The following is a 71,311-nucleotide window of genomic DNA, read 5'->3' on the forward strand; positions in this document are numbered from 1 at the left end:
CTGTCTCCCCCTGTCGCTCAGGATCTCCACCACCTGTCTTGTATCTCACAGCGAAAATCGAACTAGTTTTGCTAGTTTAGCTCAACTCAGCTGACTACAGGAAGGTTCGGGATTGGTGACTACGACCCAGCTCAACACTCACGAACCTTTCTTGACTCTTCACCCCTCACCTTTAGCGTCATGTACTCTCGTAAGTCTATCGAGGAGAGGCCAGAGGTTGTCCAGGAAGTGAGGGTGAGTTCGTAAAGAAGATTGGTCAGGAAGACCTTCTATGATGGAAGCTGCTCAGCGAGAGTCTTTAAACCACCACAGGAAAGGTCGCTCAGCGAGGCTGTCGAATCTGCCCACTGAAATATTCCAAGAGATTATTTACGGTGCTGTACATTCTTGCGTAGACGACAGCCTCTTTCAGTGTATGTCTTAATTACTCAAAGAGGATGATCATCTTGGTTTTCAGTGAAGTCTTGGGCAGCTGCGTGGGACAGCGTGGGGCTGAAGAAGTTAATGGTTAGAAATGTGTCGCCAGGGAAGGGGGTTGGCTCCCCACCAACATGTAGGCCCGGCTGCTTATCACATCTGGGCCGTCGGGGAGCTGGATGGACGAACACCACGTGAAGCCAACTGGATCGTGGGTTTAAGCGAAGCTTGGAGGAGGGGGGAGGGAAATGTATTTGCAGGTGCATACTGTAGTTATCTATTTTTAATGTATGGGGAGGAAGTTGTACGCTCATGTGTGTGTGTGTGTGTGTGTGTGTGTGGGAGGAAAGGTATGGCGGTGTAAGGAAGGGTGTGCAAGAGGTAGGGTACAATAGAGTGCGAGCGTAAGGCTCAGTATGGGCGAACAAAAGGAATGAAAGATAGGCAGATATGTGTTTGGGAAAGTAGGGTGCGAACGCACTTCGGTAGAAACGAAATACATAAATGGATAGTCTTGGAAAATGCAAACTCTTTGATACGAGTCTACACCGATGCTTTAGGACCTTGATAACCAACACAGCTTATGGAATACCTTCTTCTGGACACAGTATCGACTCATTTTGCCATTATCCCGCAATAGAATCCTGAATCCATCGATAACAAACCAAATTATATAATCCGTGAATAACCGCTATGGTCATAAGTTATATAAACTTCTGAAGACCTCTTAGAGGTGGTGGTACGGTTGTCTCCCGCAGGAGGGCGGGGCACGGAGGGCGTGGCAGAGACCACGGGAAGTATATATGAGAGAGACGCCCGCCAACCTGACATCACTCCTCGCTTGAAACCCGAGAAGAACACATCGAAATGAACCACCTCATCCTCGTGAGTACACACAGTTCTAGCCTATGCCATTGAGGTATGTGTGGGAAGAATGTCCTCAACATTCTTTATGTAAATGATGAGTTACTGGTACTCAAATGCTTCGGATTCAGAAACTCATTCCAACTCATTGGTTCCAGTTCGCTTGCCTGGTGGCGGTGGTGGCTGCCGACAGCTACAAGACGCCCATCCCCATTCTGAAGGACGACCGCACCCAGAACGCTTATGGCGAGTACACCTTCGAGTTCGAGACTGGCAACGGCATCTCCAGGAACGAGGCTGGCAAGCAGGCTGACGGTCAGGAGTCATCAGGTGGCTGGAGGTGAGGCTGCAGGTGGTGGTGAGGTGCAGGTGGTGGCTGATGAGGTGAGGCGCAGGTGGTGGCTGGTGAGGTGAGGCGCAGGTGGTGGTGAGGCACAGGTGGTGGTCAGGTGCAGGTGGTGGCTGATGAGGTGAGGCGTAGGTTGTGGTGAGGCGCAGGTGGTGACTGACGGGGTGAAATGCAGGCAATGGCTGTTAGATGGATGGTAGTGGAACGCAGGTGTGGATGACTGGGAGTCTGGACGTCTGACGCAGCGGGAAGGATATAGGAACCAAACATAAGCAACGAGAGGTCGGTCATGCAAGAAACAACTTGTGACGAGCAAACTGCGCAATTTGCTTGAATTTGAGGGATAAGTTGAAGCCTCAATCACTGACGGTCCGTAATTTGGTTTAATCCACTTTACTCAAACTGCTAAACCTCGAAGTTAAACCATGATAACCCAACAGCCTTACGATTTACCTTCAAGGTTTAATAGCTTTTCATGTCAAACTCTTTTACATGAAAAGAACTTACAGATTTATTCACAGTTTACAATTATGTTTATTAATGTTCATTATACTCAAAACAGACTTTAGCTAACCAGGTTCAACAGTAAGTGTTCATTTGTCCTGAGGAACATTCTTTCAAGCTTCAAAACTGTTCATGCCAAAACTTTGTAATGTTACCTCACTATTTTGGTTAGCATATATCCTACCTACTCTCATTCACATCTCATCTAATTTCTCTGATAATTGACAGGATTATATCCAACAAGAAATTTTGAATTAGTGATCACCAATTCTTTCTAAGCAACATATACATATATATTTATATATATATATATATATATATATATATATATATATATATATATATATATATATATATATATATATATCGAGAACACTTGTGTGTTTGAATAATATTTTTCTACGGAAATATTATATTATATATCCTACCTACTCTCATTCACATCTCATCTAATTTCTCTGATAATTGACAGGATTATATCCAACAAGAAATTTTGAATTAGTGATCACCAATTCTTTCTAAGCAACATATACATATATATATATATATCGAGAACACTTGTGTGTTTGAATAATATTTTTCTACGGAAATATTATATTATATATCCTACCTACTCTCATTCACATCTCATCTAATTTCTCTGATAATTGACAGGATTATATCCAACAAGAAATTTTGAATTAGTGATCACCAATTCTTTCTAAGCAACATATACATATATATATATATATATATATATATATATATATAATATATATATATATATATCGAGAACACTTGTGTGTTTGAATAATATTTTTCTACGGAAATATTATATTATATATCCTACCTACTCTCATTCACATCTCATCTAATTTCTCTGATAATTGACAGGATTATATCCAACAAGAAATTTTGAATTAGTGATCACCAATTCTTTCTAAGCAACATATACATATATATTTATATATATATATATCGAGAACACTTGTGTGTTTGAATAATATTTTTCTACGGAAATATTATATTATATATCCTACCTACTCTCATTCACATCTCATCTAATTTCTCTGATAATTGACAGGATTATATCCAACAAGAAATTTTGAATTAGTGATCACCAATTCTTTCTAAGCAACATATACATATATATATATATATCGAGAACACTTGTGTGTTTGAATAATATTTTTCTACGGAAATATTATATTATATATCCTACCTACTCTCATTCACATCTCATCTAATTTCTCTGATAATTGACAGGATTATATCCAACAAGAAATTTTGAATTAGTGATCACCAATTCTTTCTAAGCAACATATACATATATATATATATATCGAGAACACTTGTGTGTTTGAATAATATTTTTCTACGGAAATATTATATTATATATCCTACCTACTCTCATTCACATCTCATCTAATTTCTCTGATAATTGACAGGATTATATCCAACAAGAAATTTTGAATTAGTGATCACCAATTCTTTCTAAGCAACATATACATATATATATATATATCGAGAACACTTGTGTGTTTGAATAATATTTTTCTACGGAAATATTATATTATATATCCTACCTACTCTCATTCACATCTCATCTAATTTCTCTGATAATTGACAGGATTATATCCAACAAGAAATTTTGAATTAGTGATCACCAATTCTTTCTAAGCAACATATACATATATATTTATATATATATATATCGAGAACACTTGTGTGTTTGAATAATATTTTTCTACGGAAATATTATATTATATATCCTACCTACTCTCATTCACATCTCATCTAATTTCTCTGATAATTGACAGGATTATATCCAACAAGAAATTTTGAATTAGTGATCACCAATTCTTTCTAAGCAACATATACATATATATATATATATCGAGAACACTTGTGTGTTTGAATAATATTTTTCTACGGAAATATTATATTATATATCCTACCTACTCTCATTCACATCTCATCTAATTTCTCTGATAATTGACAGGATTATATCCAACAAGAAATTTTGAATTAGTGATCACCAATTCTTTCTAAGCAACATATACATATATATATATATATCGAGAACACTTGTGTGTTTGAATAATATTTTTCTACGGAAATATTATATTATATATCCTACCTACTCTCATTCACATCTCATCTAATTTCTCTGATAATTGACAGGATTATATCCAACAAGAAATTTTGAATTAGTGATCACCAATTCTTTCTAAGCAACATATACATATATATTATATATATATATATTTATATATATATATATATCGAGAACACTTGTGTGTTTGAATAATATTTTTCTACGGAAATATTATATTATATATCCTACCTACTCTCATTCACATCTCATCTAATTTCTCTGATAATTGACAGGATTATATCCAACAAGAAATTTTGAATTAGTGATCACCAATTCTTTCTAAGCAACATATACATATATATATATATATATATCGAGAACACTTGTGTGTTTGAATAATATTTTTCTACGGAAATATTATATTATATATCCTACCTACTCTCATTCACATCTCATCTAATTTCTCTGATAATTGACAGGATTATATCCAACAAGAAATTTTGAATTAGTGATCACCAATTCTTTCTAAGCAACATATACATATATATATATATATATCGAGAACACTTGTGTGTTTGAATAATATTTTTCTACGGAAATATTATATTATATATCCTACCTACTCTCATTCACATCTCATCTAATTTCTCTGATAATTGACAGGATTATATCCAACAAGAAATTTTGAATTAGTGATCACCAATTCTTTCTAAGCAACATATACATATATATATATATATCGAGAACACTTGTGTGTTTGAATAATATTTTTCTACGGAAATATTATATTATATATCCTACCTACTCTCATTCACATCTCATCTAATTTCTCTGATAATTGACAGGATTATATCCAACAAGAAATTTTGAATTAGTGATCACCAATTCTTTCTAAGCAACATATACATATATATTTATATATATATATATTTATATATATATATATATATATCGAGAACACTTGTGTGTTTGAATAATATTTTTCTACGGAAATATTATATTATATATCCTACCTACTCTCATTCACATCTCATCTAATTTCTCTGATAATTGACAGGATTATATCCAACAAGAAATTTTGAATTAGTGATCACCAATTCTTTCTAAGCAACATATACATATATATATATATAATATATATATATATATATCGAGAACACTTGTGTGTTTGAATAATATTTTTCTACGGAAATATTATTGAAATCGTTTTTTATTCCAAGCAATTTTCTCGCGTCATTTTACATACATTTAAATAACACCACACACACACACACACACACACACACACACACACACACACACACGTGCGCGGTCTGCCACATCTGTGGTGTAGTGGTTAGCGTTACCGACCATGAATCAGCTCCCAACTGCCAGGATTTGAGCCGTGGTCGTGGCAGTCAGCCCAAAGCCAACCAATCGCCTGCATGTGGTTACAAAGCAAGTGGAAAGTCACCTTCGGCGAGCTACATTATCCTCAGTGGAAGTCCTTCGTTTCCCTGCTCCTTCTTGGAGCGCAGCCTCGAAGTTGTAAGAGCCCCACATAAAATGGGGTTGAATAATCATATAAAGAGTGAGTGATGACCTCATTACTGTGGGAACTGGTTGTGAGGTTGTTCAACACGGTTGGCTGGAGATGACTACCTGCTGGTGAGGCAGAGCCGGCCCTAACAAGAGGAGGGGGTAGCGCGTGTGTGCAGTGGCGCCATACACCTGAAGGCTGTGGTGTGTGATGAAATCATATTTTCATTCCTTGTGCAAATCTGAAGTCCAGAAGGCCTTTGGTTGATGAAAGGATGTTCTCTGAGAAGAGAAATACTCCTTTTCACATCTATCATATCTCCATGAAATAGGAAGAACCAGAGTGTACATTATATTCTTGTGGAAACAGACAGATAAAGACAGGTTACCATAGTTTTGGCAGCGGGGAAGATCTTGAGCATGGACGGGACAAGCCAGCACCAAAACATAACAGATCAACAAGTAACACTTAACACATTGCAGACTACGATTTCGTGCATCGTGGGAAATCAGTATGTGGTCAAACCTGTCAATACTCTTGTTATTATTATCTGCAGAACACAAAACGGTGACAAACTCATCCAGAAAGAAATACTGTTTTTCAGCCACATGAGACATCTCAGACGATGCATGTCTCTGCACTGTTACTTTTGAAGCGTTCGGTGCAACATCTGAAGATGTTCTGTCCAGAAGTCACACCCCCTTCCTCACCACGCCCAGCTAAGCCCCGCCTCACCCCAGCTTGGCGCCGCCCATCGCCCCTCATCAAGCTATATAAAGAGGAGGTGAGAGTGGACAAGGAACAGATACTCCCTGAACTTCAACATGCACCGTCTTCTGATCGTGAGTGTCCGTAGGACGATGATACAAAGTGTTTCGTACTGATTGTGATTCATGCAAATTGCCTTGCAGAAAAAAAGATTATGCTTTTGCAACTCAAGTGCACTTGCACTGAGCACGTTCTTATGCAAACTACGAAGAGCAAATTCATAAGTTTCATTCGGTGCAGGTGGCTTGCCTGGTGGCGGTGGTGGCTGCCGACAGCTACAAGACGCCCATCCCAATCCTGAAGGACGACCGCACCCAGAACGCTTATGGCGAGTACACCTTCGAGTTCGAGACTGGCAACGGCATCTCCAGGAACGAGGCTGGCAAACAGGCTGACGGTCAGGAGTCATCAGGTGGCTGGAGGTGAGGCTGCAGATGGTGGTGAGGCGCAGATGGTGGCTAATATGGTTAGACGCAGATGGTGGATGATGAGGTGAGGTGCAGAGGGTGGGTGATGAGGTGAGGCGCAGATGGTGTTTGATGAAATGAGACGCAGGTGGTGGATAATGAAATGGCTGCAGATGAGGCACAGGTGGTAGTGGTTTCGGTGATGAGGTGGCTGGTGAGGAAAAGTTGATCATGAATGGAACAGAGAAGTGACCGGACGCGAGCAACACATTGGTGGCAAGAAGGACCAGTCTGCTGGGGGTGTGAGACAAACATGGTGCTGGACAAGAGGCGGAGGCGCCTATCGGTGACCAACACTTGAATGTATGTCGTCAAACATTCCTATGCCACTGTGAGCATCCAACCCCGACACTGGATCTTGTGAACACCCTTCACCAGTGTTGAGGCTGAGGGGTTGCTATCCTGTGACTGATGGCCGGCTGGCTCTGGCGTAAGGGTTCGAATCCCATCACCGCCGTACACCTAATCCTAGACTTGTCCTGATAATACCAAACCATTCAAATGGATATCATTTCTATTTTTGCGAAAGTTTTGTTTAAGTGCACGAATTCCCAGATCTATCAAAAGTTTATCAAGTCTTCCTAATGTCTTTGAAAAAAAAACTGTTCATATTTTCAACATTGTTTTTATAGCAAAATGACTTTCACTAATGAAATGAGAATCTGTTTACTTTGCCCTCAAGTTTATAAATGTTACGATGTGCCTCTCCTTGCAATCATATGCCTATATCACGATTAATGACAATGTTTCTTAACGGAAACTTTGTTATTGCTTCTTGAATACATAAACTTTATCTAATCATTTCCTGTTCTTATTATTCAGATGTCAATAAGCAAGTCTAACATTCGTGATATTTTCTGGTCGACAGCTACACTGACCCTGAGGGAGTGCCAATCGCCCTCACCTTCACCGCTGGTGTGAACGGCTACGTTCCCGTGGGCGATCACCTGCCAGTCCCACCTACATCCGTGCCCCTCCCATACGAACGCTCAGACCATTAAACCCACAACCAACCATCCAAACTCTTCCTTCCGACAATCTTCTTTCACATACCTTTTACCTGTCTCTGAACACTCGTTCATCACAACATAACTTTAGGGTATCTGAACAATCTACAACTTCACTATGGTACTTGTATATATGTTATATGGTGATCCGAATTTCAATATCTATCTTACATATGTAGCAATATTTATTCCACGAGTGACATCATAATATTGTTTCTCAATCTGTGTAAATAAAATGTTAGTATCAAGTATCATTCCCTCATTCCTCCAGAAGCAATGGAACAGAAAGAAGTTCCTCCCACTATAAGAAGTATTGAATATTGGTATGAACTGCTGTAGATGATTATAAGGTTTATAAAGTGCAGTTGAAACTATGGTAACTTTTAACCTTTCCATTGATCCGTGTCGTGTACAAGGAAAACACCGAATTTCAAGGGAATGTACAGACTGGTCACTTTGTAGATTAGATCTCAGTTTCCTATTCCATGTTTAAGGAAAATTGAGTAAAAGAAAAGAAGATATTACAATAAATGTGTGTGTAAAAAGAAAAAAAAAGCTAGGCTCACTCGTTTTGTCGTCAGCTAGAAGATTATTATATACGCATTCTGAAACCTTAGAAGATAACTCAGTAGCATTCATTGCTGCTCAAATACGCTTAAGGTAGTCAAAGACTAAGGCATTAAACAAAGGCTTCGTGAACACTGCTTAACGAAACTCAAAAATCCGACGTATCTTGAAACGGGTCGAAATGTTATGGAACAACATACATGATGGAAAGAAAAAAATTCATATATGTATATTTTTTCGCTCGCTTATACTGGTACCAAACCAATGGAACCTGGTTACACTGACTCAGACACACAAATGATCTATCTACCTCTATGTGTGTATTCAGGGATATAAACAACTTGATACACTACGCGATCCTAATACTGGAATCACGATCACAGTCGCGTTCCAGCAGTAGAGGACATATCCTCCTCATACCAGGCATGGAAACTTTGAGGTTCCAGAGACCTCAGTCCCTCCCCTCTGGTACACTGTAGTCACCATCACCCAACCATGTCAGGCCAATGTTTGAGCCACTGATTTGAATTTGGCTTTAAAAGAAAAACCTTCACTGTTACCCTAATCCAAGTGGGATATCCTTATCTTGATTCAACACACACACACACACACACACACACGCGCGCGCACACACACACGCACACGGGGTTAATCAGAAAGCAAAATGAATGAATGAATTCAAATGAGGAACTATTCAAACGAGATCTCATACGAATTTAGGTAATTCGTAAAACAAGGTTCATATACTCCAGTGTAGTGTATGAGAAGAACAGATGGATCGTGAGTGGCTCAACAGCCAGGAACCATCTGACACTATACCACATAAAGGACTGGTAAAGAAGATGGACACTGGGGCAGCGGGATGCTACACTGGGGGATGGAAGAATACCTGAATGGATGGAAAGGAACAACGCATATCAAACGATCCTTCTGATATGGGATGAGGTTAGTGGTGGCGTGCCTCAGGGGGGTTGGTCCTATCCTCGGTCCACTGTTTTCTTGTTTTTTTTTTTTCTATCCAAGTGAATGGTTTTCAGGGGGACTGGACTCGCACCTGAGCATGTTTGCTGATCATGCTCAGCCAATAAGGAGGTAATGAGGGAGGAGTACTGCAACAACTTACGAGGCGACTTAGACTAACACCAAACCTGACTTAACACATGGCTGATGATACTCAACTCTAGTAAATGTAAAGTAGTGAGGATGGGACACAGGGAAGGAAGGTGGGATTCTTATATAGTAGGAAATAAACTTCAGGAATCTGTGTGAGAGAGGGAATTAGGAGCCGACATCTTCCCTAAACCAGAGTCCTTAAGAGGATAGTAAAGGATGCGAAGTGTCTGCTTGTGAATATTAGAATAGAAATAAGCAAATGAATATGGAAAGTTTCAGCAAGCTGGTCATATCCTTCGTAAGGCCAAAGCTAGAAAATGCATCTCAGGTTTGTTCACCGCACATAAAGAAGCACAAACTCATAGAGAAGGTCCAAAGGAGGGCTTCAAAGATGGCACCAGGATGAAGAGAGATGGGTTGAGTTACAGGGAAAGGCCAGAGGCCTTAGATCTGCCTATCGTGTTAGAGAGAAATGTGAGGGGATGACCAGCTCGATGAACGGAGAGAGTGAACAGTGCTTCAAATGAGGAATGCAGCTGAACAGGCGGTTGCCATAACTCGAAATCAAAGACGCTTGCAATCAAGAATATAAAGAAGTACCTTTCTAGTATAAGAGCAGCGTATGAATGGAACAAAGGAGTTATGAGAGAATGAATGTGGACAGCATACACGAATCTTAGATAGCTGTATAAGAGTAAAGAAAATCCAAGAGTGTAAAACTCCCTCCCCGTACAATACAAATAGGTAACTGCACACACACACACACACACACACACACACACACACACACACACACACACACACGTAATTTCGTTAAAAAACGATACCCCTTTGATAAATTGGTCCCACGAAAACCACAACAGCCATAACAGACCCACTAGAAGTGTATATAGACCTACCAGTACACACGATGATGTCACGACCTTATATGTCTCATATCAACAGTATCATCCGTACGTCAGAATATGATAAGAACCTGTTTGATAACTCTACTGTATTATCCATGCGTCAGCTTGTGATAAAAACCTGTTTGATTACTGTAATATCCATAGGTCAGAATATGATTAGAATCTGTTTGATTACTCTGCTGTGTTAGTGAGACTAATAACAAATTGTCTAAACTAGTCCTTCCCTCGAGTTTGCCACTAAAAGGGTCAATTGTATGGACCAATAATTCTACTGACACCTTCCTAGCCACACTCACAAACCATGTTCTATTGACACCTTCCTAGCCACACTCACAAACCATGTTCTATTGACACCTTCCTAGCCACACTCACAAACCATGTTCTATTGACACCTTCCTAGCCACACTTACAAACCATGTTCTATTGACACCTTCCTAGCCACACTTACAAACCATGTTCTATTGACACCTTCCTAGCCACACTTACAAACCATGTTCTACTGACACCTTCCTAGCCACACTTACAAACCATGTTCTACTGACACCTTCCCAGCCACACTTACAAACCATGTTCTACTGACACCATCTTGGCCACACTCACAAACCATGTTCTACTTACGTCTTCCTGGCCACACCCACAAAGGCCACTGTCTCGTCCACTCACCGTGTGGTTGCTGCTCCGCCCACCATACAACACCAATATATATATACAGCGGCTGACACTGGACAACACATCACGTCCTTCTCCACTGCTTGCAAGATGAACCGTCTCCTGATCGTGAGTGTGGTGAACGCCAATACTGGAAGAGGATTGGAAACTGTTCCTTAAAAGTGTTACTTCAATGAAACTATGCTAGAGTAAAACTGTTGGTAGTAATTCTTATAAAGTACTTCAGTAAAAGTATAGAGTAACTCATCTGAAAATGATTTAAGTAGAAAAGTGATAAGTTTCTGGTCTGTAAAGCAAGGTATTCATTGACATACCAATATGACAACCACGTTCGAAGTAAATGTAAGAAATTCATCCAAAGATGTACTTGAGTGAAAGTCAATGTAGTCCAAATTCTCACTGCTTGATTAAAAGATAAAATCAAAATATTCTATTCAATCGTACTAAACGAAATACTACTATTCAGTTACTCTCTAACCCTGGTTAATTACACATCGTTGAAAACTTTACTAATGAAGATTAATGATGTCTTTTTCCCACGCGAATATAAATCGTGCGGTCGCGATCTCAAGTTTCGAGATGTCGGAATGTATTGCAGAACCTTCCTTCATTCCAGTACTTAACGACGACTTCATTAAGTACCGCAGTTCTTCATGAGTCCTTCAGGAAATCTCATTCGTTGCAGGTGGCTTGCCTGGTGGCGGTGGTGGCTGCCGACAGCTACAAGACGCCCATCCCCATCCTGAAGGACGACCGCACCCAGAACGCTTATGGCGAGTACACCTTCGAGTTCGAGACTGGCAACGGCATCTCCAGGAACGAGGCTGGCAAGCAGGCTGACGGTCAGGAGTCATCAGGTGGCTGGAGGTGAGGCTGCAGATGGTGGTGAGGCGCAGGTGGTGGCTGATGAGGTGAGGCTGCAGGTGGTGGTGAGGCGCAGGTGGTGGCTGATGAGGTGAGGTGCAAATGGTGGTGAGGTGCAGGTTACGACTGATGAGATAAGGTGCAGGTGGTATCGGGGTGCAGGTTACGACCGATGCGTGAGGTGCAGGTGGTGGTGAGGTGCAGGTTACGTCTGACTAGGTGGGGCATAGATGGTGGCTGTTTAAGTAATGAGGCAGCAGGAGGTTCATGGGGTGCTGTGAGAATAACCACTAGTGAATGGGAGAAGCGACCGAAGACAAGCATCAACAATAGTAATAGTATAAAGACGCTGCCCATAGGGGATGTGAGAGACACCCTGTAGTAATAAGGACACATACAGGTAGCCAACATGGCTCGGGATAATAGTACTAGACAAAGTACTAAATAACAGTCAAACTCGAGTATAGTAAATACACAATGATTCAATGCATATTTCTGTACATGAATTCGCCAGGTTGAAAGGACGAAGACCCAACTAACTCTCACTAGGAAACTCTGCTGGTCAGCAGGCTTCGACACTGTGCCATTGTGAGGACTTACACCGTGAGCCACTTGATTGTTACTCCATCACGTGTTCCCTAGATCTGTTTTGCCGAGGAAACATCTCTTAGTGGCATTATATCTAAGACATACTAATTATCATTCCCAGGCACACATCATATAAGTCTTCAAAATTCTGTCTAAGATCATATAACTTTTACCCTTTCCCAACTCCTTGTTTTAACTGACTAATGTCCTCCTTTTTCTCGTAAATTGCAATTATATAAACGACTGGAATAAGATTACACGACATATAAGTTTCTAAGCCTCCTAACACGTTATTCAGATGTTTGCGTGAAACATATCAACCTCCTTTGTGTATTATTCAGTAAGATATCAATACGCATGTTTAATATTCCTGGTATTTTCTGGTCGACAGCTACACTGACCCTGAGGGAGTGCCAATCGCCCTCACCTTCACCGCTGGTGTGAACGGCTACGTTCCCGTGGGCGATCACCTGCCAGTCCCACCCACATCCGTGCCCCTCCCATACGAACGCTCAGACCATTAAACCCACGGCGCAGACTCGCCCGCACACACACACACACGCATCCTCCAGTGTGTCTGTCTCAATGTCTCCCTTTTCTTGTCCCTTAAGTTTTTGTCTTTACGCATCTATCTTTTCCCCTTTCAATATATAGATTCATCCATTCTATTGAACTATTTATGCATGAACAATCACGTAATATCAAGTGTCTTTCTGTTTGTGTGTCAATAAAGTGTTGGTAGAGTCAAATTTTTTTTTTTTTCGTTGATCCTGTGGAATGATGAATATGAACCACCTTCCACTCCTCCATCGTGTGTGTGTAAAAGGTATGGTAATGTCTTTATTTCTCATGATATGGTTCAGTGTTTAGGATGACGTAATCACTGATCATCTTCCAAATAGAATCCTTTTTCTGTTTCCAGTTCGGATCATTCTATACATCTGATAATCTAGCTCTTCTCCCTTGACTCTTTTTCCAGCTTCGATGTCGTTGACTCTCAAGGACCGAAATGAGAAGTCTTTCTCTTTGTCAAATTAAAGTTCGTATCCCAAACAAATACATTAAGAGTGACAAAAACAATCATAAACTCGAATATGTTGATAAAAAAAACGAAACTCTGACTTTAGATTTCGAACTGTCGGTAAAATATGTGGAATTTCATCCCGATATTGGCAACAGTAACACATCAATGTGTACTTTGTACGCTTCCTCAGTACAAGTACTTGAACAGTAATTTCCTTTTTTTTTTTAAGTACATGTATATGTAGGTCATTATGTACGAGTACTTCTGTTGCAGACCTTAATGTTTTCATCACATATGAGAGAGAGAGAGAGAGAGAGAGAGAGAGAGAGAGAGAGAGAGAGAGAGAGAGAGAGAGAGAGAGAGAGAGAGAGAGAGAGAGAGAGTCTTTCGTACTGATCGAAAAAAAAGAACGAAACGAAATGACAACTAGAAATCTATAACGGGAACTACGAAAACTAAATATATAGCATCATCTTTCATAGTTTTGCATGCTGAAACAGATGTACGTTGGGTAGGGCAATGGGTGGGATACGTGAGTCTATGTACTAGGATACTGAATGGATATGCCAACTCCGTTCTGGTCTACGTGTGATCCCACACCTCCAAACCTTCAGATGTACGTCCGATAGAAAGTTCTTTGTCGCCTTCATCGTACACCACAAATTCATAAATTACAGACATGTACCTACACACACACACACTTACCTCCAACGCCACAGGTGACGTAATAAATCAAATAAGTGAAGTAATCTACCCTTAAACAGAAACATTATGATTTACGACGCACGCGAGATAGAATGTAAATGTGAATTGATGCCTAACGATGTCTAATTTATCGAATGAGCCAATTCAAATGAGGAGGTGGACGCAAGTGGCAGATCGGCTGTCAGTGGTACGACAGACACCGTCGGGTAAAGACAGAGGTATATATATATATATATATATATATATATATATATATATATATATATATATATATTGTGCTTCCCATCGCACGCTTGTTTACGCTCAGACACCTGTGGTTACTTTCTGAAAGAAGAAATTTGTGTTACTTAGGAGCTGTGTTACTTCTCTTCACGAGACAATCTACTAGTTGTGTTACTGATGGTTGGTCTCTGCGGTGCCTGTTGTTGATACTGAGTGTAACGACCTTGTTGGCAGCATTGGAGAAAAAGGTCAAATATTCCTCACATTGGAGAAAAAGGTCAGATATTCCTCACATTGGAGAAAAAGGTCAGATATTCCTCACATTGGAGAAAAAGGTCAGATATTCCTCACATTGGAGAAAAAGGTCAGATATTCCTCACATTGGAGAAAAAGGTCAGATATTCCTCACATTGGAGAAAAAGGTCAGATATTCCTCACATTGGAGAAAAAGGTCAGATATTCCTCACATTGGAGAAAAAGGTCAGATATTCCTCACCTACATGACTGGTAGGTTGATGGTAATATTCCTCATCTATATAACTGGTAGGTTGATGGTGATATTCTTCGGCTATATGAGTGGTATGTAGATGGTAATATTCCTTACTTGCATAACTGGTAAGATGATGGTAGTATTCCTCAATTGGTGCGTTGATGGCGATATTCACTAAAGAACAGTAAATGATTTTGTTTATCTTTATGTTTGTGTGTTTGATGAAGAGATTTGAAAAAAGAAAATGGTTTTATTTTGTGTAATGTTCTGGAGGAGGGACGCTTGTGTATGTCGCCCCCCTCAGACAGTAGCCTCACGTTCCTTCCTGCAGGAGGCGGAGGTAGAGAGCAACGGGGGCTGATCCAGGACACGAGTGAGAGCAACGGGGGCTGATCCAGGTCACGAGTGAGAGCAACGGGGGCTGATCCAGGACACGAGTGAGAGCAACGGGGGCTGATCCAGGACACGAGTGAGAGCAACGGGAGCTGATCCAGGACACGAGTGAGAGCAACGGGGGCTAATCCAGGACATGAGTGAGAGCAACGGGGGCTGATCCAGGACACGAGTGAAGCTATGGATATAATGATCACGTGTTTCCCCAAGAATACCTCAGAGAATGTGGGGGTCATCAACTGCAAGGGTTGTGAGGGAAGGAGGGACAGTGGGGTGCTATCAGTCGGACGCAGCTGTTGCTGGGTGTGTGGGGGTGAGGGAAGGAGCCAACAGCTGTGTTAGATGTTGGTGCTAGAGCTGTCCTCACTCCCACTTTTCGAAGGTGGTCTGAATCATACTAAACGCAGATGTGACTCCATTGCCAATGAGAGAGAGAGAGAGAGAGAGAGAGAGAGAGAGAGAGAGAGAGAGAGAGAGAGAGAGAGAGAGAGAGAGAGAGAGAGAGTACTCAGTGGAGCAATGGCCCTCCTCCTACGACCCCTGCAAATTTAAGGAATATTTCTCTGTCTCTGCTTTCATATGTGACTCTGCTGCTTGCCAGCGAGAAGGAGAGCTCAGGTGGCAGCGTGTTGGCCCAATCCCAATAATCCCTGCTTACTCAATAAACATCCCAGCCTTGATGTGGACTTCTGTCCGTGACTCGAGCTTCCAACGTAAAAAAGGAACTCATGACTTTGACTGGCATACGTTGCTGTGTCTTAGCCTGATTCATCATGACAATAACAACCCACAAAAGTCAAGTCTAGGAATCTATTGAAATCATCATTACACCACGTAGGTCCAACAACAGCATCTCTATGGTAACACTCTAGATCTACGCTACATTTATCTTCTAAATCTCTCTAACTGCTAACAACATGTAGAGCCGTTCACTCTACCCCTGTTCCAATATCTAGATTTTCTTCAGCAATGGAGTCTTAAATATTCTTTTAAAAAGTCACTGTAAGTAAATGACTCTGTAGTCTTAGCCACAACTTTGTCCTGTTATCAGTCGACAGTTTAGAAAAAGAGAAAACAGAAATAGACGAGGACATACATTATTCACAAAGGTTTGTACCAATCAGAGGCATACAAGGCCAATAAACATGATCTATTTCGTGACAATCTTCAAACATCACCTGCAGAGTAACATCCTCATGTAACCACCAGTAATCAAACATTCCAAGAATGACTTTGATCTTGAGGAACACAAATAACCTTTTCTCTTGGCTGTCGATGATAACATCCCATCCTCATTGGACGGACCGACTGAAGCCTCACATGACTCAGTGTCAGTACTCACGTCCCTCCCTCTCAGCAACTATACAAGCCATACCTCCTACCCTGGCTATAAGTTACGTGCACCACCAGTTAAGTGATGACAGTCAACCGATATTTCTCTATAATTCTATGATTACGCGTCTAGCGGTTTGGTAACCTTCTACAATCACGTAATTTATCACCTGCAGGTTGTCTGGGAAAAGGGCTCAGAATGCTCTCCAATCTACGACGGCTGCACCATACTCTTCGTTGCCAAAAGTGTAAGTAATGGCCACCTACTTTACATATGTGTGACGCAAACGAACACTTGCTCAACACATCTGTTCCATTTATCATATATTACTGTCACCGAGGCACTTTAAGATGTACTTTATATATGAAGGGCAGCTGGGGGCTAGTATTACCTCGCCATGGATGATACAAACTCGTATCTCATGTGGTGACTGTGTTGAATGTCTCAAATTGACTCAGGCTATCAATCTACCTCCATAAAAGTACTAATTATCAAAACTGAGTATCTCAATGACAGGCATCCCAACAGTCCTTTGCGATAGCTTGAGGGAACTTAGGCCACCCTTGGTGCCCTATCGTTTTACAGATTCCTAATTTGATATCTGGAGATATCTGTGGATATCTCCCTGACTGCAAGTCTGAGACGCCCGTGCCGGGACCTGACGTGCTCTGAGGGGGTCGTGCCCTTGGGTCGTATCGACGTTGTTCTAACGGTTGTACTGTCGTGTTTCAGGGTCGTGCTGCCTGTGTCGTCCAGCAGCCTGGAGGGTTGGTTCGCTTGGGCTGGTGGTGGTGGCGGCTGGCGCAGTGATCTTGCTGGTAGTGCTGCTGATGGGAGGTCAGCTGCGTGGGGAATATGGCCCCACCGACACCACCCTCCTGAAGTGGGGTCCCCAGGCAAGTGTGAACACACTGCATGACCAGGATCTTTGACCCGAGACAATGCATGACCAGGAGCCTTGACCTGACAATACTTGACAAGGAATCTTGACCTAACACGATGGTAGACCAAGGGACCTTGACCTGAGACATTTCTTGACCTGAGACGGTGCATCTGTTGCTTACTCTTGTCTTAACCTGTTGCAGGCGAGCTTCACCAGACACAACGGTGGATCGGCAACGGATGGTGACACGGTCAACAGTGGCCAGCTAAAGAGAAGAGCTTTCCAGTAAGGCTCCGTTAAACGGTTTATGTGTTAATGTTAAATTAAACGGTTGATGTGTTAATGTTAGATTATATCTAATCCCTTGAGAACGACGGGATAACGGTACAACCCGTTTATCGTTACGGTACGACACATTAACACGACGGTACGACCTTTTATCATGAAGGTATAACCTCTTAGCATGAAGGTACGAACCTTGAGCACGACAACGGTACGACTCTTGAACATGATGGTACAACCCATGAGCACAAAGGTACGACCCTTGAGTACAACGGGACGACCTGTGACTTAAGGATCTTACCAAAAGCCAGGTCATGATACCAAGCGGTCGTACCGTCGTGATCACGGATCGTACCGCCGTGCTCACGAGGTCGTACCGTCGTGCTCACGGGGTCATATCATCGTGCTCACAGGGTTGCACCGTCGTGCTCAAAAGGTCAAGTGCACTCTAATGAGTGCTCTGCCGTTCCCCAGTGCACAGGCGTACATGCCGAGGAGGGTATCAAAGCGAGTGTGTCGAATTATATGCTTCGTTAAATAGATGCGAATTTCATAATCATCTTAATATTGAATAGACACCTGGTACATTATGTTACATCGTGTACCAGTTGTCCAAATTATGCTACAGTTCTGTTTGTCCATTGCTTTACTTAAGGATTAGATTCAAGATGTATTGGAGAATAAACAGAGCCAGTCGGAGAAGAGAAATCTGTTCTAAATTTTCATGGAAAAAAACTCATGATTTACATGATTATAGTCTTACTATCAATGACTTATTTGCACCCATCACCGACACCACCAGCCCTTCCATTCACCGGACCATCACCATCTTCCAGGTACATTATAGAGGAACCTGATGTGTGCAGATCACATCCAGACGTCCAGATCATCTCCTACGTCCACTCAGCCGTTATGAAGGTGGAGAACCGGCAGCTCATCCGGGACACATGGGGCAATCTCAGGTGAGGGGTCAGGTGAGAGGGGGGTCAAGTGAAGAAGGGTCAGGTGAGGGGATGTCAAGTGAAGAAGGGTCTGGCGAGGGGCTCAAGTGAAGAAGGGTCAGGTGAGGGGCTCAAGTGAAGAAGGGTCAGGTGAGAGGGGGGGGGGGGTCAAGTGAAGGAGGGTCAGGTGAGGGAATGTCTGGTGAAGAAGGGTCAGGTGAGAGGGGGGGTCAAGAGAAAAAGGGTCAGGTGAGAGGAGTCGGTCAGGTGAGGGGTCAAATGAAAGAGGATCAGGCGAGAGGAATCATGTGAAGAAGGGTCAAGTGAGGGGTCAAGTGAAGAAGGGTCAGGTGAGGGAGGACGGGAGAGGGGGAGGTCACACCATGTAAGGGGGTCATAGGTGAAAAGAGGCGACGCGAAGTTCTCTTTCCTGTCTTTGATGATGATAAACATGTCCTCCGGGGTTTAGTGATGAAGACGTGCTTATGTCTAGCTATGTTAAGCACTACATACCCTCACACCCTGTGACATACTGCCAAAACCTTCCGATCAACAATGAATAGCAGAATTATCTTGAATGACGATAGACTTAATCTTCTGTTCATTATATCATGTTACTGACCCTCAGATCTGGATTATGAGAGAAGATATACGTCCTTCAAAAATCACGTTTTCCTTCTTTCTTCCGTAAACTCCTGAGTGCGTTTAGCGCCACAAACGCTAATGCAATCTCGGTCAGACAGACCCAAATAGGATTACTTAAACAGAGTCTATGCACGCTGGTCTTACCTAATACCTCACTATTCATCAACACAGTTTAACAACTGTGTGACTTCAGCCTCTCGTCGCAGGTACTACCCGCAGGTCCGCATGCGGGTCATCTTCGTGTTTGGCAGTGCGGCTACGGAGGAGGAACAAAGGATGCTGAGCGAGGAGAGCAAAGCACATCATGACATCATCCAACTTGACTTCGTGGATTCCTACAAGAACCTTTCCTATAAGGTAATCAGTCGTTCCTTCCATTGTTAAAGCTTTCGAAACTACGTAATACTGAGCTACGATACGTATCGTTATATACTTAGAACGTAAGAGCAAACGAATTTATCTGAAAACGTGTCTATGGTGCTGCTTCCAACGATTATGACTGAATTTGTTCCATATATTAGCGATCGTGTTGATCTTTCGCCTCATGCAAAGGTAAGAATGTTTGCCACACGAATTTGTTTGTATCTATTAATACGATTGAAATCAGACGAAGAACAAGTCTTTATTACATGGTACAGCTGAATAATCACAGTTCTCTGTATCTATGTCCTAACATATAAAGGTTACACGATTTCACGTTCATTTGCTTCAGGACTAATTAAGTCATCAATACACAGCTACGAGCATCACCATGAGCCATATATACCGCTAAGTGAACAACTCGTGCTTGCTACAGGGGGTGTCGGCGTTGCAGTGGATTAACCAACACTGTCTGCAGGCGAAGTGGATCCTGAAGTCCGATGACGACATGGTCATCAACGTCTTCGGTCTGGTGTCCTATCTGGGTCACTACAGCCGCTGGACGGCCCTCGCTGGCAAAGGACTCCCGTCTAAGATCCTGTGCGCCGTGTGGTGGGGGATGCCAGTGCTGAGGGGCGAGGGTTGCGCCAAGTGGTGCGTCTCCATGGATGAATGGGCCGAGGCGACCTACCCGACGTACTGCTCCGGCAGCGCCTTCGTCATACCGACTCATCTGGCGCCCCGGTTGTATCAAGCCTACTTCGACGCGCCATTCCTGTGGGTCGACGACGCGTACATCTCTGGCGTGTTGGCCAAAGAAGCGGGGATCAAGCACCAGCACATTCATGCGCTCTACGAGTTGAATCATCACCTCATAGAGGAGAACCTTGTGCGAGGGAATCGCCTCTTCTGCCACCATCCTGGGAGTGCTGCACCCCGGGCTACGTGGTGGCCACTCATCGCGGCCAAGGAAGGCCAGAGATAGCCAAACATTACTGGAGCCACAGTCATAATGTGCTCTCAGCCTCCTCCACACACAAAAGAAGCAACACCCGCTGGTGATATCATTACCCTCACAGCGTGTCGGTGTTCCAAGCTTTATATTTTAAAAAAATCTTTTGGGTATCATTCTTAAATCCTGTCTCGAGGTTATAGACATCCCCTCAGAGTTCATTTCAAATCTTAGATTCAAATTTTCAGTAAATTCCTCAACGTCTAAGAATTCTTGTGTCAAATCTTGGTTTATCAATAAAAAAAAAAAAAGATCGATCAGATTTGGTTCATATGATTGTTTTATCTATTTCACCAGCCACCCAAAGAAAGAAATGACAGCTACTCTCAGACCTGACATCACTCATCGACCTACAACAAACACCACCTCAGAATAGCCCAAGATCCTTCATATGAGCCCACGATACAACCACTACAACAATGACATCAATCACTTACAACTCATTTGTCATACACACACACACACACATCACTACACTTGACCTATGGTTCCGACCGGTGGAAGTATATGTATATATAAAACCAAGTGAAAAAATACGATAAGTCCCAAGTGCACTTTCGTGTAATCGCATGGTCAGTGATACAAGAATTCTTCCATCTCTCCTGACGACTTGATTACACAATAGCTTCATTTTTCCTCGTAATTATCAGCTGATACTGAATAACAGTCATACCTGTGGCCTACTGCAATCATATATATATATATATATATATATATATATATATATATATATATATATATATATATATATATATATATATATTTGGGTATCTATTTGGTATGTATATCTAAGTACATATTTGCGTAGACTTTTTTCCCTTTTACTGGATACATTGACCTATTCATGTCCAGTGTATTTCATCAAAGTACTATGACGTGGGCCTTAGCATGTATCTTTACTAGGTACCTATGGACATAGGCTTTTCCCAGCTTTCGATCATGAGAAAAGGAGTCAGGATGATAAACAGAATCCAAGTAACAGGTTCAACATAACGGTAATCAGACTCGGTAAGAATTGACGTAATTTATGATCCTCCTCTGTAGACATCAAGGAAAATAAAGCTCCATTAATCTGGGCATAACGTTAAGTCATACAGGTGCCACAGACTCAATAATCTATCAAATGTCCTTTTTTTTTTTCTCCCTCGACATTCCACAAATACTTCAAACGCAAATGCAACAACATTACGTGATTTGTCAACAATTTGATAAACTTTTTGAAGAGTTTGTTAATGAGGAAATTTGCCTTGTTATGCACTGGTAACACCGATGCAGAAGACTTACTTATCAACATGATGATGAAACTACTGAAGATTGTGCGATGGTGGTAGGGTGGATATCGAGAACACTTTAAGAGAAGCAAAATACGAATTACCGATACCGTTCAACACGTCTTTTCTCTTATTTGTCATTCAGGGTTAAGAGTGCATTAGCCAGGCTAGAGAACACCTGAGTATCCCCCACAGATTAGATTGAGCTAAATCACTCATTTTTTCTTCTTCTTTTTTACGAAAAGCTCGTCCGAAAACAGACGCGAGAGATCCAATATTACGACACTGGAAACCCCTAGTTATCAACCCCCACACCACGACGGAATGACAGACAGGGCAGAAAACGCAAATGAAGAGAGAGAAACTGTTGTAAAGCTTAGGGGATAATAACCTGATTGCCAAAGACCCAGTTATGTTCAGATCACTACCACCAGCAAAATCAGGGAGCGTCAGGGGATGGATTCCTTCACTTTAGACTAAGGTAAACTTGCAGGGTCAAACAGTTTGTTACATTAGATCCTCCTCTGTAAGGAAGCTACGGTGCGGGCTGGTCACGTACTAACCTTATTAGTGCTAGGGTCAACTCATTATCTTCACAAGGAAGACGATAAACTCAATTGACGCCTTATCTTCTTCCAGTTTTTGATATTTGTGATGACGCAGCTCACGTGTGAGGAGCTCTCCACATTCTTAGTTTTTAATCTTTGCTGCCAAGTAGCTCATGGCTGAGGAGTTCTGTCCACACGAGTGAGGATGTGGACCAAAGAAGCTCTCAAACAATCGCAGTGTCTACGTTGATCACCCGACATAGTTGGTCGTATGTGCCATGTCAAACCTCACAAATAGCACTCAGAAAAAGAGGTAATGTAAGCAGGAAGACCTATCATATATATTTTCCTTTTCCAAAGAGGTTGGTTATCTATAATCTACACACAGCTTGAGCAACAATCTTGCTGTCTATAAGGATTTTCTTGTAATACAATTCACCATCTCTCCATCTTGCACCTCACTTGTCTCCACATCTATGTCTCTGCGTCCTCTCACATGACCCGCAAGTTCTGTGTGTTTAAACTTTTTATATCCATCTTCAGGTTGCTATAATTTTATGTCTTCAAACTCCCCATATCCATCTTCAGGTTGCTATAGTTTTATGTCTTCAAACTCCCCATATCCATCTTCAGGTTGCTATAACGTCCCTCTATGTGTTTTACCTTGCCCGTACACTTAATCCTCTCTCTTGCGCGTCGAGCCAACGACTCCTTCCCTTGGTGTGAGCTTCAGGATGTTGCCGCCCTTGGATCGAAGGATCAGCTCCCCATTGAGCTCCAGGTCCTTCGGAGACTTGACGCTCTCCACCTTGAACCTCCGTAGGATGCTGCTGGTCACAATCTTCATTTCCATCATCGCGAATTTTTGTCCTGATGGAAAATAAGAAGGAATTAGGAACACTGTTGTTCCTGGGGGTACGAGGTCTCCTAATGGTCTCGCTAAAAACTGAAAAGGATGAAATGTCAGCAGCTTTTCGATGACTGGATAAAGCCTCGGTGCTATTTGTCTGTTACACACACTAACTGTCGTAGGTGAATGCCACATCTATACAAATTCACTCCTTGACTCGCCTTATTCAACTCAACTAGGTTATTTTCCAATTTTTCCTGAGCATATACAACGCTTCTAAATCAAACGAACTGTAGATCCAGTGGAGAAAGCCATGGAGCTCCTCCACATCAACCATTGGGAGGAAGATACAATGTAAGGCGGGAAAGGCAGATGCAAAATCTCCGGCGATATATGTATATGTATCCGAAACGACAACATGGATAGGTTTTCAACTTGCCAGACATATTGGATACGACTAAAGAGGACAGTTCAATCACTTTTCTCGTGTAGTACTTCCTGGGGGAAAAAAAAGAAGAATAGTTAAAAGGAAGCAATCGTCTGGCACATGCCACCATCGGGTGGGGTTCTGGGGAGGGTCGTGTAGTCGGTGGGATATAAGTGGAAGGGTGGGCAGTACAACGAGGTGGGAGGCCAGGGGGAGGTGAAGGGCCGTGCCTCTGGCACAACTCACATCATGGAGGAAGCTTGTTCGTGTGGAGTCTGGCTGGCCAATAAGGAGCCCAGAATTATCGAAGCTTCGAAGTTAACTTTGAGTTAGGATGAATGAGTTCACCCAAGTGGGACCTTTAGTGCGAATTAAGTCTCTATGATCCGAATCACACCCAACTATAAAGGGTTCGGATATCTTCGTTCAACTGTTTTAGCGAATCATTTGGATTTTCTCAAACTGGTGCGTAACTTGTAGTCACACTTTTGATGCAATCATCCTTGGTGTACATAAGCATGATCCCCATATCATACCTTCTATCATCATCTAAGTAACGGATGCATCCTACACAATACACACATCTTACACGAAAGAACGAACACACACACACACACACACAGACACACACGGGCTCTACATCTTAATACGTCATACGAAATCACTTGCGTTGAACCACGCTTACCGATACAATTCCTGGGTCCTGCGCTGAAGGGGATAAAAGCGTAGGGGTGTCGCTTGACAGCGTTCTCCGGAAGGAACCGGTCAGGGTCGAACACCTCAGGGTTAGGGAACTGTGCAGGGTCACGGTGCACCATGTAAATGGAGATTCCAAGGGTCACACCAGCTGGGATACGGTAATTACCTAGAAGAATGTATAATAGTCAATCATCTTGTCTGTCTTGGGTTTAAGTGCCTAGCCAAAATATAAAACTAGAACCTCTGGAAACCATCATGCTTTGAAAGGCATCAGTCACCGTTTTCTATTCACCGAGACGAAAACCCATGTACTTCTGATACGATATATGTGCTTAGGGATGGGAGGGACGTAAGTACTTGTTGCAACGATAAGATCTTTCAACTTACAAACAGTAACCTCCTCCTTGTGTTCTCTAGATACGAGGGGCACTGGTGGGTAGAGCCGGAGGTTCTCCTTGATGCAGTTCTCTGTGTACTTCATATTCCTGAGGTCCTCCATTGTGACTGGACGGTCAGTACCACAGAAGATGTCGTCCAGCTCCTCATGCACCCGTGCCTGGTGGGGGACGAGGAAGACCTTCATCACCTGATGGGCTACTGACGATGTAGATCCTCAAAGATGATCACCAGTATGATAAAAAACATTTCGAAATGGATCAAGAACTGAGTAGTGATCTATTATTTCCAAATCATTCAAGTTAGAGAGGAGATTAAGGGACTTGTGAAGGGACACAACAGGCTGGGGGTTTACTAGTTAAGGGGTACTGTCTATTATCACTCAGTTCCTTAAGGGTTACTCTATTATCACTTCGTCCCTTAAGGGTTACTGTATTATCACTCAATCTCTTAAGGGTTGCTGTCTATTATCACTCAATCCCTTAAGGGTTATTATCTATCATCACTCAACCCCTTGAGGGGGTACTGTCTATCATCCCTCAACCTCTTGAGGGGGTACTGTCTATTATCATTCAACCCCTCGAGGGGATACTGTCAACTCCTTGAGGGGTACAGTGTACTATCACCCAATCCAAGATCTGTACCATGACGACTCCGTCAGTAGGCTACATGACGTAGATAGCAAGGCGTTTTGTTCTGCCTCTGCCGCTTTTGCCATTTTTTTTTTCCGCATTCAAGGATAACCAGGAAAACAATTCAAGAAAAAAAATATCAAACTCGTAGACCCTTCCTGACACAGATGGCTGCACTTTCATGCTAGATCGGTGCCCCTCCTCAGCACATAAGACGTAGAAAAAAAAATCATTAACATACCTCTGCTGTCAGCACACACACATATATTTTTACCATCACTTTTTGCCTCGAGCTACGTCTCCTGAGGTAGTCTTGAACACCACACTTTCTCAAGTCATTAAGACACCAACCCATGTCGTATAGGATCCAATCTGGATGAATTGGTGACGACCCATGTTATATAGCAACCAAGCCCCATAGCTTTGTCACGACCCATGTTATGTTAGAGGAACTTACCTAGATCTCTTAGTGACGACCCATGTTATATAGGCAACCAAGCCCCATAGCTTTGTGACGACCCATGTTATGTTAGAGGAACTTACCTAGATCTCTTAGTGACGACCCATGTTATATAGCAACCAAGCCCCATAGTTTTGTGACGACCCATGTTATGTTAGAGGAACTTACCTAGATCTCTTAGTGACGACCCATGTTATATGAGAACCAACCTGGATGTCTTGGTGAATACCCATGTTATACAGGAACCAGTTGATGCCAGCGGTCGTGGTATCGTGTCCAGCAAACATGAAGGTGTCTACCTCCTTGCGAACTTCCTCATCTGAGAACTCTGGGTTTTGCTCCGAGTACTGCAGCAGCAGATCCAGGAACGCCAGACGTCGCTTCTTGCCTAAAAAAAAAAAAAAAATGAACAGAGTTACAAGAAAACATCCAATAAGATGAGTAACAACCATACAATAGCAATCTACAGCAAAAAATGAAACTGAATAATATGACTCTCTGATATATTCAAACAGATAAGATTGGAGTAAATTGGAGTAAATATCTGTAAACAAAAAGGATGGATGTCGCCATTTAAAGAAAAAAAAAGAGTTGTGGAGGAACGAGGAGGAATAACAGACCCTCGGAATACGTCAGACCACAACCAGGAGACCCTGTTAAACCCTCATCTTCGAAGTACACTATCTCGAAAGCAGTGCCATGCCTCCAGACGAGGCCAGATGACCACTGAACTTAGTCCGTAGTGTGAATCTGTCCTAGGAGAAAATACAACCGTTTCCCTTCAAGATAAAGATTCCACAATGGAGGATGATGGTGCTGGATGGAAGACTATGACACAGAAACCTTACCCTACCTATAACCTACCGTAAACTGGTTCCTCCTCCTCATGAGACAAATCCTTCGTGCTCTTCACGTGCTGCTCCTCCTTCCTGGCCCTGATGGTGCTGTTGGACATGTCGTGCAGGACCTGCACGTAATTTTCTTGCTCTTTGCCACGTCCCAGGTACTTGAACACGATCCCTGGGTACAACCAAGGTCGAACGATGCGATGATTGATGATCGACGCCATGCTGTTGAAGGGGTGGGAAAAATTACCAGACGTGTCTACTCTGAATACAAAAGGATGGTAAGAGAAATAAGACCACTGGGTACTTTCAAGGCTGTCTAAGACAGTGGAAGAGGTCAGAAAACACAGACATTAGTGTGGCCAGCTGAGAAAAGCCAACAGGTGACGTAAGAAGGATGTGTCTATTAACTATACATGTAAATAAAGAGGCACATGCAATGTCATTTGTTGACTGAAAGCAAAGTATTTGTAAAGTCTGTCCCAAAACGTCTCTATGGTGCTGCTTGCACCTTCTCTAGTTTGTAGATTATTCCATTTGTTAACAAACCTATTGAAGAAAATTGACCTCTGCCTCTCTCTAAGCGTTTGCCCACGAGATTGTATTCATTACAACGATATATATATATATATATATATATATATGTGTGTGTGTGTGTGTGTGTGTGTGTGTAAAGAAAGGGAACTGGTCCCAATAGTGATCCCTGAAGCACACAACTTGCTACGTTTAACCATTCTGAATGAAGCCTCAATGTCCATCACACTGATTCATTTTCTAATGTACATGGCTACACAGTCACTGCAACAACACTATGCTTAACATATTGACGTATGAGATACGAGTAATAAAGCACTGATGTTCAGACTATAAACAAAAGACTTACCCGTACACAGCTTTCACATAATCCAAATCAACGCACTCTTGGGCGTTGACAGACCGTCCCATTGCCGTTTCTGTGGACAGAAGGTCTATGATAAGAACAAGGAGAGCTCATATTGTGCCAGAATGGTTTACGATGCTTTGCCTGGGTTCACTCACTGGTGCAGGCAGATGCTACGCAGCTCACCAAGCTCTTCGTTCCTTCCTCCATTTGGGGAAGAATGAAAAGCACCAAAGCAACGCGTGACAAGCTTAGCTTTACTTCAACCGAATGTTGTCCCAGGGTAAGCCCTCAGTGACATGGATTTGTAAATAACATTAAAACACTTGAAGTACTGGCTTGGGTGGTGGGTTATTACATACTACTATTATTACATACTAAAAAAAATAGTACTCTGTCCTGAAGAAGACTTGAAATAACACAGAGTTTAAAAAGACTTAAAACAACAGGGAAATCCATTATATCGTACCACAAACTGTGTCTAAAACACAGAGAGCAATGTCCTTCAATATGTTGAAAGGTGTGCCATCAGCCTTCTTCTTCAGTTTCTGGATAAGTCTGAGGCTCTGGTTGTTCATGACGTCCACGAAGTCCTCCAGGATCTTGAAGTGGAAGGCTGGAGTCAGCAGCTTCCGGCGGGACTGCCAGTGACCACCTTCGGAAAGAGGAAGTCACCATCCAGGAAAATAGTAAAAAAAAAGAAAGAAAAAGAAGAAAAACTTTCTTCCGCCCAAAAAAAAAGAAAAAAAAACTCACATATGGCTGCCTGTATCTTTCAAAATCAGGCATCTCTGTCATAAGGGCATGCGTTTAATAGCAGAAATAAACGCCTTGTTTCAGCGCTCACTAACCCGTAATGAATATATATAGAACTTGTTATTTTAGGAAAAAAAAATCCAACAACTTCGAGTCACTAGTTTACAAATGAGATCTCAAAACATCAGCTTTTCTAACCGAAATTTTTTCTCGGAATTCACATGATTTACGGTCTGAGTCTTCATACAATATATAAATATATATATATATATATATATATATATATATATATATATACACACACACATTGAGTATCTTACCAGTTGAGGTCAGGAGACTTTTTCCAAGCCAAGTGTCGAAGAGGGTGTAGTCGAAGCTTTTATCCAGATACTTCTGGCTTTGTAGAATCACCTGGAGTTCAGAAAGCAATTGAATTACCTGTTTATCACAGGTGTTTTCCTACCCATGCAGTAGCCGCAGAGTATCTGAACATAGAATGAGCACATACGTGTAATTACCTATTTGTAACTACCTGTTAGCCGTCATCTTACTCCCTGCAATTACCACTGTTAAGCTATGAAAGTACTTCTTAACATCTTTCTTTAATAATCTTGTGTGTGTGTGTGTGTGTGTGTGTGTGTGTGTGTGTTACGAGGTTTTTCATGCGTAACCTTTCACTCAAGCCATGATATCTCTCACCTAAGTACAATAATTTCTCATTTGCCATTAGTTATCTTTTTCTTTTGATTACATATATCGGTGTTATGCAGACCATTCTTATCAAAGTCTTGTGTGTAATTCGGCGCATCCCAACTCTCCTTTCTTAAAGATGGGTACAACATATGCCCTTTTCCAATCCATGGACACTAGACTATTAGTTAATTTTTAAACTGGCCATTTTCTTCCGATGATTCTACCAGAAATGCTTTGGAGTATCCTCTGCCTTTCCAAGTTTCTCTGCCCCCACCTTGGTTTGCTATGCACATTCCTTACTCTCATATACATATATAACTCTTTACATATCTCTATGATATATTCCCGGGATGCACTCTGTCCCTATGCCTTTAAGCTACCATCCCTAACTTATAATGAGCTACTTAAATCCCTAGCACTACAGAAGACTGCTCGATCAAGGGTGACCCCCCCGCCCCCTCAACCTCTTCAACTCGCCTCAACAACTCTGGCCTTGACCCGGCATTGCATACAGTGTAACTTGCTTACCTCCACAGCTCTGGGGCTGCTGAGAATACAGAAGGCGCGAGGACCCATCCATACCTTGGCCACCTCACCATAGCCACATACCTCCAGGAACCTCCTGAACTGTTCTGCAAGACAATGTAGTAAGGCTCACTATTGGGCAATAGATATAGCTGGAACAGCCCTGTGTAAACGAAAGGATATGATTTTCTTGCGTGTGTGTGTGTGTGTGTGTGTGTGTGTGTGTGTGTGTTTGTAAAGATTTGCCAAGACTTAGCATACAATGACAGTCCATTCTTTGGGTGCTATTACTAGCACAAGCCGGACGTGTGTGTGTGTGTGTGTGTGTGTGTGTGTGTGTGTGTGTGTGTGTGTGTGCCCGCTCTCGGGGTGCCATTACTGACACAGGGCGACCCATGTATAACCATAGTGTCGTGGATTCCTAAGTGGATGTGTATGTTGTGTGTTAGTCTCCTGGATACTTTGATGTACTTAAATGATGTGGGAATATCATTTCTTAAAGCAACTTATTCTCTGCATAAGATATTTGCATGTGGGCGTTGAGGGTACAATCTTAACAAAATTGAGTATGATTAGTCATTGAAGATCTGCTTAGACTGCAGGGAAAAGAAAAGAATACACAGGGAAGTTGTTATTATAACCACTTGATCTTTTTAAGACGAAATAAAGAGTCTGCAAGAAAACGTAAACAAGAAGTTAATCAAGGAAAGTCTCCGGAGGGACGAAGAACCTTACTACACACACACACACACACACACACACACACGCACACACAAGCAGTTGTCACATAATTCTGTGGTACTCTTGAGGCCACCATTATTTCAAGGTTGTATAGAATCCAACTTGAATCATTATTACAAGGATCAACACACTGAACAGCGACCCGGAAGAGGTATTTTCAAGGATATATATCCTGGAAGATATATAAAGGCGGGGGAAAAAAAGAAAAGAAAATTCATGCGCTGCAAATGTTATGGATAATTGTTCATTCCTGTAGAAGAACTGGGGATGGTTACTCACCTTCGCTACTCACAGTGAGGAAGAACAAATTGCCTACCAGTGGCAGGCCCTTCGGTCCCGGAATCTGGTCGATCAGCCACACCTGCCACAAACAATATGTCTCTGGGTCAACCAACAGCGTTCAGGTCCGCCATGCCAACACCGCTTAACTCAAAACAATATCTCCATATTAGAAAATTGAGCAAGAATACCCCACCTTAAAAACCTCATGATAGACGAAGGCATACCACCTTGTCCCTCTACGTAATCCGTCCAACGCACAACGATATCTTAAAGCAGCACGTTGGTCCGTGAGGAAATACATATCACGAACTCCCTCCCATAAAACAGGCAGAACTGGGTAGAAGTATTCTAACAGGTTTCCCCCTCACCCCAGCACTCCCTGGGAAGGACTTGCTCCACCACTAGTGAGAGGTGACTCGTCCAGGTTTTCCCCCTCACCCCAGCACTCCCTAGGGAGGACTTTCTCCACCACCAGTGAGAGGTGACTCGTCCAGGTTTTCCCCTCACCCCCAGCACTCCCTGGGGAGGACTTGCTCCACCACCAGTGAGAGGTGACTCGTCCAGGTTTTCCCCTCACCCCCAGCACTCCCTGGGGAGGACTTGCTCCACCACCAGAGAGGTGACTCGTCCAGGTTTTCCCTCACCCCAGCAGCTGATCCCTGAGCCACCGTTTTACCGCCCAAAACACCACACTCACTCACTCACCTTCTGCCGCCACTTGAAGAACCACACTGAAACGAGGGTGACCAAGAGGGTGATGGCCAGGTAGGTGACCACGCCCGGGTCCCTCCACACCAACACCTCCTTCAGCCACGTCAGATCAACTCCTCTCATGATCTGTGAAAATAGAGGTCAGTAAATCAGACACCCGCACGCTGTGTCGACGCGCAGGCATACATGACTAAGGTCTCTGCTTCTCCTACCTCTTTGTCAGTGTTTCCTACAACTGCTGAACTGCTCGACCTACGGTATCCATCAAACTTGATCTAACACCTTTACCTCTGATCCCATTTGACAAACTGGATTTTAAGAGGGACTTCCAAGACATATATAGTGTGATCATACAAAGTGAATAGTCACACAGACATTAACCAAGTATTTTGTACCTACGGTGACTGATTTCTGGTAATTCACGTTGAGTATTAACGAATATGACGAACAATGGTGTGTTGTTACGTATTACTCTCGTATTTCAAGGATTGTTACAGCCAACTCTCGGGAGGGGTAGCAATAAGCCAGCATGATTCACTATACTATAGGTATGTCGTCACACAAATCGGAGAGAATCATTGCATATTTCGCCTCAGTGGAACCTAAGTGTGTATGAAGCCTTTTCCGAATAACTTACTAAAGCTAAAGAAGGTTAAGAGGTGATATTAGACAGGTATTCAAGACTATCAAAGGCATCGACATCTTGATTTAACGAGCTCCTTAAGGATTAGATCCGTCTGATTTCATTGTAGTAATGGTTACATATTCATGGTCAAACGTTTTACCTCGAATGAGGCGAAGTCGTTTGTCTTCAACGGGATTGTTATAATATGAAGCGATTTGCCAATTAGAATGGCTGAAAGAACTACTATGGGTGGCATGTTAAGCATAGACTAAGAGGCATTTTAAGCACAGACTAAGAAGCATTTTAAGCATAGACTAAAAGGTATTTTAAGCTCAGACTAAGAGACATTTTAAGCACAGACTAAGACACATTTTAAGCATAGACTAAGACACATTTTAAGCATAGACTAAGACACATTTTAAGCATAGACTAAGACACATTTTAAGCATAGACTAAGACACATTTTAAGCATAGACTAAGACACATTTTAAGCATAGACTAAGACACATTTTAAGCACAGACTAAGACACATTTTAAGCATAGACTAAGACACATTTTAAGCATAGACTAAGACACATTTTAAGCATAGACTAAGACACATTTTAAGCATAGACTAAGAGGCATTCTAAGCACAGAACTAGATGAATACTTGGCTTCAATTCTACGACAAACATTATTGCACCATCCTACTTGCATGAAAAGTGTATAGGCTTTTCTCATTTGAAACATCTCTATTGTCTCCTACTCCAACTACAATGATCCATGAGTTTCTTTACTCTTCCGCTACCATGAACAGCCTCGTTACAGGCCCAATGGTGCCTGTCACCGTTTGAATTTACTGCCTCATGAATTTCGCAACCAAACGCAACTTTGAGCTCAGGCCAACAACAAACGCTCAAATCTCTCTCTCTCTCTCTCTCTCTCTCTCTCTCTCTCTCTCTCTCTCTCTCTCTCTCTCTCTCTCTCTCTCAGTAGCATTAACTCAGCCCTGAGTAAGGCATTTTTTTTTGTCCTTGCCTTCTCAGCTTAACGTAAAAAAAAACAAAATAGAAGTTAGTTGTTTGAGGTCACAGGATATATTACGCTATGGATTTCTCAGCATTCACAAACGAGATGCAATACGATAAAAGAAGAAGAGGAAGAATGACCAAAGGTGAAAACGAGCGGAGTCAATAATGTTTTTGACGTACATATTCCCTGATGAGAAACGGCCATCGTACGTCAGGCGTTTGTTTATATATCATCATCGAACAACCCAAGGACACACTCCTCCATCTCCAAGGCTGCGCTTCAACTTAATAGCAGGAACTGGATGACTCCTTGGAAGCGAAAAGTTTCCCTGACGAGATGCTGGACTTTGTCTCGCCAAATGACGACGCGAAAACCTCGCCAAAGGTGACTCCTTGCTTGCAAGAGTGACTCCACAAGCAGGTGAAGTCCGCTCTCTCTCTCTCTCTCTCTCTCTCTCTCTCTCTCTCTCTCTCTCTCTCTCTCTCTCTCTCTCTCTAACTCCATTCCAACCACCATAACCGTCCGTATAGAGTCTACCATACGACTTAAATCTGCTTAACTGAGAAAAGAGAAGGTTAAGAGGTGATCTAACGCAGGGACTCATTAAGCTTTTTGATAACCTCGATCTAAACTACTTACTTAACGCTTTGATCATCTGATTTCACTCGTATGATTCGCACATGTGACCAAACGATCTATTTATCGAATGAGACGAAGTACCTCACCCTCAATAGGATTGTTAACGTAGGGAATGACTAACTATGGTGGTTCGACAGCAGTGCCCTACGAAAATCTATTTAAGAATAGTTCTGATAACTATTTCGCTTCGAGTCAATGGGTTATGTCAACTGTGCATCCTTACTCCAAGTGAACTATTGGATATTTCTTTTTTTTATCACTTTGAATCCTCTGTAGGACATTCAACTCTTAACCACACTCATCTGCGAGTTCCTGATATCGGAAACAGCCTAAAAGAACCTAAAGGCCTATTGCTCATTTAATTCCTTTGTTTTCCTATGGTACCATCCATCACCCTCTCTACCTCTCTCTTTGCTATAGCATTCGACAAGGTAAACAACAACAGTCTGCACCCTAAAAAAAAAGATAGTCAAACAGGACATAAAACTATCAAGCTATGAAAATGGACCTAGAATATTTTCCAAAGCTAATAGCAAAAGTGGCAACAAATGGAAGTAATATGTCTATGGCAGAAGTAGTTCTGTGTCTGCTGCAACACAAGGTACCACACGATGCTTCACTAGTCTTCATAATGACAGTAAATGACGTAGATAAATATTGAGAGAGAACATGGTAAGATGTGTCCCACAGGTCAGTAGGGTGATGGGGCCAGATGTCAGGGAGGAAGGCGAGACTTCATCGGTTAAGATGAACAACAGAGAATCTAAATAGAACTCAGAGAAAAAGAAATATATTGAACTACAAAGTGACGAGGAAATGACAGTATTAGAACATATTCTGAGGGGTGACAACTGTCCAAGGATTAACTACGACTGAAAATCAATTTTGAAAACCATATCAAAAAGTATATCAGTCAGGTAATAAGTGGGCCAATAATATCAACGCTCGATTTAGAAAACGTATACGAGGCGCAATGCTGATTACTGTTGTGTTGTTTAGCCACGAACAATACGGCAAAACTACTACACTTAGTCTAGAAACACTTGACAGGCAACACTGAGGGAAAGAAACACAAAGATCTGTCACGAAAGGGTTATTGAGAAGTGGATATACACGGCCTTAAGAATGAATATCATATGTGTGGTATACCAAATATATACAGAATACTGAACAGAAACTAAAAGAAAATGTGTTCTGGCCTTAAAACTTTACAGTGTAAAAAAAAAAAAAAAAAAGTATGAACAATTAAGACCACAAAAATACCTTGGAATATATGTGGTTTCGGTGCATTATACATGACAGCTAGAGACAGTGTGAACGAATGTGGCCTTTGTTGTCTTTTCCTAGCGTTACCTCGCGCACATGCCGGGGGAGGGGGTTGTCATTTCATGTGTGGCGGGGTGGCGACGGGAATGAATAAGGGCAGACAGTATGAATTACGTACATGTGTATATATGTATATGTCTGTGTGTGTGTATATATATATGTATACGTTGAGAAGTATAGGTATGTATATGTGCTGTGTGTGGACGTGTATGTATATACATATGTATGTGGGTGAGTTGGGCCATTCTTTCGTCTGTTTCCTTGCGCTACCTCGCTAACGCGGGAGACAGTGACAAAGTATAATGATAATAAAAGAAATATATATATATATATATATATATATATATATATATATATATATATATATATATACCAAAGGAAACCAGACATTTTTAGCATAATTGGAGGTTAGGGCCAATTTGGTACCCTGTCTAACAATATCAACAAAGCCCCACAAGTATTGTAACATCTGCAACAATGCAGCAATGGTCATTAACCCTGCAGATGTGATATGGGTTGACACCTCAATAATACGGCTAGGAATTGAGAATCATATTATCCAATGAGTGATTATGCGATAAGCACTACGCGCTACCCTCGCCCAAGGTGGTTGTAAAACATCATGTTGGTATGGAAAGCGTAGATGGGGGGGTGTGTCCTATGTCTTTAACCCATCCCACTCATTATCCTCTTAATTACCCACACAAACCACAGCAAAATTGCTGGGGGGGTTTATGCGTGGGGTGGGGTTTGAGCGGGGGAGGTGGTGTTTCCCAAAAAGCATAGGGTACGGGGGGACGTGGCGAAACTCTACTATCGATACTGACCACAGAGAACACTGGTGCTGGTGCTCCCTTCACTACAGCCAAGGATACACTGTCTGAACCGAGGGTTGGTCCTTTTCCTGCCCCCCTTCCCCGCACCCCCCCCCCCACACACACACAACCCCCCTCCTCCTCCCTACATCCCCCACCACCCCTCCCTTCTCTTCGCCGTCGCGCAGTTGCAAGGTTGCCGTCACCTTCTGACGTAGGGAGGGGGGTCGGTCGTGCCATACGAGGAGGGAAAGACACGGACGGACTGAGGGAGCGTTTAATAGGAATGCGTATATGTATATATATATATATATATATATATATATATATATATATGTGTGTGTGTGTGTGTGTATAGTGTGTTGTGCCTGCGTTACTACCAACATTCGCGCTGCCTTTCTGATGTGTGCCTCCTCTTCGCGCTGCTTGTTCCCTACGTTGCCAACAAGGGAATTGCCTATCATCATCTGCTCACACTGCACGGGGAGGGAGCACTCACGTACTCGTGGTTCCTCCTCGCTGCTTATGGACCTTCTTTACTGTCATTTATATTTCGCATTTAAATTTCTAATCACTCAGTTTATTCCGTCCATTTACAAAACTGTGTTTGTGTGTGTGGGGACTGGTGATTTAGCTGGTCGTTTGAGCTGTAAGCCTATCAACAAGCAGAGCTGACCAAGGCTGTTCGTTTGGGCTGTAGGCCTACCAATAGTCAGAGTTGACGAAGGCTGGTCAACGTCATGGTATGATATAGTCATCAACCGAAAACAAAAAAAATCTGAGGGTATTTCGAAGACCTCGAACACACACACACACACACACACACACACACCATGTATGTGGCCTATCTTATGTGTGTGTGTGTGTGAGTTTATGTGTCCGTATGTGTGTGTGTGTGTGTGTGTGTGTGTGTGATTATGTGTCCGTATGTGTGTGTGTGTGTGTGGAGGAATATGTTGAGGAAGGGTCGAACATCCGTGCGAGGCCTAGCGAGATGTACGTGCGTACACGCACGTCATGTGCGCGTGGAAGGAGTTAGAGGGGGGCGACTCTAGAGGCTGGTTCTGCAGAGAGAGAGAGAGAGAGAGAGAGATTTTGTAAGCGCTAGTCTTCGTCTCTAGGGCAAAGGCCCGCCCAAGTGACTTGATTCAGATAAGCCCTCTTCCGTGCCTGCCTCCCTCCCCTCGCAACAGTAACGTCGATGCCTGTGTTGCCTTGGATGCAGTAAACAGGAGCCAGTGGATGCCAAAAGCTCCCCGTTGTCTCTAAGGCCTTCACGATCTCTAACCTTCACCCCCTGTACAAGATAAGGGGGATATTTTTGTGTGATCATGGTGGATGAGGGTGGATACGAAACGCACCTCGGGGGCAAGGACTGAGCCATGAGCGACGGATCTTTTTGAGGCCTTGCAGTGGTGGTGCTGTATGATAAGGAAACACTCGTTGGACTCTCTCAACGTTAACCTTCGCTACGCGATCTTACCCCAAGTTAGATTACAGTGGGGTAGGTCTGGGACATGTGCAGTAAGTCCATGCGGACCAGTTGCCAACGGATGCATATCTTTGCCAGGCTGAAATTCCAATCCCTGAAGACGATGGAATAAACACGTAAGGGGACGAAGGGAGTAGGGAGGCGGTCCGGGAGAGGACTCAGGTGCATGTCGAGGCTATGGGGCATACCCATACAGACAACGATGATGACTTAACGTACTGGGAGGCAAATGGAGACTTCGGAAAGGCATTTGAGGCTGCAGGACGTCAAGTGGCGTGAGATACAGGACGTGGGCGTGAGGCAACACAGACATTGACGGTGTAATATGAGAGACAAGGAATAGTGATTAAAAAGAGCCCTTGACCTGTGTTGCTGTAAGCTATAATCTTGGGAGTATATGTTGCTATGCTTAGAGACCTGTTCTTCCCTGACCATTCCCAAAGGATAATTCCAGAGTGGGGAGGTACTACAGTCATGGAAAATAGCAAATCCAAAGTTTATATGAGAAAAAATAGAGGATTGTCTAGACCTAAATGTTTTGAAAGCATAGAATTATTTCTCCAGTCGTAGAGGAATGTCAGATGCCCTGTCTTTGAGGTATGATGTAAACCCAATACATTGGATCACGAAATTCTTATAATTCATATGATGGAACTTCAGGACACAGTCAGTAAACTTTAGTTGTCAAACGAAACTCTCTGGCGAAAACGTTTCTCCTCACACAAAATACACAAACGACAAAGCACAACACAAACACCCTAGGATCACACACACACACACACACGAACACACACACACACACACACACACGGACGGACGGACACACGTTCTCCCTAACGCATCAAGTGACGATACTGAAGATATGTCTCTTAAGAGCAGATATGCATCACATTCACTACTTGTGTGTTGTCATGTTAAGCAGACGCTCGACATCTCTGGTGACATGTGTTGCGTACTTCACCCCTTTTTTTAAGGGTGTATAAAATCAGCCCATAGGCCCATCAAGACAGGACTCAAAAATAATGACTTCTGTTAACAGAGATATTTGGGCTAGACACAGATTCCCTTATCATCTGGCTAACATCTGACAGCTGATAGCCGTGTGATACATATAATTCTTCTTGTTCCCACACTCGTCAAATACCAAATACAGTGGGCAAAAAAAAAAAAATAGAAATATATTCACATCAGCAAAAATGAACATGTGCTCTCTATGAACATAAAGATACAATTTACTCTTAATACAATGATCTTCCTCTACTTTGTGTACAGATTAGCTTTATACATTTACTCAAGAGCATTGTACCACATCTTACTCAAGGGCTATTCAGGAGGGAAAGAGGGAACAGAACGTAAGCATTCCGATACGTTTTCTATTCTTGTATACAAGTACTCCCTATTATTCTATTTTGTCTCTTATATATTCCCTATTATTCTATTTTGTCTCTTATATATTACCTGTTCTTCCATAAATTATCATAATGGTAAAAATATCTCTTATGAATCTATTCACAATCTGATAAAACGAAATTTCATAATGTAACATACGATGATAAGATTCTTCCAAAAAATTCGATGCACATTAGACAAACTGGACGTATCATGAGGAACTGAAACAATTACTGGGGATGAGAGAAGAATAACTCTAACTCATGACTTGCCCAGGAAGTTGTCTAAGGTCTTAACGTCAGACCTTCCATGAAGGAAGATAATGTTCACAGTCGAATAATCTCACTGTGATGAATTCCTCCTTCACTCTAATGTTGACGAATGTGTGTGTGTGTGTGTGTGTGTGTGTGTGTGTGTGTGTGTGTGTGTGTGTGTGTGTGTGTGTGTTTGTGTGTGTGTTTACTCTTTTTTCTTTGAATCACAACCTCAGCAGTGTCTTCTCCTCTACGACGCGAGAGGAACTCATTTGGGAAAATGTTTCTCCCTTGTTTACAATCTTCCTCCTCACCCAAGTCGTCACTTCGATCACTTCAGCCAAACTATTTCGTTTAGATGATAGCTCATGTCTCGCAGTGACCTTCTGCAAACTGGACCAACTGAGCGTCATTCTCCCTGTGACTGTGTGAGGTTTTGGCTACGCCCACAGCCGGCCGCTTATCATGTACCCCACCCTCCCTCCCTCTCACAACATATGCTTCTTACTCTCAAGTGTTTGTTTATCTTCTCCAGCATCAATCCACCCATCCCTTACTCCCTCCACTCCCCTGGCACCCGCCTCTCTCTCTCTCTCTCTCTCTCTCTCTCTCTCTCTCTCTCTCTCTCTCTCTCTCTCTCTCTCTCTCTCTCTCTCTCTCTCTCTCTCTCAAGCGCACCTGCTCCCCCTCCAAAACCCCATCTCGCCTTTTCGTCTCCACCTCCTCAAGCACCACCATTGGACACCACTCGCTAAGTTCCCATCCTTTTTCTCCCCAGGAAAGTCCCGTCGAATCAACCCTTCTGGTTCAAGACTCATAACCAGAATCTCCTTTAGAGATTTTCCCAGCATGGATCGTATCCTGGTATCTATTCAACCTCTCATTTTCCATCAAAATGTCAGTCGGGTTCTCCCCCATACCAGTGCCACACCATGACCTTGCTTTCTTGCATGTTCATCCTGGCTGTGCAACGACGCCACCATCTGCGATCAAGCAAGCACCCTGTCACTTACAGCACCAACATCTCTACTTCTCATTTACTCCTTTCCTCCAGTACCGATTATCCTCCATGTACCTGAAGCCAAGACCCTTGTCTACGGAAGGGGTGGGCTATCCACGCTAGCATGTGTGAAGTTAAGATCGAATAACGATGATATATCAAGGTCCCTCTGATCCTAGCATACTCACAGACACACTGGTATGGGAGATCTTCCTGCATGAACTCTTAGAACTCGTGTCTCATTGACTCTCTGTCAATATAAGAATCCAAACCCCCCTCAGTCCACCTCTTTTAGATTCAGATCCCACATTATCAATATTCCACCGTCTCTAAGAGGTGCCTTATGCATTGTGTACATTCCTGATTGTTGTTGTCACTGTATTGATGTTCTGGATCGATCAAATTCTATGGAGGGTTATACATCATCACCGCCACTATGCTGCACTGCTTTCCTTACAGTTACCCTATCCATTACGTAGTGTCTGAGTGGCCCGTCGACTACTGTTTGCTAAAAAGGTTATTTCTTATAAGAAGAACCAATTCTACCTCTCCACTGTCTACGATTTCCCTCCTATCTGGACAGAAAAGGTGAGATCTTAACCGCTTCATTAACCCTTGCTTTCACTGCACCAACAATATCAGAAGCGTTTTCCCTTATCATCCTTAGATTCCAACTCTTTGCCATCGTATGATTGCTATTTGCGTGTTGTGGAGGGAAAGAATTCTTACATTCTTAACTTTGTATCACTTCTTACACACACACACACACACACACACACACACAGAAGCCAGAGCCAGGCGTGTGTGTGTGTGTGTGTGTGTGTGTGTGTGTGTGTGTGTATCATGCCACTGTCTTGATCGACGCCATCCACAAGTGACCTTCAGTCTCCCATGGCAGACTCAACGTGCCCTTCTACCACCTCCCTCCCTTCCTCCCTGCCTCCCTCTCTCAGGGGATGGTTCTTCCTGCTGCCTCCGCTGACCCGAGAGACTGCCTACTGTTCGTTGAAGGTGTTTCTCGACCCATTAAAGAAGATGACTTGGGACCAACTGCTCGTGAACAAAAACATTTCAGGGTTCTCTCATTTCTTTCCTGCCATCACAAAACACGACAGCTTCTTGATAGACAAGTACTGCACAGTGTTCCGCCTGAACAGAGAGGCTCTGAAGGGACCTCATTCAAATATTAGCACGTGAAACGAAGAGTAGAATTCTTATGAAACATTATTCAGTTACCCCCTCATGATGTCCTTTGTTTAATTTCATTCTGTCTCTCTCATTACAGGCACACGGTAGAAGGATTTCACTCGTTAAGATAATGTGACCAGGGAGCAATAGTATGGCAAATGTAAAGAGCAAAAGATCAACGAGAGATTGCAAGGCATTGGATGTATAAATTCCAGCCAACCAGATCCCTGGAGTGTCCTAAAGTCAAAAGCTCTGTCTGTCTCGCAGGGTACTAAGCTGACTCCCCTGCTGTTTCACTTACATGCAGGAGATCACTGACAACAGGTCCTTGGGTTCTTGTGAGGTTATTCGTGATCAAGGAAAGAGATCAGATGCTGAGAGCTTGGCGTGGGAGGAGTAGAAAATAGATGACACAGGGAGCAATTTCCAGTAAACTTTGTATGTAATTAAAGAGGTGTAAATAACTTTGGTTGTGGACTTGTAGCAAATTGTTTGTCTAGAATGTCCTTTAAAAGAATCTATGACGTTGTTTTTAACTTACCTTATCGGTAAATCATTCCATATGATAACGATCCAGTCGAAGAAAAATGTACTTTACTTCATTCGGTGTAAAGCATTATCCCCCTGAAGGAGACGACCTTCGAAAAGTGGAGAATTGGATCCTGATTAGTAGCTCGCGTCTCCCTGCTGCTATCTCACTGCCTATGTGTTAAGAGGGTCCAGTGAAGAGCAGAGACACTGAGGGAAATATAAGGGGCTAAATTCTAGTGTACCTTATAACCAGATCTAAAGAGCACCCTGGTATAGGTTCCTGACTTAATCGGTGTGCCAGAGCAGACACAGGCGGCACATCATATGATGAAAATTCAGATTTGCAACACCGAACAGCCGGACGAGCAAACTGAACCCTCCATAGGGCAGATGGCGCTACCAACCAATTCGAAAGGATTAAAACCCACACAAGATAGTATCACTTTAAAAAAAAATCAATGTTGTATCCTGTTAGTCACAGTCTTGCACTGTTAGCATCATTAGCCATTCCTGATGATTAGACCTCGGTACAAACTGCTCTCTAATTGACCTGTTGGACCATGATCTTTTCCTGTTTGGTCTATGATTAATACAATACTATTTCATATCTTTATGTCCATCACTGGACGCCCTTTCTACAATCTTAAAATCCACATAGCTGGCTACATTTATAACGCTCCAGCCTTACGGTGTCAAACGTAGGTAAACGGATCATACAAGCAATCTAGTGTTGTTCTTTTTATAGGATTTTGCAATCTACATTATGCACACCTGAGCGACCATCTTCCCGTTTTGTTATTAGTGTCTTTGAAAAGGCTGTTCAGAGCGTTTGTGTCCCTCTCTCCTGCGCGGCGGAGCCAACGATTCCTTCCCTTGGTGTGAGCTTCAGGATGTTGCCGCCCTTGCATCGAAGGATCAGCTCCCCAAGGAGCTCCAGGTCCTTCGGAGACTTGACGCTCTCCACCTTGAACTTCCGTAGGATGCTGCTGGTCACAATCTTCATTTCCATCATCGCAAATTTTTGTCCTGATGAGACAGAGAATCAAACAATATAAGTATTTGGACTCTCGCAAATTTGGCTGTCTTAAAGGAAGGCTGTGATGTGCGCTAGTCGCTTCGTTAATCATGAATGGAACGGACCAAACAAATCCTGGTAACCTCATAACTACATTTGACTACGATATGCTGATATTTCATCTACATGAAGACCATACTTACCGATACAGTTCCTGGGTCCTGCACTGAAGGGGACATAAGCGTAGGGGTGTCGCTTGGCAGCGATCTCCGGAAGAAAGCGATCAGGGTCGAACACCTCAGGGTTAGGGAACTGTGCAGGGTCACGGTGCAACATGAAAATGACGTTTTTGATCGTGGTGCCCGCAGGGATACGGTATTTACCTAAAAAGAAATCGTAGCAAGTTATAATCTTGTTCTTTCTTTGTTTACCTCGCTGTTGGTAAAACGACGAGATGAAAGAAAAAGGGGGAAGAAAGTAATTTTGGAACAAGATGACCATTTGTCCACTGCGTACGTACTTGAGCGAAAGAAAATATCTCAATATTTGTTACCAGATGAAACGAGACTCACTCACCAATGGTAATATCCTCGTGAAGGTCTCTGGAATAGAAGGGCACTGGTGGGTAGAGTCGGAGGTTCTCCTTGATGCAGTTCTCTGTGTACTTCATATTCCTGAGGTCCTCCATTGTGGCTGGACGGTCAGTACCACAGAAGATGTCGTCCAGCTCCTCTTGCACCCGTGCCTGGTGGGGGAGGAAGAAGTTCTTCATCACCTGATGGGCTACTGACGGTGCAAATAGTGTCACTCGTCCTACCATGCAAATCACACGAGAACAAGATTATAAGTGTATACCAAATTATGGTCATTCAGTTTTCCTGTCTTTGTTGTTGATGTTGCTTTGCTTAGCATATAACTTGAGATAAGAAAGCCTCATGGTCGTAAGATAGTGGACCCATCTCTACCATTTCAATCTGAAGTTAAACGTATAATGTAATCTAACACATGGATTTCGTAGGAGGGAAAAAATATATACGAAAGCTGTGGGTCATTCCGAAGTCTTTGGCTAATGCAGTGCACCATATAAGATGGAGGTAGAATATCTTTACGCCTCTACAACATCATGGAAACTAATGATGTGATTCTCTCTGTATTTCCATGAAGACACCAACCTGGATATCTTGGCTACAACCCATGTTGTATTGGAAACCAACCTGGATGTCTTGGTAACAACCCATGTTATACAGGAACCAGTTGATGCCAGCGGTCGTGGTGTCGTGTCCAGCAAACATGAAGGTGTCTACCTCCTTGCGAACTTCCTCATCTGAGAACTCTGGGTTTTGCTCCGAGTACTGCAGCAGCAGATCCAGGAACGCCAGACGTTGCTTCTTGCCTAAAAAGACAAGAAAGAGAACAAAGTGAAGCGATAATTTGCAGCAGAATGAATACCAAAGCCGTGTTAGAGTCTTAGTGACCCAAAAATGAAAGAAGATTCACAAAGTCCCATTGGTATGAATAAGATCATTTTGGTAAAGGTGGCCGGGAACGGGGCACACGTATATCATTACCTCACGGTAAAGCTTCAAGGAGAGCGGAAGAAAATCATACGCATAACCACCGCATCATACGCAAAACCACAGAGGCACACGCATAACCACAGAGTCATACGCATAACCAACCAGAAATCTGACCATTTTGATGAAGCGAATCCTCTGTCATTTTCTCCCTGTTTGCCTTCTTCCTGGCCTTGATGGTGCTGTTGGACATGTCGTGGAGGGTCTGAAGCCAAGTATCGTACTCCTTGGCTGGTCCTAGTAGCCGGAAGAGGAAGTTGGACCGAAGCCAAGGACGGACGGCACGTTTAGGAATGATTCCTGACATCCTGTGGAGAGTTTGAACAAGTCAGAAGTGGAGGACACAGAGTGGAACGCCTATCAAAAATGAGAATGTGAATTGTAAAGGGTGTTTTGCTATAAGATATACCCACTACAGATGAGGCTCATCCTCCTTCTGGTTGCTGATGTAGGCGAATGCTTCCAAGGATAGCAAATATGGATCTAGTTCATCCATCCTACAAATTCATTTATTGAAGTTCTATATAACCTGTGGTCATTATGGAAGACTGACTTTAACATGTACCGACACTCAACGCTTGACATTAAGCTAAGCAGTGACAGAACTAGAGTAGAAAACACTTACTTGTTCACAGCATCCACATAAGCTAAGCCAGAGCTGTCCTGTGCCTTAAGAGAATGTCCCATCGCCGTCTCTGTGGACACAAGGGTCCTTATGAATGGCGCGTACAGTAAGAGGAGAGTTTATAAACCTACAAAGCTAATGGCATGGGTTTCGGTCTCTCGTGCTAGCATACGATGCACATCCTTAGTAGGGTTATATCCTTCCTGTGGCTGTGGGAGATGAACGGATCCCATCTTCAGCTTAGGATGAAACACCATATATAGATTCAGAAACGCTAGCCAGTAACTCTCTGCCACACTTTGCCCACTGGCGTCTATAATCCACAGTTTTTTTCCTTGTTGGATGTTGATACATACGGAAAACATCCGATCTTGTAATATATATCTTAAATATACATTTATCACTGAACTGCTGCTGTAATGTTTATGCAATGTCAAGATATGTTTCTATATGTGTTTGGAGACATTGAATGATATATATATATATATATATATATATATATATATATATATATATATATATATATATATATATATATATATATATACACACACAAAATTGAAGGAAATAGACGTAAAAATCGAGTCACTGACCACAGAGGATGTCCAAAACACAGAGAACGATATCATTGTAGATGTTGAAGGGCGTCCCATCAGCCTTCCTCCTCAGCTTCTGGGCGAGTTTGCTGCCCTGGTTGTTCATGACGCCCACGAACTCCTCCAGGATCTTGAAGTGGAAAGCTGGAGTCAGCAGCTTACGGCGGGACTGCCAGTGACTACCTTCCAAGAGAACATTTCACGTCTTAGCCAAATGGAAGTATCTTTCTCGTTCAATATTTTGCGTACGTAAGGCTAACCTTTCCTTCATGAAGGATGTTAGTTCATGATGGAAGTAAATGACGGATATATCTAGAGCTGGAAAGATCACCTCAAATTCGCAAATCTACTTGACTGCTTAGTAGATCTTAAGCCACTAATCAGAGAGAGAGAGAGAGAGAGAGAGTCGAGCTCACACTGTCTCAAAGAGCCCGCACCACAGCTGGCATTACATAGGAAACATATACAGCTATAGGTTGCTTGTGATAGCAGAGGAGGAGATGACGGACGATATACTCTCGACTCGTTTTGTAACGCAGTGGTTATAACATGCCATCAAGTGTTCAGTGTATATTGCCCTGTGGTCAATAGTCTTAACTAAACCTCTGAGATTAAACCTTACCACTCGAGGTCAACAAGCTTTTCCCAAGCCACGGGTGGAGGAAGCGGTAGTTGATGCTCTTGTCCAAGTGCCTTTGGCTGCGCAGGATCACCTGAATTGAAGAAGGTAATTAAACATTTTATATCTCCATAGGGCTTACCCTGCTCACCTCATAGTACACAGGTATGTGTGTGTGTGTGTGTGTGTGTGTGTGTGTGTGTGTGTGTGTGTGTGTGTGTGTGTTGGGGGTGAGGGAGGTATTTCTGTGTGGAGGGATAGCAAGATATATGATTTGTACTTCCTTTTTGCTTAGTATCCTAAATGGCATAAACCAAAATTCATGCATCATATCGTGACCATTTAAGGGGTACAAGTGGTCACACTGCAAGCAAGAAGTCACAGCGTCTTTGAAGACCTTCTCACATCCCCAAAGGTGCCCACCTCACCCTGATCACGTGTGGAGCGCAGCCTTGAAGCTTCAGGGACACCATTGAATAGGTCGTAAGTTTACATGATGATCTTAATGACTTACAATACTGTATTCACTCCGGCCCCAAGAGCCAATGAGCATCATCTACGTGTATGTTTAGCAAGTGAGACTTTAGAAACATTTCTCCCTTTGCTGAAAAAATCAGCAACGTCCATCAATTTTTTTTTATGGAATTCTAAATTGATTCTACGTATCCAGTCCGTGCTTGCTTGACCCATAGGGTCGACTACATGTTCAAGTTCAGCGTGAACAGAAAACCCACCAACGTTTTCGTTCATATATTCATTCCTACTAAACATAACACGATAAACAGTCAACCTGAAAATGATTTACATTTAGTCAACTTTCTTAATGTTAATGAAAAAAAAAAACAGAATGTTTTTACCAGAATGAATCTTTCTTTTTCTTTCATACTATTCGCCATTTCCCACGTCAGCGAGGTAGCATTAAGAACAGAGGACTGGGCCTCTGAGGAAACATCCTCACCCGGCCCCCTTCTCTGTTCCTTCCTTTAGAAAAAAAAATGAATCTATTGTTACATAAAAAAAAAGGCCACTTGGCGCTTTTCGAGTGAAAATCATCACCACCCAGTTACAACTGACATTTGCTTTTGTCTTCAATCATGTATCGTATCCTCACCTCCACAGCCCGGGCGCTACTGAGAAAACAAACAGGGTTTTGGCCAATCCATATTCGAGCCACTTCACCATACTCGCTGATCTTAATGATCCTCTTAAAACGTTCTGTTAAAAAAGATACAAAAAAAAGAAATATCGAAATCAGGTTTACTCTCTGCTAGCCAAGGTTACTGGTAAATATATATAGTCCAGCTGAGACTGCTATATGTGTGTGGAATAGAGAATATTTCTATATATTCTGAAAACATCTCGATGGGCTTCACAACTACCAAGGGAATAGGTTTGGCAAGGGGCTTATTTCACACGTAAATAAGTTGTTAAATCATTCAATATGGACTGTAAAGGACCTCCTCCAGGCAGCAGCAGCAGCAGCAGTAGTAGCCACAGAGGCCACAAAAGGAGGTGGTGTACTGCCGGTGCTATCCACCTCCACCTGGGTATTAGGGGAGGGATAGTGACGGCTGAGGGCGTTGTGACGAAAGCAGAACAGTGACTGAGAGATGCATGGCAAAGCAGGTCAAGGGTCAAGGGTCAAGGGTCAACCAGGTATAGGATGAAAGTCGGCCGCAAAAGAGGTACTGACCTGCAGGATCGACGTTGAGGTGGAGTATATTACCCAGCAGTGGGAGGCCCTTGGGTCCCGGGATCTTGTCCACCAACCATACCTGCCACAACAGAAGATCAGTCATCAAGAAGAACTGGGTTCAGTGCCTCTACCACACACACCACCACCAACAGCTCTGAGTAATGCAATAGTTTGACGATCAAAATTACAGTAGCATTCTTTTGAATCTTGTGATAAAGGAAGTCAGAAAAAATGAAAAAAGAATATATATATATATATATATATATATATATATATATATATATATATATATATATATATATATATATATATATATATATATATATATAAAATATATTCTTTTAAGTATATGCATATGCTGTCCGAGGCCACGAAGATTCCAACACCCGTTGAAAATACGAAAAAATAAGGTAACAATTGGTGATCTAGACAGCTTATTTTGACCTCTCCCATGTTCCCCTGCCTCAGTACTACACACACACACACACACACACACACACACACACACACACACACACACTCACCATTTTCTGCCTCTTGAAGAACCACACTAGTGTGAGGGCGACCAAAGTGGTGAAGACCAGGTAGGTGACCACGCCCTGGTTCCTCCACCCCAGTACCTCCTCCTTCAGCCACGTCAGATCAAATCCTCCCATGATCTGCGAAAGGAAAGCAGAATTACATGAAATAGTCACTCCGTCTCCACCTTTGTCCCAGAAGATAGAAGTTGATGGGACTTGCAATATATGCTATAAATGATAAACTCCTTAAGCCTGCAGTAGCTATAAAACTCGATCTATTGTCTATTACTTAAAGCGGCAGTATCTGTAGAACTCGATCTATTGTCTATTACTTAAGGCTACAGTGTCTATAAAACTCGATCTACTGTCTATTACTTAACCCCACAGTATCTCTAGAACTCGATCTACTGTCTATCACTTAAACCCACGGTATCTGTAAGACTCGATCTATCATCTATTACTCTATTTTCCATCCACAGAGACTGGATCATATAAGTTCTTGATAGCAAGAATCCACTGTGTATGATACATTAATGGTTCAGAACAACCCATCAAGGATAATTGACACTGTCACGTGGTTATCACACATGTATCATTATGGTCGTATAGGCTTGATCCCCCAATAGCCTTTAAGGTTGATGACCCAACGCGAATCACTTGATAATGATAACTAGCCAAGTTATCAGCACATATATCATCTTATTGGAATTAGCTAATGAGTTTCATTAGACTCCTCTGTCATCTGGGACTTTATCAGTAAGAGGTGAGAGCAAAGGTGTAACAGGAAATCATGATGATGTGTCATGCACTCAAACATTATCATTTATCATGCATGGACTTCGACTTCTACCCAATCTCTTTATGACCACATCGCTTCCGTGGTGCGAGACACACCGTGTCAACATGACTCGTCCTCTGTTATCTTCAACCCGTCGCTTCTGTGGTGAGACACACCGCGTCAAGTCAACATGACTTGTACTTCGTTATCTTCAAACCTTGACAAACTAATCGAAGTAGATAAGACGACGATCTCGTAAACAACGAGATCTTAAGAACCATTTAACCTTATCATCGTTGCTGTCAAATTAGCTGCTTGCTGTCAACACCATTTGGCCACTGGGGAGCTGAAGTGAATCATTGCAAAAACGTAACGATAAAGAGAGAAAAAAAAAATGTCTCAGGCCAATTCAGCTTCAGTATCCTAGCAGAAACTTAGCTGCGTCAGCAGTGTGTGTCGCGGTGATGTTGCGCATCTCCGGTAATAATAGGGCGTAAGGGAAGGAGACAACGATATATATATATGCCAGACCGCAAAAACTGTAACTGAGGGGTGTTATTGGCACTGTCATACAGTACGCAGGGATGACCACAAAAATGGGATCGCTAAACATTGTCATGAAAATGATCACCCCAGAGATCTTAAAAATCTAGTTATTCTACACCCCTCTGCTGATTATGCCACATGCAACGTCACTGACTCTTGTCTTAATTGCTTCTACTGAGAACTTTAACTTGTCCCCAAGCAACTTTAAAACCCATCCTAGCATTAACCAAATCATTATGAGAGAACTGAGAAAACACGAAAACAAAATGAAAAAGCTGTTCAAGACACACACTGCTACCCCCTCTACGTGACCGCTCTTAACCACACTCCCTTGCAGTGGTTACTGTCAGACAAAGCGGACAGTGGTTGGTCTGTACTGATCGATGATAGACGGCAGCACTCCGGTGTGATGTTGGCATCTAAATAACCTTGTTAAATACTGGCACCTGATGAGGTGGACTGTCTCCACGAAACATGTCGTGTCACAATGATAGAAAAATTATATGTTAAATGAAATTTTATGAACTACTGAAGTGTGATAACGAGATAAAAATTATGCATATGTATACTTCTTAGCAACTACCCTTCCTCAGTCCACTTGAAGTACTTTAGTTATCGCAACGGCGGGAGCAGCCTAGCCGTTACATAGTACTGAGCAATGACAATCATCATCATGACATCTGCGTTATCTTACCGTCAAGGTGGCTGGGCATGAGAGAACTGGGATGTGCTATCTTACAGTCACTGTAGCTGATCTGTGTACCTTAGGATGTATGTCTAGCTTACTTTATCTCTTCAGTTGCTTCACATACAACACTGGTGATGATAAGGATTCGTGTTTTATACCTTCGTGCCAAAACCAATTCAAAGAACACACACACAGAGAGAGAGAGAGAGAGAGAGAGAGAGAGAGAGAGAGAGAGAGAGAGAGAGAGAGAGAGCATACGTAATCCAGAATTCATTGATGGAGAACTCTGCAACATCTATGACGTTCGTTATAAATCACAGTATCTCAAAAATGTATTTCCTTGTAATTTTGCTGGAAAGTATTTTCACAATGTTCAACCTAAAGAACCATTTGTGAACAAAAACTTGTTAGTATTAATCTGTTGTGAGAACTTGCTTAATATTCTTGCTTTGTTACAAAGAACAAATAATATTGATATAGTCTTCAGCAATAATACTACGGATAGAGAAAGTCTTATCAGATATTCTGTAACTTCTCAGAAGGTTGTGTGTACAATATCCCCTGTAATGGGTGTGATCAGTCTTACATTAGTCAAACAGGTGAGGTTCTTGATCCAAGGGTTAAACAACATGAGGACAGTGTTGGGTATGATCAGGAATCTAATACAATATTTGTCAACAAATAGATTCTGCAGTGCTAAGGTTAGCACATATAATAACTTGATGATGGAGAGAAATTGTGTCGAATCGTTGAAATATCAGTTTGAATCGCAATTTTGGTTTATATGAATTAGATACCTTAATAAATGTATGTCCTCCTACCTACCTTCAGACCAGTGAACCTGCTCAGTTTGGGAGTTCCCAAGGTATAACAGGGTTGGAGGGCGAGGTGGCGAGCTACTATTACGGTGCTGCTGCTACTGCCTCCTCTATTACAGCCAGAGCGAAAATGCCTCAATCACCACCCCGCTTCCTTCCACGCCTTACTCTCCCCTCCCCCCTCCCCCGCTTGTCAGTGACTGATAGAGGGTCGTGTGTGAGAGAGAGAGAGAGAGAGAGAGAGAGAGAGAGAGAGAGAGAGAGAGAGAGAGAGAGAGAGAGAGAGAGAGAGAGAGCATTTTCCTCACACTGGATGGTGCGGTATCACCACCCTCATACACATGGACATTAAGCTGTCCAAAATCGTGGGGTCCCACCTTTTTCTTTTCCCTATTCTGCCGTCATAGATTTCCTTTGATCTACCAGTGGTGGCTGTGTTCACCTGTTCTTCGCTTATCTTGATCTACAATTGCACAACCCTGTTGCTGAAGAAGTACTCACTCGCGCCCTCCGTACACACATCCATTACCTAGCTTCCAGCGATGCTCTCTTGTTCACGATGTTCTCTTCTATGCCAACACTATCATGGCGTCCTAGAAAACAAGACGTAGTCATCATATCTCGCTTAACTTTTCTCTCTCTTCCTTGTTAGTTCTAGTTCCATTCTTATTGTATCCCTTGGCATCCTCTCCACCAACTTCAGCAAATAACGAAAATCTCCTGACAATTCATTCGGTGAGTGAGGCGACAAACCAACCCCCTCTCACCAAGTAAGGAATTGGGCTGGTATTATATTCTGCCAAATTGAGTGTTTCAAACCCCTACTCTTGAGAATCATCAGAGAGAAGAAACATCAAAGTAGGAGGAAGGTTGGCAGGTCCGGTGGGTCTTGGAGAGAGGAGCAGGGTCCATGACGAGGGCTTATTATCTAAAACAGGCGACGGACGAGATGGACCGCTTCAGATATGGAGCGGCACTGGAGGAGAGGAAGATAAGCAGGCTCGATAGACAATGCCAGCTGAACGCGGTGAGAGGCGATTGAGGTTTTACAAGGTAAAAAGTTCTCCTTCGAGCTGTGGGGCTTCGAAGCAACGAACATTAGTGGTGTGTGTGTGTGTGTGTGTGTGTGTGTGTGTGTGTGTGTGTGTGTGAGGATGTGGGCGTGAGGCGGAATGAACAATTAAATAACTATTCGTACAAGTCATAGTGTTGGGTGCCACGACTGAGGTCCCTAACTTAACGAGTGTCATCACTGAGGACACGACCATGGTGGGTGTCATCACTCAAGGCCCCAACATGATGGGTGTTATCATCGAGGGCCCCACAATGGTGGGGTATCCTCGCTGAGTGCCCCACTATGATGGGGTATCACCACTGAGGGCCCCACTATGATCGGGTATCACCACTGAGTGCCCCACTATGATGGGGTGTCATCACTGAGGACCCTAACATGATGGGGTATCATCACTGAGTGCCCCACTATGATGGGGTATCATCACTGAGGGCCCCACTATGATGGGGTATCATCACTGAGTGCCCCACTGTGTTCGGGTATCATCACTGAGGGCCCCACTGTGTTCGGGTATCATCACTGAGGGCCCATACATGATAGGGTATCATCATTGAGGGGCTCCACTCTGATGGGTGTCATCAGTGAAGGCTCCACCGTGTTGAGTGTCATTTCTGAGAGCCCAGGATAATTTTTATCACAACTTACTAGTTGCACATAATATCGTTTTGAAACGTGATATCTGCAATTTTCCTTTTCATCGAACCTTTTTCAATAAAATGAATCGTAAAGACATCCTATAAACAGAATAAAAAGAATCATAAATAAGCTTTAACAATTTAAAATGCTTGTAATTCATGTACTGAAGAATGGAAAATATTTAGCGATGGTAGTGTTTATCTATATTGCCACAGACTGCGATGCACTGTCCAATGGTGATGAGATTTTGTAGTAAATTGTATGAGCCCAACTGTGATGCTTGAAGCTATGGGGAAGCAGCAGAACGCAACCTAGACACGAGCTGACATTTTTCGCAAAATACATCGTAAGGTGTATCTGTGGGGGACGGGTCGCATCCCTCTCCTTTGTATGGAGACAACATTTGCAAATTATCATCCCAGTCCTTCCCATGGGTTAAAAGCTTACGGAGCGGACACGAAAAATACCATAACTCCTCGTCTGTGAACTGTGTGACTTTCTACTGTGATCTTGACCTTGTAAATACGACCCAGGAGGAAGGTCATGACACATTCTGTGGTGATGAGTAACATCTCTGTAAACTATCCTGCTGATCCCCTCACAGGGGCACAAGATAAAGGGGTGGACGAACATGCAACATACAAAAGAGGTTTACACACTCAGGGTGATTTGGGCAGGCAGTCTTCAAGAGAGATCCTATGACAATGTCAGATAAAAGGTCCGTGGCCTAGTGAAACTACTGTTGAAATCATTCTTGCGGTATATCACGTCAGAAACCTGCCTTAAACAGTACTAAGTGTAGTCTGGACATATTAACAAAGTTCATGTTATAAATGATTTCGTTTTCTTTGTTAGTAATATCAAGAAAATTGGGAAGATAAAAGTAAAGGAAATCAGTCTCTTGCTCTGTTTTCATGTATCTAAATTGGTTTTGATTCATTTAACAGAAAATTTACATATACATATACAGTGTATTTGCATAATAACTTCACCTAGGATAGCACATAAAGTATACAAAATTCATCATTTCTAATATGGTTTCATAATTCAAAATGAATGATGACACATGGTAAAGAATACCAATAAGAACATTACAAAATCAAATTTGCTTGGACATTGAATTATTTTGATAAAGCCAAACATCACATTCTACACAACATACACAGTTCCAACTAAGAGACCATTACACTACAGTTAAACACGGGTCTTCCGTGCACATTTCCCCAACCTGTGCCAGTAATGGCGCACCTAAGGACAAGCTGTCATTGGCAAAAGCCTGTGTCAAGCTTAGTCTTGGCGAATCTTTACTCACACACATTCACATGCACAGTAAGTGTGTGGGGGGGGAGGGTCTTAGAATTATCCTCAACAACTTAAGGTGTTGATAATTTCTGCTGGTGGATGTAGCTTGACTTTGACTACCTTCATGACTCCTGGCAGTCGATAGGCCTAGAGATTAACTATCCAAACATGATAACAAACAATCATCACGTAATCTATTCTATATGTCCACTTCAGGAGTTTCTGTCTTTCAGGAGTCTCACAAAATCGTAGAGTCCACTTCCTCCGAACCGAGCAGAAAGGGTAGAAACAGAATGAGTTAACCCTAAATAAGCTGTTTTCTTTTAACCATTTGTTCGTTTCTTGAAAGAAAACTATATTATCTTCAGTAACTGAGCTTTTAACACAGAAGAGATCTTACGGACAGAGTCTCATACAGTTCATGTCAAATTAGTTGGGTTCTACTTAAAGCTCCCCTGTTCGACAGGAGAAACAGGGAAACTAAGAATCTTATAATTCTGAATCCACAAATACGCTACCAGTTAAATTCTGATCCCGGAGGTTGAACGGGAGTTCTTAGCTTTGTGTTAAGTTCTTGTACTCTGGGCGTCAAATTCTTGACCATGAAGGGTATGTGATTACTATTTGTGATTGATATTAGTGTGTTATCCTGTCTCTTAAACTTGTATATATGTCCTACGTCTTTCCTCCTACACACAAGCGCGCGCGCGCACACACACACACCAGTCTGAGCCAGGTGTGTCCTCGTAGGACTTACCCTGTACTCAAGAGGTTAAGCTGTCGTACTTAGACCCTTCAACACGACGGTCGACCCGCGAGCACGAAGGCACGATCCTTGGGTAAGTTCGCCTGGCTAAATTCACCAAGTAGAAATCAGTGTGATCAGACCATCATTCCCATGAGTCGTACCGTCGTGCTCAAAGGTCGTACCGTCGTGCTCAAGGGTCGTACCTTCGTGCTCGAGTATCGTATCGTCATGCTCAAAGGTCGTATCTTCATGCTCAAGGGTCGTAACGTCGTGTTCGAGGATCGTAACGTCGTGCTCAAGGGTCGTATACTCGTGCTCAAGGGTCGTACCATCGTGCTCGAGAGTCGTACTACTGTCTTTGTCCTTGGAGAGTATCCAGTTTCCCGTTCGAGTGACAGTGCTTGCTAAAGACCTCTCCCCCTCCCCCTCTTCGAACCACCACCCACCTCCCCTTAAGTCTGGACGCGTGGGGCCCCTGGTCGCGGACCACTAGTTAACGCAAGCAAAGCACTCAGGTGACCCTCGTGTTGTGTGCGGCCAGCCAGCCACTTGACCCACACACTCCACACGTAGCTTTTAAAGGCCGACAGGGGGATACAAACCCTCGTCTTCCCCATCATCAGGCAGATGTTCTGAGCGGTCCACCGCACAGACACGGGCTCCTCCGGGGACACATACAAAAAGTAATAATGATAAATGAATAAGTAAATAAATAGATAGATAAATAAATAAATAAGTAAATAATCGTTTTCAAAGTATATAGTCTGTTTTTCTTCTTCTTGGACGTATTCATAACACACTCTCCAACACACTTCAAGACACGATCGTACTTGAGTCGAGGTCAGGGATATCCACCTTGAAGGCCAAGTGCCAGCAGCTGGTAGTGATGGACGATTCGTCAAGGGTGAGGCGCGTGTGTGTGTGTGTGTGTGTGTGTGTGGAAGTGCTTAGCCATGGCTACTCCGTTTACTTTCCTTACGTATACTTCTCTTGGCTACGTTATAACTACTGTATTGATTTTCTTATAATTATTGTACCGGTTGGTATAATTACTGTACCGGTTGGTATAATTACTGTTATTGGTTGGTATGATTATTGTATTGGTTCGAATTACAGTATTTGTTTCCACAGAAAAGGGATGATTGCGTTCAATAGGGAATTATAATTTTTACCAACTATTCATCGTTTGTTCATTTTTGTAATACAATTCACTTTTTGTATAAGGATAATAACGGCAGTTCCTTTAAACAATTTGCGTTCGCATTCTGGTTATCCCTTCAGATTCCACAGTGAACTAGAATCGTTTGGAAAAACTCTACATATAAGTGATTCATTCCACTTTGGATTCTATCATTGATTGTATTGGTAAGTTACTGAGCATATCATAATGTTCATCAGTGATATCACAAACTGTACCTTAAAGATGTGAGCTGTTTCCCAATCTGTTATTCGGGAGACGTTGTTGCTCACTTTATAAACGACTCAATTCTTTATCATGTGATTTTGATCCCTGTATTACCGTATATAGTGGTTTTCAGAGCAAAATTAACAAGATCTAATATTTTTCTTTTCAATGACGTATACCTGGTGAGTTGCAATCGTCTCATGTGCAATAACTGTGAATAGTGGCAGGGCGCATCCGTCAACACTTGGGGATAACCAGTACCAAACGATCGTCCAAATTGCCAAAGCCCCAATTCTCAGCAATTGGTAATTACGTTCACGACAAATAACCGCCAGGCGTCTGCAGCTTGCTTTCCTCTGTGTTGACCAGTAGCTCCTCGTACAGTGAAGTGTTAATAGTGGCGTTCTCTCTCTCTCTCTCGCCCGGCAGGAACCTACACCCAGCATAGGCTACGATGTGGTGACACCGCACGTCGGCCACGATGAGGTGCGTACGGAGTTATTGCGTCTGCTTCTTTCTCAGTTTTATTATGTTTAGATTAGGATTACACGGTTGATATCATTGTGTTGTGATGTTAGTTGACTGTGAACCGAAGGATTTTGATCTTGTTTAGGAAGTGTTAACTCTGGTTATTATACACGTCGGTACGCCTAGATGAATTCAGTGGAATATCTATACTGATTGGTTGGATTTGGTGTCTACAGACAACGAAAAGGGGAACTGTTATTTCAGCTGGTAATGCTTGGTTAACTTTGTGGTTTTTAAAGACTAGAGAGAGTGCTTTATCCACCGTAAGTGCTTAAAGACTGTGGCTAGTGATGAGGTGGTGGTGAGGAGTCATTCGTTCTGCTTGAGAGAGACTCGGACAGTTTGCAGGTGAAGCCTCGAAATTGCCGGATGGCTAGCTAGCCGGTCTGCCGGCGCTGCCAGGAGGCATTGCTTTACGTATACCCGTGTCCAGATTCGAAGCTCGTCTTGGTTTAGCTTCGGGTTCATGTTTTCGACAAGGAGCGTCTCGTGAATAAACCTTAGAGGGTGTTTAAAGTGAGATGGGTCAATCGTGGAGATATGGGTAGTATGGGGTATTTGTAGATTCACACGGCATATTATTGGTTGGTTAGGTAATAGACGAATATTCACAAAGTATAATCATAGTGTTTCAAAAGTGATGTCTGTCGGTTCCAATACTTGAATCAAATATACATCCCGAGTGTCTCAACACCACAGCGACCACCACCGCCTCCACCCTCACCTGGACGACCTCCCAATACAGTCACGACCGCCACCGCCTCCACCCTCACCTAAACGACCTCCCAGCACCGTCACGACCACCTCCACCACCTCCACCCTCACCTAGACGACCTCCCAACACCGTCACGACCACCCTGACGACCTTAACCCCGCGGAAAAAAAAAAGCCTCAGCCTTTTGTAGTACACCGACACTCACCATTCTCTCTCTCTCTCTCTCTCTCTCTCTCTCTCTCTCTCTCTCTCTCTCTCTCTCTCTCTCTCTCTCATGATGGCTGACGTTCGCATACCCTGAACACAAAAGCCTTCTCTAACGTTGTCAAAAGACTCGTGCATAGTGATTCCAGGCGGATTGGATGTTGATAATCACCTCGCCAGTTCGAAGCTAGAGGAGGAAACGCCCCATTACCTCCGGGTGTCCACGCCCATACCCGGGTGCACACCTTGAAAAAAAAAAGTTTTATTACATCCACACTGAGTCCTCAGCCCCTGTTTGACGCACGATCGCGCAACGTCACATGCTGATGTTATAGCGATACACGCTTCAGCATCCCAGGAGAAGAAGTTAGGTTGCCTAGAACTTCATTTCACGCCTCAGAGGCGAATATTTCACGCCTCGGAAGCGAACATTGTACTTTATGATTACCTATGATCTCGAACGTATTCCAATGTTCCGTGTTTATGCTCTTACACGCAGGCCTGTAGAGGATCCGATTATACACGACCGTTCATCTTGGCTATCGTGGAATTACTAACTCTACACTTGTGGTGTGTAAAGTGAACATATTTATCTTGCACTTCGCTCGGTGTATAGAGCCAGGCTCTCATCTTCATGGCGTTGTTTGTATGGCTTGTCGGGGTACATGTTTATTTTCCACGGGAGTTTATTTACCGAGGGTGAAGGGTGTGTGTGGTGTGGTTGTACCTCACTAGGGTGTGTGTGGTGTGGTTGTACCTCACTGCGGGGGTGTGCAGTGTAGTTGTACCCGACTAGGGTGTATGTAGTGTGGTTGGAACTCAATGGAGTGTGTGTGGTGTGGTTGTACCTCACCAGGATGTGTGTAGTGTGGTTGGATCCCAGTTTAGTGTGTGTGTGTATTGTGGTTGGACCTCACCGCTAGCCTCATTCGACGTCACATACTTGCCTTCTACAGATATTCCTCTTCCTGTTTCATTTCAGGTGACAAGTATAACGAAAGTAAACTTTACTTTTATTGATCAGTCACCTTAGGTATTACACGATCGTGGGCACGTGGGAGTGCCAGCATGTCGAAGGAACTTGCTTAAAGCCACTTACGTACACTTAAACAACTTACGAGCACTTAAGGCAGCTTACGTACACTTAAAGTAACTTACATACACTTAAAGCAACTTGCGTACACTTAAAGCAACTTACGTACACTTAGAGAAACTTACGTACACTTAAAGCAACTAAAGTGCACTTAAAGCAACTTACGTGCACTCAAAGCAACTTAAAATACACTTAAAGCAACTTGCAAACACTTCTCAACGACGATCTAACATGGGTGACTGAGGTATGTGAAACTATTATTTTCCCCAGCTATATCGGGAGGGTGTAAGTCACGTCTATGGATAAGTGTTGGAATCATACATCAGCTGAGAGTTCACATGAGGGCGAGACCCATGAGAGTCATAAGTTGACGATATATACAGTTAAGCTTTTCCCCCACAGCTCTAACAATGTCAGATGCAGTTTTCCCCCTCGTACCATCCTCGAATTCCAGCTCGTTACCACTTAACTGGTAATCCATCATCATTTGTACACTTAACTTACAGTCTGGCATTACCATCTTCTAACACTCCCACCCTCACTGCAGTGCTGGCGGGGAGAAAGTGCTACACTCGTGTTGCCCCCGACTTTTAACCTTGTGTATATATTTCATGTCTTTAAACACAGACACACACACACACACACACACACACACACACACACACACACACACACCCACCTCAGCCTAAGCCAGGTACCTATTTATCGACCAGCCTCGAGGGGAGGATGAACACCCTGGGTTGGGTGTAGGCGGACTGCCACGCCCTGAATTCGAGCCCATAAGGGCCCGACCTCCGGGCGGGCCCATGGTGACTCATGATCAGTAACGCTAACCACTACACCAAGGAGGACCGGTGTGTGTGTGTGTGTGTGTGTGTGTGTGTGTGTGTTTTACCGGACTCCGCCTACATTTAGTTACCCTACAGGTGAAAAATCAGTGGATGAAATGGTCTCCAGTCTCATCGAAGTACTTCTTCCTTCCAAAGAGTCCGTCATTTCCCTGCTCCTGTGTGGGTTGCAGCCTCGAAGCTGTGGGAGCTCTATAAAGGGGATCCTGAGGTTGTGTGATGATGAGGATGTGAGTAAACTTGAGCAAGAACTTGACTCGGGCCTCCTGTGCAACAGAAGGCCAGGTGTGCACACGACTGGCTCAAGCCTCCCTGTGCAGCAGAAGGCAAGGTGCACACACGACTGGCTCAAGCCTTCCTGAGCAGCAGAAGGCAAGGTGTACACACGACTGGCTCAAACCTCCCTGAACAGCAGAAGGCAAGGTGCACACACGAGTGGCTCAAGCCTCCCTGAGCAGCAGAGGGCCAAGTGTGCACATGACTAGCTCAAGGCTCTTGTAAAACACCACCACAAATAATCAAAAGAGGAACGTTTTTACAGCGTCATGCAAACCCATGTCTCTAGTTTACATTTATCTGTGAGTCATTCGAGTGTTTTCAAACATTGGCTCTTGATTCGAGTCAAATGAATTTCTCTCTGCAGAAGAGAATATTTCTGCAAGTCTAGTTGACTTACCAGTTCAAATACCATCACCAATTGGTAGTTTCTTGTTATCTGTTGGTAGTTATAATCACCTGTTGGTAGTTATAATCATCTATTAGTAGATATAATCACCTGTTGATAGTTATAATCACCTGTTGGTTGTTTCATTAAGGCTATTTCCACCCGTTCAACTGCAACTCGAACCTCGTCAGCACGAAGTTAGGCCATATGGGTAAAATGCCTTGACCTCTGACCTGATCCTTGTAAGTGTCAAGTCAAACGCCATCCCACCCCACAGCCCAAGGATAATACCATATCAGTTAGTGACAGAATCAAGAAAGCTGATCACCAGTCTGGTAGTACCTGTGGGTAGACACTTGCTGCTACTACTACTGCTGGGCGACCCTGACACTGGTCGACTTGGTCTAGCCTCGACACGCCAGCCAGCCAGCCAGCCTCCATGGAAGTCGGTCGAGTCCCCCACCCACGATGTCAGGGGACGACGTGACTGCCCCTGACGTCTGCTGACATCGAGGTTGTGTATGTGTGTGTGTGTGTGTGTGTGTGTCGTGATAACATCCTGTGGCCTTGTTAATCAGAGCCCCAATCCAAGCATTCAGAAGGGTGTTTGACACTGGCACACAAAACCCTGAAAATCAGATCTAGCCCGAAATTGACAGCCTCTTTCGTGATGATCCGATCACAGCCCTGATGGTGAGGATATAACTCTGACAACCAGGGAAGTTCCATAGCACAACAGCGATGCCACTCAGACCTCTGCCACTAGCCAGCATTTCTGAGGATCGGCTCTGAGCTCGGAGCTCTGATGGTCTCAAATACACACTCATTGTTACACACGGCCTTAAACTCCCTCACCTGAACACCCTCACCTGAACACCTTCACCTGAACACCTTCACCTGAACACCTTCACCTGAGCACCCTCGTCTGAACTACCTCACTTAAACACCCTCACCTAAACTCCCTTACCTAAACTCCCTCACAGACGAACTCCAGTGTGAGTGTGTCACTACTCACATGGCGACACGACAAACCCAGCCAGTGGTACGACCCTTGGGTATGATGGCTGGCCTTTGACCTGACCCTTAGGGTCAAGGTCAAAGATCAGGAAATCACACCCAAAGTTCCCCTCCCCCTTCCCCCTACCCCCTTATTATCGAGATTCGTGGTTCAAAGTATCGTACCGTTGTGCTCAAGGTATCGTACCGTCGTGCCCAAGTTATCGTACCGTCGCGCCCAAGTTATCGTACCGTCGTGCCCAAGTTATCGTACCGTCGTGCCCAAGTTATCGTGCCGTCGTACCCAAGTTATCGCAGCCTCGTGCTCAAGAGGTGAACAAGGACGGAGCCACTGGCACCTTGTGACGTGACACAAGGAGCAGCGCCTGACGCAACACCCTCCCGCACGATTATCTCTGTCGACGAGTTGACGGCTACAGCGTTACCCAGGGCGTGTGTGTGTGTGTGTGTGTGTGTGTGTGTGTGTGTGTGTGTGTGTGTGTGATTACTACCTGTGTGTTACGAGGAGAGAGAGAGAGAGAGAGAGAGAGAGAGAGAGAGAGAGAGAGAGAGAGAGAGAGAGAGAGAGTTTTACCCTGTTGCTTCGTCTCTTAACCTTGTATATACACGCCATGTCTCTACTGCTATGGGTGTATGCTGACGCACACTCACCCATACCCGAGCCTGAGACCAGGTACCCATTTATCAACCATCCTCAACTCCTGCGTTGGGTGTAGGCCGACTGTGACACGTCGAGGATTCGAACCTATGCAAGTTCGACCCCGGCTTGGCCCGTGCTGACTCATGGTCAGCAACGTTAATCACAACACCTTCAGCTTTCTCAGTTTGGGTACCATTCTTGTCGTCCTCCACTGGACCTTCTCTATCAGTCCTTTGTGCTTAGTAGGATAACCCCATTTGTGAAGGATATTCGTATTTTGGCCTGAATACATCCTCGTCCATTTTACTCGAATGCGATTCTGATGTTTGCCTACAAAACAATTTGTCTCATTTACATCCTTACAAGCGGCAGGTCAGATACACCGTCGACCACCTCCTTCTCCATCTGCTTACATCATTTCCCATCTTAGACTCCTTATCATTCAACTTTCCCCACCTCTCTCTGGTGATGGTAGGGGGGACTGTTCTGCTCTCCTGTCTCTCTTGAATGTCTCTTGTGTTTTTCCTTCCATTTACTCCCTCCTCTCTCGTCCATCCTTTGGCCTATCACCTTTGATTAGTACTCCACTGAATTCTCAGTTTGTATAAGTCTTGTGCCTCTAGGCTTCATAACTTCACATTGATGGTAACCATTCCCTGGTTTCCCCTGTACGTCTCAACCATATCTGCCAGCTCTCTTTGTTTATCTTATCTCAGGGGTTGTACTGCTTCCACTCTTACCTTCTCCCCTTTGGCTGGAATATGGTCAATTTCCAGTCAAAAAAATAAGAAAGAACTACCAGCGATGTAAATCTATCCATCCCCTTGCGTCTATCAGTGTTCTTGAATTGATGCAATCCGTTTACCAGCTAATTCCTGGATTGTTCATTCGTCTACCATTCATTCTGATATTAACTGAAAAAAATCCATATCTGACAACATGCACTAATCCAGAACGTTCTCCAGTTATCTGATAAACCTTGCATCTAATAATGCAATTTTTCTCCCCTTCCTTGTATCTAATGGTGTACATTACTTTCTACGAAGCCTCATACCGTAATTCCACATGTACCTCTGTTTCGGCGTCAACAGGTCTCCTACGTTCCTCTGCGTCAGCCAGTACCCTGTCTTCCCGCTCATCTGGCCTATAATTTACCCCCGTTTCCTGCCTTCTGTTTCCGACAGCATCTGGATCTTGTGTTTTGGGCATGTTCTACAGTTAGCTCTGCCTCAGGGACATCCAGAGATTGCCCTCCAGACATTTTCTTGTGATTCATTTCAGTCAATATGTCTTCTTTCTTCTGGTTATGTTTCCTTTTGGAATTCTTTCAGTTGCGTTGAATTCGTAATCCTATTCTTTGATTTGTTCATTTTCAGGCTCCATAATTTCTGCTCGGTTTAATGCCAATTTTCATAATCTTTTTTTAATTCCTTATTTTCTTATCATTTAGGTTTTTCTTCTTTCGTTGTATTTTCTGATCCTCCTCTTCTGAGATTGGGGGAAATTATCCCAATCTTTATGGCTCCAAAATATTCATTCTCGAATGCTTCGTTGATCTCATCTATATCCAGTGTCAACTCTTCCCAAGCCCCTTCATCCAGCCTGCTATGAACAGACTGTGTGATTGCTATTTGTGTGTTACTGGGAGAGAGTTGCACACTCGTGTTGAGCCGTCGCTTAACCTTGTATGGATACCATGTCTTTTCTCCTATAAATACACACACACACACACACACACACACACACACACACACACACACACACGTGTACCCATTTACTGACGATGTGAGGATGAACACCTGAATTGGGTGTAGGCTGACTGTCGTGCCCATGATTCAAACCCATACGTTCCTGTGTTGCTGACTCAGAGTCAGTAATACGAACCACTACACCACGTAGACCCTACTGTGTGTGTGTGTGTGTGTGTGTGTGTGTGTGGGTGGATGGGTGGTTGGGTTTAGCATCACATTATACAGTACCTATTCTTCCCTTAATCGACGTCATTGTTAAGTAAATACTGCTTGTTGTGGGGTGATTATGACCTGGTCGTGGGACCATCAACTTTTACCTCTTGTGATTCAGGGTCGAGGCGAGCAAACTTTCCTCGCCAGCCAAGGTGGCAGGAGAAAGCAAGGCTCGCTCTCCAGGCTTAATCAGCTTGTATTCAGAGCAACTCCTTCGCATCAGCTGGTCAGGGCGTGGCCTTAGGAGGTCTTTAGGGGGGAGCTGGTGGGTGGCTGTGTCCAGTGGAGATGAGGGTAAGAGAGAGAGAGAGAGAGAGAGAGAGAGAGAGAGAGAGAGAGAGAGAGAGAGAGAGAGAGAGAGAAGCGTTGTAGGGAATCCTGTAATCAGTGTTCGTGGTGAGCTGTTTTGGACACCTGGTCCGATGGAACTGAACAGCACATACGGAAAAGGAATGGGACGACGACGACTTCGTTGTGTCGTGTAAAGCGGCTGGTACAAACATGGCAGCACGAAACAAAGTAATAGGTAGAGAAGCACGAGATGGGAGGGAGACAACAGGTCGACACAGGCAGGTAGAGTAGCATCAGCTGGGAGGGGAACAACAGGTCGACACTGATAAAGAAGCACCAGATGGAAGGTAGATAACTGGTCGACAAAGGTAGAAAAGCACCAGTTGGGAGAGGAACAACAGGTCGACAGAAACAGGTAGAGAAGCACCGGCTGGAAGACGAAAAACAGGTCGACAGAAGCAGGTAGAGAAGCAGCAGCTGGCGGGGAAACAACAGGTCGACACCCGGCAGGAAGCAAGACAATCAACGACCCGCGGGTGCGACCCGGATCAGCGAAGCAGTAGAAACGAGTCGCGCGAGAGAGAACAGCCTTGCTGGGGGGAGGTCAGGACCTCTCGGTGACCTCAGTTCGTGGCCTCCACCACCTTGTGCAACACTCGGCGTCTGTTGGTCCCATCTGCCCCGTACCGCAGGGAGGGCGAAGAGGCCACGGGGAAGAGGAACCTGGATAATAAGGGTGAGCCAAGGATCCCTCTGAAGCGTGAGGCTTCGTAGAGCTTCGAACTGCCCCTAAGCTTCGAACTGCCTCCTCCTCCTCTAGCAACGCAGACCGAGTAGCTCTTTTTTATATAGCTATAACCACCTGTAGTAGATGACCTACTTCTCTAAACCATTACCCAGCTGTGGTAGATGACCTACTTCTATAGAGCATTACCCAGCTATGGTAGATGACCTACTTCTCTACAGGATCATCCAGCCATGGTAGATGACTTACACATCTACACCTGTTATGATGCTATGGACGATGACTTCTTGTGCCTTCCAAAGTAGCCCCACAAGTTGTAGAAGCAGCAATAGCAGTAGTAATAGTAGTAGCACTAGTAGTACTAGCTGTGGTAGCAGTAGTAGTATAAGTAGCGGTGGTAGTAGTAGTAGTAGTTGGTGGTGGTAATATTGATGATACAGTGTGACAATACTAATATCCGACCCTACTGGGGGCGCTGGTCACAGCAGAAGCCGCAGTAATTGAGGTAATCGCCGAAAGCATATTCGTTTATCTGTTTCTGTGACGTTGGCATCAGTGTGTGTGTGTGTGTGTGTGTGTGTGTGTTGTGGGGGCGCGCGCACTCGCATGTCACTGGAGCATGTCGTCCATGACAGTACAGTCTTGAGGGGGAAATGACTGACTGATATCACTGGTACATAGAAATGACGCGACGCCATATCGGAATTAAGAGCACCTTGCCTCAAACCAACGCAAGTCATACTCGTTAACCTTAAACAGAGGAACGAAGAACAACGAGTGAGGAGGAGGAGGAGGAGGAATTCTTATATCTTCGTTATCCATTTTCATTGGTTGTTCTCCTCCGTTCATTTTTGTTCTTTGCAAGGAAGAACTCGGGATCGTATGCGTTCAGCGAAGGCTTCGTGCCACGGGTTTATCTGTCGCTTTGTGGCAACACATTTGAGATATGGAGTGATTAACGAGAAATCAGACATTACGTCCAAACCATGATATCGATAGATAGATAGATAGATGGATAGATAGATACATACATTGGTCGATAGATAGATAGATGAATAGGTAGATAGACATAGATAGACAGATAGATAGACGGACAGACAGATAGATAAACAGATAGATAGATAGACAGACAGACAGATAGATAGATAGACAGACAGATAGATAGACGACAGATAGACAGATAGATAGTTGGACAGATATAGATATCACCATTGATGTGGCAGATAAGATGTTAGCAATACCTGCCCCGTCTTAACGTTGCTCTTTCGTGGAGAGGGTGGTGGGTGGTGGGTGGGTTTGGCGGGGACCATCTCTGCACCCACCTATCTGCTGGATCCGCATCAAGAAGCGGCCAGCCAGGCATGATAATAACCAGCCCAAACATTTCCCTACCCTCCCTCCCTCTCTGAAGACAGACCGTCGCCCCACTTATCCTCCACCTGCCACGGTGGCTCCACCGACGAACAAGGGTGGATCGGAATATCAGGAAATCTCACTACGCCGTCGGAAGAGTTTAGAAATATGGGTGAGATTTTTTAAATCCGTCTTTTTTTTTTTTTTACCCATCGCCCGCACCCTCTGCTGTCTGTCCGATTCCAGGAGGCAACACGGATACAGTCTCTCTCTCTCTCTCTCTCTCTCTCTCTCTCTCTCTCTCTGTCTCACGAAGCGATCCAGACTGTTTCTGATTCAAGCCAAGAGAACCGAAGACTTAGTATTCCCTTTGGTAAAGTAATCCACGAAAGACGATGATGATTCCCTTAAATTCAACCAAATCCAGCGGATTATATTGGACCATTTGACTTTTGTCCACGTTTGATTCTGAGAAGCAAGTTAGTTAAGTTTACCTTACCCTGGCCCACCTGTTGCATGTCATTCCTACCAAGACCAATACATATATACATGCAAAACTATATTCTCTCTCCCGCTATAGGAAGGAAGCGTCAAGAACCATCGAACAATGGCCTCATTTGTACACATCCACTCTATGGCTGTTATGTATGCATAACGCACTGAATCCAGACCCCACTGAAGCTGGGTCCCACTGACTAGTTTATCTTGGCTGCTTCACATGCCCTGGTTCAAAGGGTTATTGACAACACGTCGCCCCAGTATACCACATCAAGCCAGCTCATTCCATGTGCGTCCAGTCTCTCGCCCTCCTTAATGTTAAGGTCCCCAGTACCCCCAAACCTCCTCTACGCTCCTAACTCATCTCTTTTGCTCACTCCACTTATGACGTATGGATCCCCTGAGGCATTCTCTCTTCACTCATCTTCTCCATATGACCAAACATACGTCCGCACACCCTAGTCGCCCCGCTCAGTCAGACTGTTCTTACTACCTTTACTACTTTCCTTTTCAACCAAGTAGAATCTTGCTGATCGTGTCTGTTGTCACTGCCATTTCTCTTCGTCCAGACTCAGATTTCTATATATCATTTCTATCATCTGTTCCCCTCCCTTCCCCAACTCTCTTGCCGTCTATCGTTTATTTCTGCCACCGTTTCTCTTCTCTCAGTTCTATTGATGGGAAGGTGGAAGCCAATCAGTTGCAGCATTCGCCTGTAGATCCCAGCTCCCAGTTTGACCTAGTAGATGGCCTCCCAGGCCAACTCAGGTCGACCCGGCCATAAATGGATGTCAAACTCATCAGATGAGGAGCCGGACGGACGGACGGACGGCTGACGACTCTGAGCCACACCTTCCCCTTGTGTGCCCTGGTTAAGGGATTCCGAGTACTCGAACAACTCTAACCTTCTGAACCTCAGGCCTGAGAAAGAAGGACTTTCATTTGTTACTCTTCCATGTCTTACCTCAGCCGCTGTTTATTATCCATATGTCTGTGTTTCCATCGTCCTTTATTATTCATCTTTTCCTCCATCCGTCAGTCAGTTCCATTTATCTTTTGATTTCTGTTATTCTCATATTCATTTTCTTGTCTCCTCTTCATATTTCATCATAGATTCGCCTTATCTCTATCTATTGGCTGATTATCTTATTCTTTTTCGTTCTTTAGTCGTTCAGTTTTCGTATTAATATTCTTACTATATTCATTATATTGTTTACAAACATAATTCTTCATTTATGTATGTTCTCCTCTGTTTGTCAAGTTATTATCATCCGTTATCGTTATGGTATTCCGAGTCTGATACGTATTTCCTTCTACCTTGTATCTACATTCTCCTTCCTTCCTTCCCTCTTCTTTCCTCTCTCGCATCCACAATCTCCATCGTTATTTCCACGGTAGGTTAACCAACACTCCACCTCTGCCTCGCTGTTGCCACGGCAGAGCAACAAAAACATCTTGGATAATCAATTCCGCCAAAGTTCTTCTGACCTCCTGTCTTCTCTGTTGTCAATTCCCCCCTCCCAAACCCTCTCTATGTCCACGATCTACAGCACTCCTCCCGCAGGTGTTACTCATCGTTCTAGATACTGTGATTCACAAGGGTTTGCCTCAGACACAGCACGCTCCAGTGTGTAGCAATTCCTCCAGTATATCTAGCCACTCAAAGCTTTCTCTACTCATTTCGAATAGTTTCCGGACTGCTTCCTCCTCCTTTATATCCCCTCTACTGTCTTCATCTACTTCCATCATTTACTGGGTAGTTATCATTCCTGATTCATCAGATGTTTCCTCGCATTTACCCAGCTTCCTCCTCAGCTGTGTGCCCTTCCCAACCCAAGAGGCCACGGCAGCTATTGGCTCACCAGGCCAAGGTCAATTTCCTCTCCCTCCTCATTTCATCTTCTGTTCCCGCTCGACACAGCCGACTTTTCTACTGGGTTTTTACTGTATTTCCCATGGCTCAGGCTACCGTAGGAGTGTGTTGGGCAGGCCCCAGAGGCCTGGGTGAACAGAGAAGAGGTCCTGAGGAGGTAGCCACCACCAGCTGAATCCCAAGGTCGGTGACGGAGCTCAACTTTCATCCCCGCTACACGGTAACGTAAAAAAAAAAAGACCCCGAGCGCCTCCTGTACCTCTCCGCTGCTGTTGCAGGTTATGCCACAGACCGACCGACCTGCGACATGGATCGTGACCCTCCTGGCCACGAACTCTCAGGGGGTGAGTCGGTGCCTACCTACCTGCTAAAGGGGACGTGTGTGAGTTAAGGACACGGTGTGTAGGGAGTGGTAGAGGAGAAGGGTAGCCGGAGTGCACCGCTTGTCCGCAACAGGTGACGGATGACGCAACACACCCGCCTGTTTCACTTTCAAAGTCGAGGTGGGTCACACACACACACACACACACACACACGGCGCACGTCCGGATCCCGCCAATCGTCGCCTCTTCGTACCGGACACACTTGAGGTCAACGATGATTAGCGAGAGTGAATAAAGGGCGGGTTGCTAATTACCTAATGAGACCGTGTCTGAAAGTGCATGGTGTGTAGATGTGAGGGAAACGACGTTAGTGGCAGACGAATCGGCAGGTGTGTGGGAGGGAAGGGGGTGGGTTGGGTCAGGGGGAGGTGAGGAGGGAGGGAGGGAGCCACGTGTGCAGGAAGAACCCCGGCGCTGGGGGTGGAGGGAGGGAGGGAGGGGGGTGCCAGTGCCTTACCTCTGACACCTGACCTTGGCTGTCACAGCCGGGGGTCACAGGTCATCCCGATGACTCACTCTTACAGGTTACACATTATCGGGTGTTGATGGTCACACACCTGTTGATGATTACGCATACAGCTGTAATGCTCACACATCTGTTGGTGATCATACACCTGTTATTGGTCATACGCCTGTTATTAATCACACTCCTGTTGATGATCATGCACCTGTTGATGATCATATACCTGTTGATGGTCACATACCTGTTGAAGAACACTCACCTATTGATGATCACATATCTGTTGATATAGTCACACACCTGTTCATGTAATGATTTGCGTCAACCTGTTGCTGTAGTGATGTGTGTATCACACACCTGTTAATGTGATGTGTGGTGTTACATACCTGACGATGTCGTGAAATGTGGGTCACACACCTGTTGATGTAGTGATAGGCGGGTCACACACCTGCTGATATCGTGATATGCGTGTCACACATCTGTTGATGTAGTGATATATGGGTCACACACATGTTGATGTAGTGATATATAGGTCACACACCTGTTGATGTAGTGATATGCGGGTCACACACCTGCTGATATCGTGATATGCGGGTCACACACCTGTTGATGTAGTGATATAAGGGTCACACACCTGATGATGTACTAAAATATAAGTCACACACCTGTTAATGTATTCCACACAAAGATTTACCTGTATGTATGGTGACACATTCATCACACACCTGGTGACATACTCATCACACACCTGGTGACATACTCGTCGCACACCTAGTGACACCATCGCACACCTGGTTACATTTTCATCACACACCTGGTGACGTTCTCCACGCACACTTGATGACATACTCACCACACACCTGGTGACATGCTCACCACACACCTGGTGACATGCTCACCACACACCTGGTGACATGCTCATCACACACCTGGTGACATACTCATCACACACCTGGTGACATACTCCCCACACACTTGGTGACATACCACACACCTGTTGATATACTCGTCACACACCTGTTCACATTACCACCATGCATCTAGTGGTATACCACACACCTGTTGTCTCACTCATCATACACCTAGTAACACTCATAACGCACCTGGTATTATTCTCACCACATATTTGGTGGCACTCACCACACACCTGGTCATATAACCATCATACATACTCGGCCATGTACTCATCACACATGTTCAAGTAATCATCAAACACACCTGGTCATGTAATCATCACACCTGGTCAAATAATCATCACACACACCTGGTCATGTACTCATCACACCTGTTCAAGTAATCATCACACACACCTGGTCAAGTAATCATCACATCTGGTCAAATAATCATCACACACACCTGGTCATGTACTCATCACACCTGTTCAAGTAATCAACACACACACCTGGTCATGTAATCATCACACCTGGTCACAAGATGAG

The 71,311-nt window shown here is 43.6% G+C and overlaps 6 protein-coding genes across 8 annotated transcripts; 4 read left to right on the forward strand and 2 right to left on the reverse strand.

Moving 5' to 3' along the window:
* The first annotated feature begins 1,173 nt into the window (after positions 1-1,173).
* Positions 1,174-8,221, forward strand: LOC139759901 (pupal cuticle protein 20-like). Of its 2 annotated transcripts, none has more exons than XM_071682461.1 (3): positions 1,174-1,302; positions 1,440-1,621; positions 7,834-8,221. In XM_071682461.1, the coding sequence occupies exons 1-3, from the start codon at positions 1,285-1,287 to the stop codon at positions 7,964-7,966; spliced, it is 333 nt and encodes a 110-aa protein (XP_071538562.1). In that variant the 5' UTR covers positions 1,174-1,284; the 3' UTR covers positions 7,967-8,221. The 2 variants fall into 2 exon arrangements, with proteins under 2 accessions (XP_071538562.1, XP_071538561.1); XM_071682460.1 differs by lacking the exons at positions 1,174-1,302; positions 1,440-1,621 and adding exons at positions 6,461-6,572; positions 6,739-6,920.
* Positions 8,222-11,280: 3,059 nt separating this feature from the next.
* Positions 11,281-13,430, forward strand: LOC139759900 (pupal cuticle protein 20-like). The gene is made up of 3 exons (XM_071682459.1): positions 11,281-11,337; positions 11,915-12,096; positions 13,073-13,430. The coding sequence occupies exons 1-3, from the start codon at positions 11,320-11,322 to the stop codon at positions 13,203-13,205; spliced, it is 333 nt and encodes a 110-aa protein (XP_071538560.1). The 5' UTR covers positions 11,281-11,319; the 3' UTR covers positions 13,206-13,430.
* A 1,154-nt stretch (positions 13,431-14,584) lies between these two features.
* On the forward strand, positions 14,585-20,207 carry LOC139759898 (beta-1,3-galactosyltransferase 1-like). Its single transcript, XM_071682456.1, has 6 exons — positions 14,585-14,628; positions 17,024-17,095; positions 17,581-17,744; positions 17,934-18,016; positions 18,850-18,975; positions 19,806-20,207. Exons 2-6 carry the CDS (start codon positions 17,047-17,049, stop codon positions 19,981-19,983), a joined length of 600 nt encoding a protein of 199 aa, XP_071538557.1. The 5' UTR covers positions 14,585-14,628; positions 17,024-17,046; the 3' UTR covers positions 19,984-20,207.
* LOC139760003 (beta-1,3-galactosyltransferase 4-like) lies at positions 20,095-20,944 on the forward strand. The gene is made up of 2 exons (XM_071682745.1): positions 20,095-20,151; positions 20,396-20,944. The coding sequence occupies exons 1-2, from the start codon at positions 20,095-20,097 to the stop codon at positions 20,942-20,944; spliced, it is 606 nt and encodes a 201-aa protein (XP_071538846.1).
* A 2,163-nt stretch (positions 20,945-23,107) lies between these two features.
* LOC139759897 (cytochrome P450 4C1-like) lies at positions 23,108-36,205 on the reverse strand. The gene is made up of 12 exons (XM_071682455.1): positions 36,116-36,205; positions 31,682-31,813; positions 30,974-31,055; positions 29,957-30,060; positions 29,056-29,146; positions 28,449-28,634; positions 27,983-28,052; positions 27,119-27,324; positions 26,464-26,642; positions 25,154-25,322; positions 24,753-24,932; positions 23,108-23,660 (listed from the first exon to the last, which is right to left on the reverse strand). The coding sequence occupies exons 2-12, from the start codon at positions 31,808-31,810 to the stop codon at positions 23,467-23,469; spliced, it is 1,590 nt and encodes a 529-aa protein (XP_071538556.1). The 5' UTR covers positions 31,811-31,813; positions 36,116-36,205; the 3' UTR covers positions 23,108-23,466.
* A 6,475-nt stretch (positions 36,206-42,680) lies between these two features.
* Positions 42,681-51,580, reverse strand: LOC139759902 (cytochrome P450 4C1-like). Of its 2 annotated transcripts, none has more exons than XM_071682462.1 (12): positions 51,441-51,580; positions 48,607-48,741; positions 48,080-48,161; positions 47,498-47,601; positions 46,390-46,480; positions 45,765-45,950; positions 45,172-45,241; positions 44,664-44,854; positions 44,187-44,365; positions 43,549-43,717; positions 43,176-43,355; positions 42,681-42,983 (listed from the first exon to the last, which is right to left on the reverse strand). In XM_071682462.1, the coding sequence occupies exons 2-12, from the start codon at positions 48,736-48,738 to the stop codon at positions 42,778-42,780; spliced, it is 1,590 nt and encodes a 529-aa protein (XP_071538563.1). In that variant the 5' UTR covers positions 48,739-48,741; positions 51,441-51,580; the 3' UTR covers positions 42,681-42,777. The 2 variants fall into 2 exon arrangements, with proteins under 2 accessions (XP_071538563.1, XP_071538564.1); XM_071682463.1 differs by lacking the exon at positions 51,441-51,580 and adding an exon at positions 50,218-50,236.
* Between the last annotated feature and the right edge of the window lie 19,731 nt (positions 51,581-71,311).

Source organism: Panulirus ornatus, chromosome 34 (genome assembly GCF_036320965.1).
Source record: "Panulirus ornatus isolate Po-2019 chromosome 34, ASM3632096v1, whole genome shotgun sequence".
NCBI classification, from domain to species: Eukaryota; Metazoa; Arthropoda; class Malacostraca; order Decapoda; family Palinuridae; genus Panulirus; species Panulirus ornatus.

What these genes read in the sequence shown, in the direction of transcription:
- LOC139759901 (XM_071682461.1), top strand. An exon ending in GAGTCATCAGGTGGCTGGAG is followed by an intron (nt 1,622 to 7,833) that starts GTGAGGCTGCAG and finishes TCTGGTCGACAG; the next exon opens with CTACACTGACCCTGAGGGAG.
- LOC139759900 (XM_071682459.1), top strand. An exon ending in GAGTCATCAGGTGGCTGGAG is followed by an intron (nt 12,097 to 13,072) that starts GTGAGGCTGCAG and finishes TCTGGTCGACAG; the next exon opens with CTACACTGACCCTGAGGGAG.
- LOC139759898 (XM_071682456.1), top strand. Translation starts at nt 17,047, where the DNA reads ATGCTCTCCAATCTACGACGGCTGCACCATACTCTTCGTTGCCAAAAG. An exon ending in TACTCTTCGTTGCCAAAAGT is followed by an intron (nt 17,096 to 17,580) that starts GTAAGTAATGGC and finishes GTCGTGTTTCAG; the next exon opens with GGTCGTGCTGCCTGTGTCGT. An exon ending in CTAAAGAGAAGAGCTTTCCA is followed by an intron (nt 18,017 to 18,849) that starts GTAAGGCTCCGT and finishes ACCATCTTCCAG; the next exon opens with GTACATTATAGAGGAACCTG.
- LOC139760003 (XM_071682745.1), top strand. Translation starts at nt 20,095, where the DNA reads ATGACTGAATTTGTTCCATATATTAGCGATCGTGTTGATCTTTCGCCT. An exon ending in ATCTTTCGCCTCATGCAAAG is followed by an intron (nt 20,152 to 20,395) that starts GTAAGAATGTTT and finishes TGCTTGCTACAG; the next exon opens with GGGGTGTCGGCGTTGCAGTG.
- LOC139759897 (XM_071682455.1), bottom strand. Translation starts at nt 31,810, where the DNA reads ATGAGAGGAGTTGATCTGACGTGGCTGAAGGAGGTGTTGGTGTGGAGG. An exon ending in CCTCACTGTGAGTAGCGAAG is followed by an intron (nt 30,061 to 30,973) that starts GTGAGTAACCAT and finishes ATTGTCTTGCAG; the next exon opens with AACAGTTCAGGAGGTTCCTG. An exon ending in GGAGGAGGAACCAGTTTACG is followed by an intron (nt 26,643 to 27,118) that starts GTAGGTTATAGG and finishes TTTTTTTTTTAG; the next exon opens with GCAAGAAGCGACGTCTGGCG.
- LOC139759902 (XM_071682462.1), bottom strand. Translation starts at nt 48,738, where the DNA reads ATGGGAGGATTTGATCTGACGTGGCTGAAGGAGGAGGTACTGGGGTGG. An exon ending in AAGCTTGTTGACCTCGAGTG is followed by an intron (nt 45,951 to 46,389) that starts GTAAGGTTTAAT and finishes TTCTCTTGGAAG; the next exon opens with GTAGTCACTGGCAGTCCCGC. An exon ending in AGGACCCAGGAACTGTATCG is followed by an intron (nt 42,984 to 43,175) that starts GTAAGTATGGTC and finishes CTGTCTCATCAG; the next exon opens with GACAAAAATTTGCGATGATG.